The 69,707-nt window shown below is 38.5% G+C and overlaps 9 protein-coding genes, 3 long non-coding RNA genes, 1 other non-coding gene and 2 pseudogenes across 18 annotated transcripts in view; 11 read left to right on the forward strand and 4 right to left on the reverse strand.

Moving 5' to 3' along the window:
• Positions 1–2,488, reverse strand: part of LOC131302301 (chorismate mutase 1, chloroplastic) — a 5,591-nt gene extending 3,103 nt beyond the window's left edge. Inside the window, exon 1 of the mRNA XM_058328859.1 lies at positions 2,130–2,488. Within this exon, the coding sequence (XP_058184842.1) occupies positions 2,130–2,320 (191 nt within the window). The 5' untranslated portion in view covers positions 2,321–2,488. The remainder of the gene's footprint in view (positions 1–2,129) is intronic.
• A 9,481-nt stretch (positions 2,489–11,969) lies between these two features.
• On the forward strand, positions 11,970–13,339 carry LOC131302303 (uncharacterized). Its single transcript, XM_058328862.1, has 2 exons — positions 11,970–12,238; positions 12,342–13,339. The coding sequence occupies exons 1-2, from the start codon at positions 12,094–12,096 to the stop codon at positions 13,109–13,111; spliced, it is 915 nt and encodes a 304-aa protein (XP_058184845.1). The 5' UTR covers positions 11,970–12,093; the 3' UTR covers positions 13,112–13,339.
• Positions 13,037–13,504, reverse strand: LOC131302320 (uncharacterized). Its single transcript, XR_009191693.1, has 2 exons — positions 13,163–13,504; positions 13,037–13,129 (listed from the first exon to the last, which is right to left on the reverse strand). It is a non-coding gene; the product is annotated as an uncharacterized LOC131302320 (long non-coding RNA).
• A 6,151-nt stretch (positions 13,505–19,655) lies between these two features.
• On the forward strand, positions 19,656–25,205 carry LOC131302262 (uncharacterized). Of its 3 annotated transcripts, none has more exons than XM_058328803.1 (4): positions 19,656–20,195; positions 21,402–21,645; positions 22,018–22,774; positions 23,350–25,205. In XM_058328803.1, exons 2-4 carry the CDS (start codon positions 21,463–21,465, stop codon positions 24,981–24,983), a joined length of 2,574 nt encoding a protein of 857 aa, XP_058184786.1. In that variant the 5' UTR covers positions 19,656–20,195; positions 21,402–21,462; the 3' UTR covers positions 24,984–25,205. The 3 variants fall into 3 exon arrangements, with proteins under 3 accessions (XP_058184786.1, XP_058184787.1, XP_058184785.1); XM_058328804.1 differs by having other exon boundaries at positions 19,656–20,117; XM_058328802.1 differs by having other exon boundaries at positions 19,656–19,994.
• A 486-nt stretch (positions 25,206–25,691) lies between these two features.
• On the reverse strand, positions 25,692–25,763 carry TRNAQ-UUG (transfer RNA glutamine (anticodon UUG)). The gene has a single exon. It is a non-coding gene; the product is annotated as a tRNA-Gln (tRNA).
• Positions 25,764–28,330: 2,567 nt separating this feature from the next.
• Positions 28,331–31,816, forward strand: LOC131302285 (probable mitochondrial saccharopine dehydrogenase-like oxidoreductase At5g39410). The gene is made up of 2 exons (XM_058328840.1): positions 28,331–29,131; positions 30,947–31,816. The coding sequence occupies exons 1-2, from the start codon at positions 28,457–28,459 to the stop codon at positions 31,637–31,639; spliced, it is 1,368 nt and encodes a 455-aa protein (XP_058184823.1). The 5' UTR covers positions 28,331–28,456; the 3' UTR covers positions 31,640–31,816.
• LOC131302326 (uncharacterized) lies at positions 30,128–30,413 on the reverse strand. Its single transcript, XR_009191698.1, has 2 exons — positions 30,305–30,413; positions 30,128–30,220 (listed from the first exon to the last, which is right to left on the reverse strand). It is a non-coding gene; the product is annotated as an uncharacterized LOC131302326 (long non-coding RNA).
• An 833-nt stretch (positions 31,817–32,649) lies between the features above and the next one.
• On the forward strand, positions 32,650–33,300 carry LOC131302764 (UDP-glycosyltransferase 708G1-like). The gene has a single exon (XM_058329567.1). The coding sequence runs from the start codon at positions 32,650–32,652 to the stop codon at positions 33,298–33,300; it is 651 nt and encodes a 216-aa protein (XP_058185550.1).
• A 142-nt stretch (positions 33,301–33,442) lies between these two features.
• LOC131302309 (UDP-glycosyltransferase 13-like) lies at positions 33,443–34,608 on the forward strand. Its single transcript, XM_058328870.1, has one exon. It carries the CDS (start codon positions 33,443–33,445, stop codon positions 34,070–34,072), a length of 630 nt encoding a protein of 209 aa, XP_058184853.1. The 3' UTR covers positions 34,073–34,608.
• Positions 34,609–37,020: 2,412 nt separating this feature from the next.
• On the forward strand, positions 37,021–38,442 carry LOC131302765 (UDP-glycosyltransferase 708G1-like). Its single transcript, XM_058329568.1, has one exon. The coding sequence runs from the start codon at positions 37,021–37,023 to the stop codon at positions 38,440–38,442; it is 1,422 nt and encodes a 473-aa protein (XP_058185551.1).
• Positions 38,443–40,580: 2,138 nt separating this feature from the next.
• LOC131302319 (uncharacterized) lies at positions 40,581–55,262 on the forward strand (annotated as a pseudogene).
• Positions 45,713–48,572, forward strand: LOC131302281 (UDP-glycosyltransferase 708G1-like). Of its 2 annotated transcripts, none has more exons than XM_058328833.1 (2): positions 45,713–47,486; positions 47,923–48,572. In XM_058328833.1, the coding sequence occupies exon 1, from the start codon at positions 46,034–46,036 to the stop codon at positions 47,450–47,452; it is 1,419 nt and encodes a 472-aa protein (XP_058184816.1). In that variant the 5' UTR covers positions 45,713–46,033; the 3' UTR covers positions 47,453–47,486; positions 47,923–48,572. The 2 variants fall into 2 exon arrangements, with proteins under 2 accessions (XP_058184816.1, XP_058184815.1); XM_058328832.1 differs by having other exon boundaries at positions 48,257–48,559.
• Positions 55,263–57,432: 2,170 nt separating the features above from the next.
• Positions 57,433–58,172, forward strand: LOC131302323 (uncharacterized). Its single transcript, XR_009191695.1, has 2 exons — positions 57,433–57,597; positions 57,694–58,172. It is a non-coding gene; the product is annotated as an uncharacterized LOC131302323 (long non-coding RNA).
• A 5,909-nt stretch (positions 58,173–64,081) lies between these two features.
• LOC131302766 (UDP-glycosyltransferase 13-like) lies at positions 64,082–66,018 on the forward strand (annotated as a pseudogene).
• Positions 66,019–66,295: 277 nt separating this feature from the next.
• The window catches only part of LOC131302297 (uncharacterized), an 8,726-nt gene continuing 5,314 nt past the window's right edge, over positions 66,296–69,707 (forward strand). The window contains exons 1-4 of one of the 3 annotated variants that reach the window (XM_058328854.1): positions 66,296–66,535; positions 67,009–67,507; positions 68,477–68,615; positions 68,847–68,908. In XM_058328854.1, coding sequence (XP_058184837.1) covers positions 66,367–66,535; positions 67,009–67,507; positions 68,477–68,615; positions 68,847–68,908 — 869 coding nt within the window. In that variant the 5' untranslated portion in view covers positions 66,296–66,366. The remainder of the gene's footprint in view (positions 66,536–67,008; positions 67,508–68,476; positions 68,616–68,846; positions 68,909–69,707) is intronic. The other 2 variants (XM_058328853.1, XM_058328855.1) reach the window with 2 other exon arrangements.

A 69,707-nucleotide genomic window follows, 5' to 3' on the forward strand; every position in this document is an offset into this window, starting at 1 on the left:
GAAAAAAAAAAAGTGACAGTAAATTTGTTTTTAACTTTTTAAGTAACACAACCACCTTTGCCTGAGCTCTTTTGAAAGTAGGACCTGACTTATAGCTAAATTGAGCATTATACCATGTAGCTTCGAGTTTCAGAATTTGCTCGCCGATATGCACGCTTGCTTGTGTATTTATGTATGCAAATGTAAACATTTCAACCTGTATACAATAACAATATGCTAATGTATACATATGCCTATATAGTTGCAGTACTCGTCAGGGAAATAGGATATTTTCCCACCGCTACGGGATTTTCGTCTTGCAAGAAGCTCAATTTCTCCAAATGGAAGAAAGGCCATTGAGGGAACCATGACGCATGGGATTACCACATCACCAAGAACAAATGATGGAATTGCCAAGGAATGCAAATCCACCCAGACATTTCCCCTCAGATGTCGGCTAGATTAGTGGGTCAGATTTTGGCAATCACGTTTAACCTGGTTGAAGAGCATGTTCATTCCATGCACATACATGAGGTCTAAGACTCACTTCTCCATGAAAAAATCACAAAGGCCAAGTCTTGAGTCATTTGAATATGCAAATTTAATGATTCATCTAAGTTATAAGTGCATAACGCCTTTACCATAACTACTGTATGTGTGATAGGCATACATGTAATGGATTGACGCAATGGGAAAGCGGGTGGAGTTCCAAGTTGCTGAAGAACCAGATTCCAAACAGAAAAAGAACAATTCTATAATAGCGAATCTGAAAGTCCAAAACTTTTCTTGCAATTTGACGCATCATAACAGCACATCAACCCCTTATGTACCGAATAAACAGACGAAAAAATTGACAAGAGTCGGGTAGAAACAACATTCTATTGAATTATTTCCAAACAACAACTATTGATTAACGTGAGGCTATGGACCAAAATTCACAAAGAGGGTTAGCAGTTCATAAAATTCATAGAGAAGTGGTCTAATCAATATAGCCCTTCGACCAATTGTAAAACATACAAATTAAATTCACTTGTTATACAGAGCAGCTTACAGATTACACATTCAATAGATATGACTAAAAGCTAAAACCATTGGGCAAAAATAATTAAAAAATACAGATTTTAAGGCTTAGGCTCCATTCTCCTTAACTTTTTTTGTCTTCTTCGTTTTGCATGTTTCGTTCATTTTTCTGATTTTTTGTTAAATTTGCGTCACATTTTTTGAATTTATCATCCGTCTCTACAAGAGGAATCTAAAGGAGTAACAAATTAAGACCCACAAAAAATTCACTAAAGACGAAAAAAATACGAAGCAGTTGTCTTTTTTGTGTGTCGTCTTCTATTTCCACTATCGGTTCACATTTACATGCTTTTCTGATTCATCTCATCGAGACCAATAATTTACCCGAAAATTATGACGAAAAACTAAACAAAAAGTTACCAAAAGTAAAAATTTACTCAAAAAAGTTTAAAAGAACGGAGCCTTGTTCTCGTCTTTTCTGATATTTTTCCAAGTTTCGATCCCTATTTTTTAACTTTTCTAACAACAAACATAAGTACAATTAATGCTTAGCCAAAGCAGGGGACTTCTGCTATAGCCTACAGTATTTTTTTTTTTTTGATCCGCGCTATAGCCTATAGTACACTTGGGAAACATATAAGGCAGACTCCAAAGGGTGAATTAAGACTTAGGCCCCGTTCCAGAACTTGAATAAGTTTTTATTTTTTGTTCAATAATAAGGATTGTTCCACAAAATAAGAAGTAAGTACTTATTTTTTGGTTAAGGCAACTTTAAGCTCAAAAATCATGTGTTTACGCAAATAATTTTCATATCAATATGGATCTTATTTGATAGATCTCATTAAGATTTTTAATACGATGCAAAAAAATTGAAAAATTATTTTTCATTTACGTTATTTTTGAGTTTGAAAATGTGAAATAAGCTGCTTATTTGAGTTTTCTGAAACAACCCTTCTTCTTTTTCTTTGAGAAGTTCCAAAATAAGTACCTATTTTTTAAGAAGGTTTCTGGAACGGAGCCTTACCCACATCTAAATAACTGAAACACACGAATAACCTCAACAAGAAAGTTCAAAAATCATGAAGATTAATAAAAACACACAAGAGATTAAAAATAAATAAAAAATTTACCCAATGGAAGTTGCAGAGGCTCGAACCGATTGGACGCCACGATTCGACGAATAGTCCGAATTGAGGAAGAATCCAGAGCTGCAATTTTTTCTAATTTGGTGCGGAAATAGGCAACTGGGTTTCGAAGACTTCTTGAAGCCAGTGGGTATTTGTATCGAAGGAGAGGCGGCCCTCAACAGCTTTGCCTCCATTGCTGTGTGTTAACGTGAGAGAGAGAGAGAGAAGAGGGGTCAGCTTAAAATGGAAGGAAGAGGAGTAGGAGAGGGTAGGTGTAGAAAAGTGGTAGGTACTTGTAGGTAGAGGATCTCCTCCATTTTCTCCACCAGAATACAAAGGGGTGGTGGGTGTTGCCAAATTTGTGTGTTTGGTAAAGGAAGCAGCACATTATAAAGGATCTTGCTACTGGTACACCAGATTTTACATAGACAGCGCGTACAACGCACGTTTGGATCCGTTTCGGATCCAACAAAGATAATCGGAGCCGCTCATTTTGTTCAATATATTTTTCTTAAGGTCTTTGTAAAAAATTAGCTTCATCCGAAAATGATAAAAGGCATTTGCGAAGTGTCCAAAATCCCTGTAAAAGAATTCTTAAGAGATTTGGGACCCTTCGCAAATGCCCTTATCGTTTTCGGATGAAGCTGATTTTTTACAGAGACTTTAAGAAAAATATATTGAAAAAAATGAGCGGCTCCGATTATCTTTTTTGGACCCGAGATGGATCCAAAAGCGCGCTGTACCCGCTGCCTGTGTAAAACCTGCTGTACAAGCAGCATTTCGGCATAATAAATAATATTCCAGTTTTGCTTACTTGTGACATTGGCCGTTCGGCTAAATGTGACATTACTGGTGGCATGTCGGTTAAATAAGTTAAATGGCTTATTTTTTTGTTTTTATTCAAATTTTTTTTGTATTTGTTAATTTTTTATTAATTTTTTGGGGATTATTGCTTCGTCATGACGAAAGGAATCTAAAAAGTAAAAAATTACAATCGAAATCTAATTTTTTTGAGTAAAGGTAAAAATAAGTCAATTTTTTCATCTTTATTTTAAAAAAAATAGATTTCGATCTTAATTTTTTACTTTTTAAATTTCTCTTATCGTGAAGAAGCAATAATTCCTAAAAAAATTGATAAAAAATTAACAAATACGAAAAAAATTTAAATAAAAATAAAAAAATAAGTCAAGTGACTTAGCTGAACGGCCCTAAATAAATACATTTTCCCCTCAATTTTTGGAGCTATTTGAGAACATTAGATTATCCATCGAGATAATATTCCTTTCGCTGCTGGCAGGAACTATGTATTTTTTTACCGTCATTATTTTGGTGCTCTACGGTGTGTTAATTATTGATTTGAACCATTTATCTCGTAAGACCCACAAAGTTGTATCCTTATTTCAAAAAATTAGTTTTACCGGGCATCGAGAGGTGTATCAAAATTTATATTTTGGTTTATAAAACGAATGATCATGGACAGTTTAACTTGGCATGATCAGGCCGTCCATTCTATAAACTAAAATTCAACTTTTGATTGGTCTATCGACATCGAATCAAGCTAATTTTTTGCATGAGGGTATTACATTATAGGCCTTACAAGATGAACGATTTATATTATAACAATAAATGCATGATGGGATCCACAATGAACAGCAGTGGAAAATCTACTGTTTCTACAACGGGAAGAATTTAATCTCTGTGTTATCCAATTGCTACTAGTACTATTCAAAGGGTAAATTATATTGACCTCCCTTGAAGTATTCCTTTACTACGAATTCCCCCTCACGTCTGATTACACTAGCCGCCTTGTCACCTGTCAGTACTTGTCCCTTCAAATCCGGATTGGGGATTCCAGGAGAGCTGCACTGCAGAGCGTGTAGGGCGACCGATTTGACCGTCCATTTTGACACCGACGATTCAGATTTAATCTGAACTTCTATTAATCCGAATCGTCTATTATTTGAATTAAAATATGGGCCGTCCATTACCGAGATGGACGGCCCAAATGCGCCCTATAGGTAAGGCGCCCCACCATACAGATCCCTGGATCCCCTTAATCCAGGGGAAACATGTGTGTACATTGTTGCCCTCCTATTGTGACACATAATTACCAAATTATCCTCATAATTTAGGCTCTCGTCCTTTTTCTCCAACTGTAGCTAGCAACAACTCCAATCTATTTTCCCTTCATCCTCACCTTCCATTTCTCTCACTGCTGCACACTCTATCTTCCATTTCTCTCACTGTCTTCTTGTTACGAAACTTAGAAGAAAGAAAATCTCGTTCTAGCCACGACAGCCGCAGTCCCAACCCCAGGACTGCGGCATCAAGGACGAACGCAGAATTTTAATGTTAGGAATATGGGACGAACGTTGGGGAAAAAATTGCGTACTGTGGACCACAAATTCCAATTTTTGCTAATATAAAAGCTGCAAAAATAGCATCCAAAAATTCATTATAAACATTTTCATTCAACTTACGATTACAAAAACATCATCGCATATAATCTTGTGCAATACATCTATTAATTCTAAATGCGAAATATAAAACCTGGAGTTAGTTTTTTTTTTTTTTAATACAATCTAAGCTGGGAATTGTTACGTTTCTTGAAGAAAAGCTGTATTGAGCGGGTATTAAATTTTTCAAAACAAATTTTGGGTGTGCAAACTTATTTAATTTGAAACTCGTGTGGGGGCATCGGGGATCCAAAGATTCCAAAACTTTTATAAAAAAAAAAAAAAAAAGTCACCTGCCATTAGATTTAGAAAATACAAACTATGAAACTAAATTCAAAAAAAAAAAAAAAATCTAGGCTGCCATTACAAACCAAATGCCAAGGAAAACAGTCACAGTTGCTGCCATAGTGCCAGTACAAACCAAATCGAAATGAAAGCAGTCACATCTGCTGCCGTAGTGTCATTACAAACCAAATTTAAATTAAAACAATCACATAGCTGTTGCTATAGTGCATTACAAACCAAATTGAAATAAAAACAATTTCAAACAAACAAGACCAATAGAGCATTGGGAACTCTAAAAAACGGAGCACAAACAATCGATTCCCAGCATATGCAGTTACCAAACTTAAAACTTGAAGTACCTATACAATAGAAACAAGTAGAAACTTGAAGTGCCTATACGCAAACATCGGGAACCCTAACTTATGTATATATAATTATATATAGTAGGCTAGTGGGGCGGGGAGGGGCGGGGATGGGGCGGGTACTAACTCATATCCACCCCCTACCCATTCCCCACTTTTTTTTAAAATTTATCCTCATACCCTATCCAATTCCCAAATAATCCCCAAGTCCCCTACCCATTTGGGGCGGAGAACGGGTCGGGTGAAATTGTCATCCCTACTAATAGGGTTTACAAATTATATATACAAGGACTTCGGATAAAATACACAAGACACCCAACATTATGGGTATCTCTCACAAAATCCCACCACTATGGGTGGACCCCAACAACAATTTGGGCCAGATTCACATTGGAATTAATAAGTCATTCTCTTCGTTCTTTTAGACTTAACTTAAATTTGAAAAATTTGTCCTTATTTGAATTTTTTTCGCATTTGTTAATTTTGCGTCAAACTTTTGTGGGTTATTGATTTGTCTCGACGAGAGAAATCGGAAAAATAAACTTTTTTTACTTATACCAAAGTATTTGGAGAAATAACAACTTGTTAGCGCAAAAATGTCATTTGCAACTTTATGTTTTCGTTTATGCTTACATGTTTAACCATATGGAGAGCAACTTTATCGTAAATGCCCATTTTCAGCTGAGTGGTATAATTTAAAGTAATACATTTGCAATAGCTTCTGATATGGAAATATACAACATGGGAAGCTAAATTAAAGTTCTTCACATGGACAAAGCTCGTGTATTTAGTTGGAGACCCCCTGTCAAATTAGTATTAGTCATGGTGTATGTAAGTATTGTTGGATGGCATTCTTGAGGCTTTGAACCCTTATGTGCAACAGGCAGCAAATCGGAAGATCTTCTGCCAATCATTCTTCATCTCCTCCTCCTCCTTTGGGGAAGAATAAAGGAGGACAATAAATGTTTGTGTTTCCAAATTGTTCATTTTCGTCAAACTCTTTGACATTATGGCAGAGGGTTGATTTCCTGGATTTCGTTGGTCTGGGACTAATACAAGAATTTATGGCACTAATGTCCTGTTGGGAAAAATATGCGGAATTTCTCACGGGTAAATCACGAAGGAAACAGTGTAACTGCAGCAAACTAAAATCTGAAATGCGCAAACCACGAACCAAACGAACACCAAGAATTTTACGTGATTCTCCCAAAAATGTGAGGTACGTCGACGGGACTAGAGTCCGATTCCACTATCAACAAAGGTTTTACAAATGGATTTACGAAGAGATACAAGATCTCACAAACACCGTAAGGTGTATCCAACAATCACCAATAACAAAGAGGAAAGACCTCACCAAATAGATGAACAAAACCCTCCAATATTTGCTGAAAATGGAGAGCGGGAAACAGAGCACAAACCAGCCCCAAATGTTGACGGAGAGGATGCTGAATATTGCTTCAAGAGAAAGAGAGATTGGCTGCCCCAATTGGTTCTCTTACCCACCGAAACACTTAACACAGTGCACTGAGCTTTTCTTTTTCTTTCCAAAGGTAATAGTGTTCCACTTTCTCAAAAAATGAACTTTTAAAAAAAGAAGGTAATTTCAAGTTCAAAAATCATGTATTCATGCGAATAATTTTTCTATCAATATGGATCTTATTTTATAGATCTCATTGAGATATTTTAAACGGTGCAAAAAAAATTAAAAAATTATTTTTCATTTTCATTATATTTGAGCTTGAAATTACCTTTTTTTGTAAAAGTTTCTTTTTTGAGAAAGTGGAACACCCGGCGGATTTTCCCCAAAATAGACGAAAACAAATTATAGCTTCCAGGAGAAGCTTTTCTGATCCCAACAGATTATATGCCAAACATGTGCTCCAAAGTGTGTAGAATATTTAAAAACTAGCGCACAAAAATATAACTCTTTTGGGTCAAATAAAATTATTATTGGGCCAACAAAATATTGAGCTTCCACTAAGGAGGGAACCCAACATGTCCTTTATCAAGCCAAATCAACCAATTGCTTCTTTTTTACCTCTCATAATTGAGGTAATCTTTTTTGGTTAAATTCATTATGCAAGGAATTTTTATTTTTTTTGTTTAAACCAAAATTTGATTTTATTGTAACATCTTTATCAAGTCGCAACATTTATTCCTTATGTCATCCATTGAGAGTTGTCAAACATTAAGAAAAGAGAATAAATTTTTTACGCCGCCGGCGTAAACATTTATTTATTTCAAATCAATTGCATTGTGTCACGTCGCCATATTTTATTAATTGGGACCACTATTTTAACACGTGTTGCAATGCAATTGATTTGGAGGAAACAAATATTTACACCGGCGATGTAAAAAATTTATTCTCTTAAAAAGATCAACATCAGCACGAGACAACGTGCTACGCATGTTCCTCTAACACTAGCTATTAGATTATGGAAGTTGTAACTAGTCCTGGAAGATCTTGTTCTCTATCAACTTGTGCTATGTTTCTCCATTGGGTTGGGAGTAACTTTCTGCACAAGTCCCTATGGCTCTGTTGAATTTTGTAGTCCCTTGGCTCTCATACAGTCATACTGCATGAACAGCCCCTTCCTTTTTTTCCAAAAGGATTTTGTTAATAGATCTCATCATGTACGTTGTTTATTTAATCGATTTGTATCCTTCGCAGAAAAATATGACTTGCTCTAGGAACCATTGAACGGTTTAGCATACTGTGTGTTGGTTCCTTTTCCTTGTGCAATTCTCCAACTGGTGGCATACTAACAAGCTTGTGGTTTGCACTCTGGTTTTAACAGGGTCTGATCAGTCTAAGGCTAATGATCTGGAAAGTGACAACCTTCTCACAATATGCCATGGTTGGAGAAAGCCCTCTGCAAATTTCCAACAATTGTCATCTGGAAAAGTGAGAGCAGAATCATATATCAGTTATTTTGGATTGGGTGAGCCATGCTACCGAGTAATGTGATTGGATTATACTGTCATCATATTCATGAAAGTGAGTATTTTGCACCTTTATATATCCATTAAGCCAGTAGCTTCATGCATAAATGGCGCAGCATGAGGCCAGGATGGAGTATTTAGCATGGACACGAATGGGAACATGAACACTGACAATCCTCATAAAAGAGAATACGGACACAAAGGCGGACAAATTAATCTTTCAGTTAAAAAGAATAACTATATTATAACCACTAAATACTTAGGTTAGGGCCTTCTATCGAATGTGGTATCACTCGATGATATATATAAGACATGTTTGATATCTCTATTATAAAATGCAATGGTGTGGGGACAAGTTGTTGTAATAGTTGAGATTGAATTGATCTAATGGTTGAGATGAAATTTTTTCCTTTTATTAAATGGTGAAATTACACGGACACCCCCTCATCTATCTGGTTTGGACACAGACACCCCCTAACCTTTAAAAACGCCCATACACACTCCCTCATCTACTAAAAAGGAAAAAAAACCTCACCGCCGTTAACGGAATGAACAAAATGTCAAATATACTCTTGGTGAGATTACACAGACACCCCCTCATCTATTTGGTTTGGACACGGACACCCTCTAACCTTTAAAAATGCCCATACACACCCCCTCATCTACTGAAAAGGAAAAAAAACCTCAATGCTGTTAACGGAATGAACGAAATGTCAAATATACCATTTGTTATGAAATGGAGCAACAAGCATACGCCAAACTTCACTCGATCAGAAATTTCTCTCCACTCTACTCGATCATTGCGCCTCTGTCTCTCTTCCTCTCCCTCTTCAACTTGCATTGTAAATCATAGCTAACCCTAGATCGTGAAGAAAACCTAAGTTTCGAAGAACATCGGATCGTGTAAACTGTAGAAAAGCTGTAGATCGTGGCCAACCCTAGATCGTGGCAAACCCTACTCTGGAAGGTATGTTTTATATGTAAAAAAAATCCTAGATTTTCTTATTAAATGGCACAAATGTAGATGTATATGTCCATATTATATGATATATGAATACATTAGGGTTTTTGTTTGGGAATAGTAGGGTTTTTTGAAAGGTGTTGTACAGTGGTAACTTCGATAACCTTTAAAAATTGGGACTTTTGTTGTTTTGCATTTGCTTGTCATCCATTTTGTATTTGAAGTCCTCAAGGGGGCTTTTTCTCCACAACGGTAGTAGGAATCAACCCAGTTTTGGGTTTGGTTGGAGTTGTAGCTCTAACTGCAGCTATTAGATCTGTTGTTGGTGTGGCTATGGTGGTTACTATAGCTATTGTTGCCACTTGCCACCTTCCATGGCTATCGTAGGAGAGAGAGAGAGAGAGAGAGAGAGAGAGAGAGAGAGAGAGAGAGAGAGAGAGAGAGAGAGAGAGAGAGAGAGGGAATCTCTGATATAGAGTGAGAGAGAATCTCTGATATAAAGTGAGAATGAAGAATGAGGTATGAAATGCAACTGGGTAATGTTGCCGTTAAAGGGCATTTTTGTTTAAAATTTGGCAAAAGTATTGACATTTGTCTTGCAACAAACGGTACTCAAACGGAAAGGTGCTCCTTGGGTAACGGTAGAAGATGAGGGGGTGTGTATGGGCGTTTTTAAAGGTTAGGGGGTGTCCGCGTCTAAACCGAATAGATGAGGGGGTGTTCGTGTAATTTCACCTTATTAAATTGTCCATCCTCTTTCGTTTAGAACCCGTTCCAAAACACCTTCTTAAAAAATAAGTATTTATTTCACATTTTTTAAACTAAAAAATAATGTAAATGAAAAATAAATTTTTGATTTTTTTTACACCATATTAAAGATCTCAATGAGATCTTTCAAACAAAATCCATATTGCATATTTTTAAATTTCAATGAGCCTATCATTTTTGAGCTTGAAATTATTTTCTTAAAAAATAAGTACTTATTTTACGTTCTGAAACGGAGCCTTAATTGCATAATTGCCACCGATCAAAAGTACACCCACTTTCAAATGTGAAACTCTACTGCAGAAGAGTTCTCATTCTCTCTCTCTGATCCCACACAAACACTACCTTACCCAGACCATCTCTCTTATTTTCATGCGCCCTTTTCTCCTTCACTGTCCTCCACCAATCAAGACGGCACTGACCCGTCTTTTAAGCTTTCCACAATTGAGACCCCTCGCCCCTCTCTAGCTTTTGCTCATGGTTCGAATCTAGCGGAAGCCGGAAGGGTACAAATCAATTCCAATCGGGGTGGGTAGTGCCATAGGCACGGGCAAGTGCTAGTTACTCTTTTAGTTCAATTCTTATGAAGTTACAAGTAATTACGCCCGGAAAAGATTTTTCTTTGACCGGTTGAAGGTTTAGTTTTAGTTTTGTTTCCAATTATTACCTTATTTCTTTCTCCAATCATAACCTTATTTTTTCAATTATTACTTTTTCATCTCTCTTCAATCATTATCCCTATATTCAATCATTATTTTATTTTTCTCTCCACCCACTATCAAAGCTAGACTAAACTAAACTTCCAATCAAACACAACTTTAGTGTTTTACAAGTCACCGCATCGTGTCCCCGGTCTCAGGCGTGCGCGTGTCCGTGGTATAGGATGTTCGGCATGGATATGTTGGCCCCTAGGTGTGTGGGTCTTTTATAGAAGATGGATATTTGGAACATTTCACTAGATGCCAGTGGGTGCAGCACTAGATGCTGCGTCATGCGAGTCATAACATCAGGAAACTTCTGCAAAATTACTACGGGGACTTTATCATGACTTCATAAGCTCTTTTATTCACTGACAAGTGCTCCACTGGTTGGGTGGGAGAGAGTTACTATTAAGAAATTTAAGCGGCCGGCCTGCCTGCCTGCCGCCTGCCGCCCATTATTATAGACCACGGCATCTTTTTATTTGGCTCGAACATTTAGTCGTAGATCTCATAAGAATTTTTTTACGGAGGTTACAAAATCTTGAGACCCCAGGTGATTATTGCTAGAAGCACTTAGGCTCCGTTTCGAAATGTAAAATAAGTACTTATTTTTTAGGAAGGCAATTTCAAGTTTAAAAATAATGTGTTTACTCAAATAATTTCTCTATTAATATGGATCTTGTTTAATAAATCTCATCAAGATCTTTAATACGGTGCAAAAAAAATTAAAAAATTATTTTTTATTTATATTATTTTTAATTTTGAAAATGTGAAATAAACTCTTTATTTTTTAAAAAATTTTCTGGAACGGAGCCTTAATAATTTTCCGGTGGAATTGGGAAACATGTGTGGCTTTTAGAGCCGGACACATGATTCACAAAAGGGATAAAGGGACTTCCACCCAGTTGAGATGGAAGAGTTAGCTGCAATTTAACATCAGTTGTGCCAACAACCAGTCATTGATGTCCACGTGGAATGTGATGGATGGGTTTTTCCTAAATTATGTCTCAAAAATCATATCCACTGGCCCATACTTCAGCTGCTCAGCAAAAGGAGCCAAAGGAGAAATTTTTCAGTGCCGGGTGCGTATGGGTCACGTGGTGCTGAGAACTATCTCAGCTATCCAAACATATTTTGAACGGTCCAAATTTGTTTAGATAATTTTTAAGTATAGAATTACCAAAACACCTCTGCAAGCCCAAACAAATCTGGACCGTCCAAAACACATTTAGATGATCGAGATGCGTGCTCGGCACGACGTGGCACGTGTCCACGGGGCACTGGAAAACTTCTCCAAAGACCAGAAGGACATCCTTTACTTGGATTGGGATGTGTTTTAAAGTCATCTTGTGGTCACATTTTAGCCTCAATCCATTTATGCATACCACTATATTATTGCTCCAATCTTCTTATCCCTATTTGCTCAATACAAGCACTTGTTAGTTCGACTCCATCTCTCCCCCTCCTCCCTTCACCATCTGCACCAAATTCACCATGGACGCTTGTTTTCTCTCCTCAAACTCATTACACAAAACCATAACATTTGCCCCTTCAATCAAAGCCAGATTTCTCACCACTCCAAAGACAATTCCGTATCAGTTCAATTGCAAGAAAGTCAAAATCCCATCTCTTATTACATGTAAGCACTTGAATTTCAATTCCTTCTTCTTCTTCACCTATTTGTCTTTTTCGTGGATTTGATTCAGTTTTTTTTTTTTTTTTTTAATTTTGGGGTTTAACAGATTGCCATCTGGGTTCATCATCACCAGAAGATGACAGCAAACCAAGTCCTGATCCTGATTGGAGATCATTCAGAGCAAGACTAGTAGCCGGAGAGCGTGCACTGAGACCTCAAGCAGACGATCTTTCCTCTAGTGTTGACCCTGATACCGTTGGGGATGAGGATCAACCTCCAACAGTAAAAATCAGTGAAAAGTGGGCCCACGCCCTCCACGAACCCGAAAAGGGCTGCTTGCTCATTGCAACGGAGAAGCTGGATGGGGTCCACATCTTCGAACGTACGGTGATCCTGCTCTTATCGACCGGCCCGGTGGGGCCGACCGGGATCATCCTCAACCGGCCGTCGCTCATGTCCATCAAGGAGACCAAATCAACGGTGTTTGATGTCGCGGGCACGTTCTCCGATAGGCCGCTGTTCTTCGGGGGCCCACTGGAGGAAGGCTTGTTCCTGGTGAGGCCCCACAGGGGTGGTGATGATGGGGTGGGGAGGAGTGGTGTTTTTGATGAAGTGGTGAAAGGGGTGTATTATGGGACCAAGGAGAGTGTGGGTTGTGCCGCTGAAATGGTGAAGAGGAATGTGGTTGAGGCTGAGGAGTTTAGGTTCTTTGATGGGTATTGTGGGTGGGAAAAGGAGCAGTTGAGAGATGAGATAAGGGCTGGTTATTGGACTGTGGCTGCTTGCAGCCCAAGTGTAATTGGGTTGTCCAGTGTTGGAAGCGTTGGGCTTTGGGATGAGGTTCTTGGGCTTGTTGGGCCTAGAAAAGTTTGGTGACTTTTTCTTTATATTATCCTTAAGAGGCACAATGTGGGAAACTTGGGGCACAAAAAGCCTAGTGATCAAAACCCATGTTGGGGAGCAATTGGTTGTAGCATGACTTTGATGTGTAATTGCAATAGAGAAAGTACACGGATTCGGATGATTTCAGACATATCTGTATTCAGCATAAGTCTATGGGCATAGCATTGCTTATTGTAATAAGACTTTTCATTTTGTAGTGTACTAGGAGGGTGTGACGTCCTGAATGAATGTTAGGTCATTTTGTGCCAAATGATTAGAGTAGATATGTCATGGTGGATTTCAAGCTTTAAAGTGCCTTGGGTATATCATTCATGTAATTTTAACAATTGCTATGATAATGAACCTGAACAGAAAAATCATTTGCTCCTGTTGAAAAAACAAATTTAGCCGTAGTTTTTTTTCTCGTCTTTTTTCACTATTAATTTGTGACTCAAACTAAGTCTAAGTTTCCGGTTCTATATGAGCGTGACTTTTGAATAAAAGAAAGTTGATGTTCGATTTTATTGGCGATTTTTTTGCATAACAACGGTACATAGTTATTTCAATTATATCGAATTAAAGTTATAAACTCATAATAGAATCAATAGGTTAAACTATCACATCACATCACATCTATCCAAAAGGAATCTTAAAAGATTATACATGAAGATTACCAAAGCATGAACCTATTAGAAAATCAATACTTATCCTTACCAAAGCATGAACCTATGTTTGCCTAAAAAAGTCTCGGGGAATAAAAGGAGCAATCTACAATAAGCAAGCAAACAAACACAATTAGCCAATAGGCCATAGACCCCAATTCAAGCAAAATATTGTGACAGCCAAACGCAACCCAATAAATGAGAAATCAAAACTAGTGCAGCTCGTTGTCTCCTTTCCCCTCTTTGGGGAGGCCTCAATTCGAGCCCCACGAGGGGCAAGCTTTGGGAGTCAGAACTATGGATAATTTCTGAACCTCCTGTACTAACTCTAACACTTCCCTAATCCCGCTAATGTATATAATATTGGCAAAAAAATGCTACCCAATATACGTCCCCTTCAATTCTTTGATCACAAACATCAATAGGGGAAATTTTTCAGTGCCGGGTGGGTATCACGTGGTACTTGCTCGGCACATCCGAGTTGTTCGATGCGATTTTGGACGGCTCAGATTTGGAGAGAGAAAAAAGAGGGGTGAGAGGAGAGAAAAAGTTTTTATCTAAGCCGTCCAAAAATACATCGGACGGCTCGAAAGTACCAAGCGGACACCACGTGAGATATATCCGCTTGGCACTGAAAAATTTCTCATCAGCGGGGTCAATTCAGACATGATAAAAAGATCTTTTCGCACCCACTCAGTTTTCTTCATCATCACCAGATTTTCCGAGCTGACTTGCACAGGCACAATGGTGTACTCGTAGTGCGTCAATTTGAAAAATATTTCTCTTTCGTTGTACTATTTGGGTGGGTGATGAGTTCATAGCTGCCCGTGAAAACAAAATTCTTCATCACCAGAATTTCTGAGCTGACTTGCACAAGAACAATCGTGTTCTCGTAGTGCGCTAATTTGAAGAATATTTCTCTTTCGTTATATTTGTGTGACGAGCCGTAACTACTCAATTCTAAATTTTGTATGACATTTTTCGTATACCAAAACAGTATAAGTTCGTGTTAATAACATGCACTTCGTATAACTTTTGGAGAGATTGTTAGTATTTTGCCCTACGGAGTTTTTATGTACCACTTGAATAATGCATTCATTAGAAAATTTAACAAGTTTTTTAGCTCATTAGACACAAAGATGCCATAAAATATGTTTAGTAACATTTGTCTAGTTTTTTTTTTTTGTAAATTGCTTATATATCCCTTCGCCTTTGCACAAAGTTCAGTTTAGTACTTCAAGTTCCAATTTCAACAAACTGATAAGCTTTGAATAGTGTAATTTGATAGGCTTATCTCCCTCTGTTTTGTCACACTTGCATGCATATTCGTCCGTTTTTGTTTGATATTGTGCGCAATGTGTGTTTTTGTTGAGCGACAGGTAATTGGAGAAAAGAATGGCCGTTACCAAGGCTTCCAATAATCCCCGGAGGAGTCCGGACATGCTTGGCATATGTGAGGAGCCTCGAGAGATCATCCCGGGTCCTAAATGAAGTGTCCAAAGGAATGGAGGAAGACTTGGAGCAAAACGAAGGCCGAAAGCAGCAGCAAAGCAGGCTGCCCAGTCCAGTGCTCCAGGGATCGATCCCCCTCTCACCAGGGATCTATCCCTTAACTCAGCTTTCAGTCCAGTGGCCTTTGAGATCGATCCCCCACTCCTGTGCGGACATTTTAAGGGCATTTCTATAATTATTTTGTAAAGGGGATATATATACCAGCCTTTGGCCGAAATGTAGAGCATTTTTTACTTTTGCACTTTCTCTCTCTACCTCCATTAATGGAGCTCCCACCTCTCTCTTCATTTATGCTTTGAGGAGGGTTTTTAAGCACGATCCGTTTACTTCCGAAGCTTTTGGTCTTCATATTAAAGTTGTAAGGAATCTCATTCTCTTCAAGGATCTTGTCTTTATTTCAAATTTAATCAATGCTTAGTTTTCTCCTTATCTTTACCCTTGCTCATTTCATGTCTTCTTTCGATATGTGTGAGTAGTTTAGTAAAGTTAGGTTGTGGGATGGTTAGCATCCCGTAACCAAGGATGTTGCTTATTCTTCTCATGTAATTTTCGTTTTTCTAGCTAAAGCATGTGCTAGGGTCAATTTTATGTATCAAAACTTTGAGGTATTAATCTCTTTGATCAAATGTAGGCAAGGGTTAAGCTTCTTGCCACATTTGATACTTGGAGCTATGTCCCTCCTTGTGTTTGTCTAAATGCACCAAAAGAACCCTAGACATGTTTAACACTTTTGTTAAAAAGAGAAGAATCAAGCTTATACTTGCGTTATGGGTATTAATTGTTCCTAAACCTAGCCTTTAGTTTAATCTACAGTTTAAAAAGCCGTTGTTAGGTTAAGTAGTCAGTTAACTAAATCCTTCAGTTGGCAGTCTCAACGCCGAAATTTGGTTGGCGGTTCTAACGCTAAAATCTCTACGCAAGCTAATCTCTGAAACAAGTTATGGATGCACTTCCTGTTGATTCGACCCCAGACTTCCGGGTATTATTATGCTTTCAACCAACCTAGCCCTACGCTTGGGGTATTCCTATTCCTATTCTAACACACATTATGGTCGCAAGCACAAACTAAACCTTTGATTTGCAATTTAGTTTCAATGTCATCCCTCAATTGGGTTCTTAAGAATTTGGACGGAAAGTAGACATGCGACCATCACGTGATTTTTCTCCCCAGGGGCATATTTGGCCATTCCCCTCCCTTCCCTAACTCTATCTCCATTGGAGGGAAATGTTCCCCTTGTAAAACTGGTACACCCCTTGCCACCATTATATATATATCGGGACGGTTCAAGAGACATCTAAAAAATATATCGGGACGGTTCAAGATACACCTAAAAAAACACCCCAAATCTCAAACTCATAGTTCCCGATCAAATTTTTATGATCCGAACCGTTCAATGTGTGCAGAATGTGATTTTAAGGGTGCCTGCGAGAAATTAACAAAAAAAATGATCGGGAAAGGCTTGATTTGAGCAGTTTTATTTGAACCGTTCAATAAAAAACTGTTTGAAACTGTTCGGATCAAGCCCTTTCCGGTCATTTTTTTTGCTGATTTCTTGTGGGTACCCTTTAAATCACGTTCTGATCACATTGAGCGGCTCGGATCATCAAAATTTGATCGGAAACTATGAGGTGTTTTTTTAGGTGTTTTTTTGGGTGTCTCCGGAACCGCCCCGTATATATATATATATATATATATATATCTCTCTCTCTCTCTCTCTCTCTCTCTCTCTCTCTCCCCGCATTATTTCTCTACTCAATAATAAAACTGTAGTCTAATCTCTTGCATTTCATTTTCAACAAACAAATATTCCTATTGCTCGAAACTTACACTTTCCCCTCAAATTTTTACGTACGGACTGATCTCCACATAAATATATAAACCCACGTCAATACATAAAGATTCACACCCAACTGATTTAATTAAACCCCACCTACTATAAAGAAATGTCGACTGTAGACAATCCCATCCCGGACCTAGAGTCCGGCAGCTTCGGTAGTAGCTGATGCCAGCGGCTGTTGGTGGCCGAGAGCACCCAGACCGCCACGACGGACAGCAGCCTTTGCTTCTCCGACGACTCAGACCGGGACCAGTCGTGGGTGGGTTCAACTGAATCGAGGTTTTCAAATATCGGGTCGAACTCAGATGCGGGTGATTTCGAGAGTAAAGAATTGCATTTGGGTCACATGAAGGAGGAGAAGCAAAAGAAGAAGAAAGAGTGCAAGACTTGTCACAGGATGTTGGTGGGTGTGGTGGTGGTAGGAGTGGCAGTGGCGATGAGGAATCTAGTGGTCGTGGGGAAGGAATCTGGTGGTGGTCGTGGAGTGTGAGGGAGTGGAGTGAAAGAGGATTGAAGGGGTAGGAAAGGGATAGGGTCAAGGAAGGGAGGGGAATGTGCAAATATGCCCTTGGGAAAGATCACATGATGGGCACATGCCCATTTTCCATCCAAATACTTAACGGAACCCAATTGAGGGATGACATTGAAACAAAATTGCAAATCAAAGGTTTAAGTTGTTGAAATTGAAACTTGAAATACTAAACTGAACTTTTGTGCAAAGTCAAAGGGATATATAAGAAATTTTCTCCTTTTTTTTTTTTTTTTGAAAATGTCATAAGCCCATCGGGCAATACAGATTTCAGAAAACATACAGAAAAGAACCAGAGCTACCTAAACTTTCATCTCAGACACCTACTGCCGAAGCAGGCCCGACGAAATTGTCGGTACGTAATAGGTCTAGATAACAAAGGACCTAAAAGATCCACAACTCAAACCCTAAAAAACTAAGCACCGCTGAAATCTAACGAGCCTACGCTGGCTGGATAAAGCCTAAAGGCTAGAAAGCGGGCTACATTTTTTAAGAAATTCCTAGTGGAGAACAGAAAGGCTCTTAAGCATTCTTTTTCTGATCTTCTGTTTTCCTGGGTCTCCGAGACCCTTTCAACAACAAATTCAACTACAAGCTAACTGCTTTCATCGACTAATCCACAAGGGTCGTCACCTAGATTTGGACGAGAGCCGAAACACCTGAACCAGAGCAACGGAGAGACTCCGAGGCAAGCCCCTGCTGACACAGCGAGCTCCGAACACACCGTCCGCGATTCAAACGCGCCGTTATGCCCACGGCGACCGTAGACCAGCCTTTTTCAAGCCGAATTGTTGCGCTGCCATACCAACACCACCGGACCACCACCAACCCCAAGACAAAACCGGAACTGCTCACGGAGAACCCTGACCCAGCCACCACCTACCACCACCACTGAAGCCAGTAGAACCCCAGAACACAACCACTACTGTCACCATACCACCGAAACTCCCTACTCTGGCCAGACCACCTAAAACCTAACTAAAATTATTCACCCACTGGATCTAGAGCACTAAATCAGTACAAACCGAACTGGGGAGACTAGCCAGTAGAAACCCAGCCAAACAGCCAAAAAAATAGAAAGACAAAGAAAGAAAACCCTAACCTCATCGCTGCCCCACACCTCGCCGTTATTCGCAACCCACCACCTACGCCCTCTGAACCATCAGCCCCGCTACCAGATCTTGAGGTCGAGGAGGAGCCCAGACCAAACCAGACTCATAGGCCACCAGCCGGAGTCAAGATGCAAACTCAGCAACACTCAAACCAAAACCAAAATTGGAGGAAAGTTTGAAAACAATACCAAAGAAGAGAGGAGGGAAGAAAAGAGAGAGAGAGAGGAGGGGAAAGAGGAGGTGGAGCTCTGGGGGAGGGGAGAGAGGAGGCAGCGGCCCCCTCTCTCGGAGAAACCAGATTTGGAAAGGGGGGTTTGCTCGGGGAAAAGTAGAGAGAGAGAGAGAGAGAGAGAGAGAGATTACATTTGTCTAGTTGATGAATATGTTCAATAAGCAAAATTAATCCACTGAATCAATTATTTCGCGAAGGCATGGTTTATAAACTATTAATTTGTTGTACACATAATTGCATTTGTGATGTGTTCGAGGAGAAAAATAGCAACCTTGTGATGAAACATAATGCAGTAGTATTAGATAAATTGAACTACTTTCCAAATTGTTTAGGATAGATAAGCTCGATTATCTGATCAACAACTTAAGATGATCAAATATCAGAAAGGGCAAAAGCATAGTCTTTACACAAAGTGAGAATCCCTGTTGGTTGACCGTGCATTTTGTTTAAGATGAGCATATTCTATCGTATAACTATCGATGTTTGTTGTTTGGTCAAGTTTAACGTTTTAAAAATATTTAATCAGTGGGTCCCGCAAGCTGGACATTAGTTTGTTGCCGCGAGAACCGGATGGGCTTGCATTAAGGCCAACTGCACCTAATTGTGTTAAGGAAAAAAGGGAACTGCAGGGATGTCAAGTCTATTTATTTAATGTTGGACCCAAAAGGAATGGAAAATCGGAAGGTGGAAAGAATCTAGAAAATGTGAAAGAAATACCCTCCATATCTTTCACTTCCTGGAAACCCATAAGTATTTTTATATTTTTAAATGAAAAAGACACGATAGAAGTAGAATCAAAGCCATTGGTGAAGGCAGGAGTACATAGAATAAGATAGAGAGATCACATGTTGACAAAATTGAAGTCAGTGTTCTTTTGGGCTCATGAAATTGTCTAGAGAGAGAGAGAGAGAGAGAAGGGGGAAGAGATCTTATCTGAGATGTGGGATATCACCCATGTCTGCTGATCAGGGCCCATGTGATTGGAAATTGTGGTATGTTAAATGTATTTCCATTTTTGTGATTTTGTAAGGTTGTTTCAATGGGGAGTACAGAGACACCCATTTCTTGGGGTGTGTTTTTATTCTTAAAGTGGGAGCTCAAGACCCTGAATTTTTGTGGGTGTTTCTCTGAATTTTATTTGCTGTTGTCAGTTTCTGGAATATGTTGAAGTGATATCAGTAGAGATTGAACTTGTATGAGAAAATTTTGTTTTTATTTTATTTTATTCTCTCTTCTTCTTTAACTAAATGTATGCAATATTTTGTTGATTTTGGTTCTGGGTTTTGGACTTTTATGATTCTTTGCTTAATGCGCTCTCTCTCTCTCTCTCTCTCTCTCTCTCTCTCTCTCTCTCTCTCTCTCTCTCTCCCTGTGTGTGATATAGAAGTCTGTGATTTGGGTAACTTTTTCCTGCATTTTTCATTGTTCTTTAGAGAGAAAATTCTTGCTGGTCCTCTTTGTTTTGGGTAACTGTCTAGTCTGTCTCTGCTTGTTTTATGAAGGTTTAGCTGAATTTCGATCTCTTTTGCGTAGATTGGCTTCGAATGGTTTCTCAAGGAAATTTATATAATTCATGGTCTTGTTGCTATTCTCTTGTTTTGTTTTTTTTGGGCCATGTTTGGTAAAAGCATATACTATTATTGAAGAAGGTTCATTTTAGGATATGAGTGCCAAAACCGGTTGTAAACAGTTTCTAAACATCTTCTAGTTATTTGGGTCCGGGTCGATCTATTCGAAATCCTACATATATCAGGGTATCCTTATCCTGCCCAATTCCAAACAGTACATTCTCTTCGCTGTCAAGTATGCTGGTTTTCAACTGTGGTGACCCAATTTTAAGGTCTTTATGTTGGATACCAGTATGGCAGTATCTAGCTTTCTGGGTCAATATCAATTGTGTGGATCTTTGGAAGTTTCTAAATTTATTTAAGCTATTTTTCTACCCAACATTGGGTACAAAGTAGATAATCCTACATTTTAAAGACGTGCCAAGTTCTTTGATTACAATTTACAACTACTATATTTCTCCTAGAAGGATGAGATTTAGATGTTCATTATACGTCATCTTCTAATAACATTTCGTTTGATTTAGATGTCCATAATATAGTGGTTCTTGTCAATAATTCATTTTCTTTTTTTGTTCGGCGAAAGTCAATATTGTTAGTTGTAGTTAGTGAGGTTTGAACCTCATTCAAATGCATGGGAGTACACGGTGCCTACCACTGTAGCAAGATTTCATTTTGTTCATCTGAATACCCCTATATGAACTGACGTTTGTTGGTTCAAACTTCAAAGCAGTGTGCTGTATATAAACTGAGCATGCAGTTGTTTCTATTTGTTCTACTTTCCCGCTAAGACACTATGGTGGTTCTAAAAATTGATTTTGTGTGTTTTGGTAGTTTATAGGAGGAATGGGGACTGGAATAGACTAAGACGTACTTTCCAGGGTCTTATTCCTCAATGGATCTAAATGAAGGTGCCGGTAGTGGTATCTGGATGCTGTATCATGAACCCAAGACCTTGACAAATGACCAATCTTATAACCTATTTGTGACGAGGCCAACCCTGGACGGATATTGGGGTTGTGATAAGGAACACCTGAGGCAAACAATCTTGAAGCATGAGTCACTATTCAGATATCAGGTGAGTGTTGTTCCATTTCAGTATAGCACAGATTATTCTGATCCATACTATTCCATAGTGCTTTCTGTACAAATTGCTTTCCGATTTTTGCAATTGTTCTATAATAGTATTGGCTATCTCATATCAGGTGAGTGTCGTTTCATTTCAGTGTAGCAAGATTATTCTGATTCATACTATTCCATAGTGCTTTCTACACAATTGCTTTCCTATTTTTGCATTTCTTCTATAATGGTAGTGGTTATTCTTATTCCGAAATGGCGAATGACTTACTTGTTATTGGAGTAGTTTAACAGCTTATGAAGATATTAAGGCCCTTTTTAGACAGAATGGCTGACAAAGTGTAATTATTTTCATCATCTTTTGGTAATTCAGCTTGAGGAACTTCACCGCCTTTATAAAAGACAGCGGGACCTGGTGAACGAAATTAAAAGGAGAGAACTACAGCAACATCTAATAGAAGTGGAAATATCACAGTCGACTCTCTTTTTGTCTCACTCGGATTGTGGAGATGTCAGGAAGACACGTCATGTATCTGATTTGCCTCTCATGGATCCAACTTTTGGAAGACCTACAACATCGGGAGCCAACAGTACCCGGTCTCCTCTTAGTTTTATGAGAGGAAAGAATGTGTTTGGTCCTTTTCCATCCCAAGACAGAGTAGAGTCGAAGGATAATGAATTCTGTGAGTCCAAGTGCCATATGCTTCAGAGAACACTGTTGAACCTCGAAATTCCAGCTTCTGTAAATGTGAATGAAGATGGGAAAAAGCTAGGAGAAAGTGAAAGTTTCCCTTCTAGCAGGAGACGTGAAGGCACAAGTGAGAGAGATGTGAATTTGTCTCTTGGGAGTGGTTTGAGCCCCGGCTTTAATAATGATGTTTTCAGATCTAATTCCTTCAGAAAAAGTTTTAGGCACATGGTTGATTTGAATGAGCCAACTCCGGTTCAGGAAGTATCTGTTTCAGTTTCTGTAGATGATTATGATAATGTCACCTGCCTTGATGAGGAGATACGGAGGCGGGATGTATCTGTGAATTCAAAGACCGGGTTCCACATTGTTTCTACAGAATCCCATCAAAGTTCCTTTCCAGTAAGGGATGGAGGAATTCACCTCAACAATATGCATTCAGGTAATGAAGTGAACCACTTTACTTGCATGAATCAAGCCGGTGCAAATCTTCTAGAAATATCGTTTTTCTTTCTTGTTTAATTGTTCTTTGAGATACAGGGTTATTTTTGTTTCATAAGCTGGCTTTATGCCAGTAGGGTTCGTTGTCACAAGTCCCTACATCACAATTGAGCCTGTACCGTGTCATTGAGAAGCTGTTCTTTCTTTTTCCCTTATGTTTTATTGCTATGCCTCTGTTGTTTTTTTTTTTTGGCTGGAATTACTTCATAAAGTGGTGACCGGTTTCCCCTCGTGTATGGAGCACTAACTACTGCTTTTGGAGAAAGCGGTAGAAATAGGTCTTATGAATCAATTGTGGAAAACTTAAGCGCAAAAGCTGATCTTAATATCTATATTTAGAAGCATCATGAAGATGTGTCTAATGTGAGCTTAACTATGTATGATTTGTAAGCTTAGCTTATTTCAAGTTTCCCTGGTAAAAGTAGTTATCTTCTTGGATTTACTCCGTACATCTGATGGAAATCTTTAAATGAATCGCGTTGAAAATATTTCAAATGAATTCCCTTTCCTTTTCAGGGCCATGCAGATGCGATGCAGATTCTTTTTCCAGAGGTGTCTGTCCTGAACATTCACCGACCTTGGTTATATCATCACAAGTTGAACCTTGCAAAGAGCGTAAGATTAGACATACAATTTTTGGTGTGGAGATTTCTGTAGGAAATCATGGTAAATCTGTTGGGACTTCCCATACTTCAAGTCTGGACCAAATAAATCCTCAATTTCATGTGGCCAAGTCCGAGCCACCATCTATATCACCACAGGCCAATGCATCAATTATCTTTCACCAGGATGCGCTATCGGTTCAAGGAAATGCTAGCGTTGTCGCCTCCTTCCCATTGAAATCATCAATGGAATTCCATGAGCTTCAGGATAAGGAAAATACAGGGACTGGAGACGCGCAAAGGAAACATGATAACCCTATGGGAGGTGTAGCTTGGCTTAGAGAAAAAAAGGTTGCTAAAGTTGAGCCAGTTAAAGGAAAAGAAGATTCTCACCATATGAACCCGCAATCAGTGCGAAATGACCCTCATCGATTCACCGACAAATCTGAAATGCTGAAGGGTCCTCCTCAAATTTCGATTCAAGATTCTCAATCATCAATCATTGCCTGTGATGCCGAGCTTGAGGAAAATGAAGTCCCCTGCAACTCTAGTTGTGTTGCTTCTTATGGTGATGGTGCTAATGACAGGAAAGCCAAGGATCTTGTTACAGAGAGAACTATGGGTAATTTCAATTCTGGCCTAAGACATCACATTGATTTGAACTTGTGTATTAACGAAGAAGAGGCCACGTTAGTTCCATCTCTCCCAAGAGCCATTGTGAAGATTGCTACCACCGAGATAGATTTAGAGTCTCCGGCAGTCTTTGAATCTGAAGTGACACCATCTCTACAACTGGACTCTGTGGTAAACCAACTTAACAGCCCTTCTAGATTACCATTAGATTACTCCAAGGAGAAAACCGAAGAACTTGTTAGGGTAGCAGCAGAGGCTATAATTGCTATTTCATCATCTGATCCAATGGAGGATGTTGCTTGTCATCCATTATCCGTCTTGTCTAGTGATTCACTCCGTTGGTTTGCAGAAGTGGTTTCTTCTCACAAGGGTGATTTTGAAGGTGAGCTAAATGACGAGGGCTCCATACCTGATGATTTTGAGTTCATAACCATGAATTTGACTGAAACCAAGGTAGAGGAATACTCCAACAAGTCTTTGGATTTGGAAAATCACAAGTACGAAGAAATAGAGCCAACATTTTCTTCTAAACGGCCACGGAGAGGTCAAGCAAGGAAGGGGAGGCAGCGAAAGGACTTCCAAAGAGACATACTTCCCGGTCTCGTAACTCTGTCGAGGCACGAGGTGACTGAGGATTTTATGTCATTCGAGGAGCTGTTTAGAGCCAGTGGTTTCAGTTGGAACCCAAGTCAGTCGCGGAGGAACACCCCTAAGAAGGGGCGGGGGAGGAGGCGTTTAAAGGACTCTGCTCACCCTGTGACACCAACAGTGGCTCCCCAGCCCGTAGAGAAACCCGTTTGCATAGAGTTAGTACTCGAAGGGAGGACGTTGACCGGATGGGGAAAAAAGACGAGGCGGCTGCCGAGGCAGAGATGTACAACTGATAATCCTCCTCCTCATGCCTTGAAATGTTGAGTATTTGGCATCCGAAACACGTAATCCTCATTGTTGTACATGTCTTAATTGTTCCTCTTGTTTTTCTGGTACTTGGTAAAATAGATGTGGAATTGATCTCCTATTCTTCTCATTGAGAGAAAAACATTGTTGTTGGTTGTTTGTGTGTAAACTGAAAGGGTGAGTCTTGAAAAAACAGAAAAATCTTGCCTCAATTTAAGATTCAGGTAGTTGTCTTGGTCATCTCTGTTACTTAATTTTCTGGGTACTTTTTTTTTTTTTTTGGCTACGCATTACTTAAATAGATTATGAGTTTTTCTTCTGACTATTTGATAAAGAAATGAGAAGAAAGCCGGCCTCTTCCTTTTTCACACAAAAAATGGGAAGTCAGATAGGTTGTTTTGTTTTTTACTAATATATAGCACGGAATGAGAGATGCTGCCGAGCATTTCCCTGTAGAGCAGTGCAGAGTGGCCGATCCAGCCGTTCATCTCGGCAATCGACGGTTTGGATCTTAATCGAGCAATGAACGGATCAAATTTGTAAGTATTCAGATGCGATCTGAGCCGTTCGGATTAAGATGAACTAACAGATTGGTTGCTTTGCATGTGCTCTGCAGGGGCTGCTCGGTAGCATCTTACATTCAATGAATTACAACACCAGGATACTACGTTAATTATGTGAAAAGGTTAGACCAAAAAAAATGAGAGATTAAAGTTGCGAAAAAAAAGGTCCTACCGGGAGTCGAACCCAGGTCGCTGGATTCAAAGTCCAGAGTGCTAACCACTACACCATAGAACCCTTGCTTGACACTGTGTCCTAATACTAGATAGATATAGCCTTATTACGTATAGATAACTCAACCAAAGTGTCATCTTCGCTTGGTTCAACCAACCCATGCAGATTCTGTGTTCTGTTTCCATTTGCCACATGTTCTGACATTTGAGCGAATTCGGCACGCATCTCTAAGCCGTTATACCCGGCGGCGGAAGCAAAATCTGTACTCAACGGGGACTTGAATCACGTGTATTTTTACATTAATAGCAAAAAAAAATATAGTCTATAATACAGTAAATATTGCTACTTACTATTTTTTTTGAGACGACAACGAGATTGTGTGAATATATATAATCGCATTTAGTTTTACTATAACAAATGATTGAAAAATGGTCAATAACTTGAAATTTTAGGAGGATTTTTCACACTTGTACAAGAACTTTATCAATATTTTTTCATGCAAGCCTCAGGATACTTGCGGGGTCCACCCTATAAAACTTTTTTAAATTAATAACATGATAATATAATATAGTTAATGGTATAATAATTGAGATTTATGGTTCATATTCAAACTTATATTATTGATGGTAATCGATCCTTCATTACTCGTCAAGAACACTTAACAATGCTAAATACATGTAAAGTGGATATCGATCAATATATGATTGCAAAAGTGATTTATTTTAAGATAAAAATTAGTAGTTTCTACTCAATATACAATTTTCTTTGCAAAATAAATACTGTGCTAAACAAAAATTAATTACATTCGTTTAATATGATTTTGCGAAGATTGATGCCCTGGTGACAATTAAAAACAATAGCTATCGCATCATAGATAAGCTATTTTCTCACCAACTACCTAATCAGATGTGAGTTCCTCCTCGGCTAGATTATTCTTTTTACAGAAATGATTCGAGCAAAGCAGCTGTGCACAGCAGCTTTTTTCTTTCGCTTCGGGTCGCACAAAGATGATCGGAGCCGCTTATTTTGTTCAAAATATATCGTTTAAGGTCTCTGTAAAAAATGAGTTTCGTTCAATATCGTTTGAGGCGTTAACAAAACACCCAAAATCACTTCAGAATTTAGCCCAAAATCACTTCAGAATTTAGCCTAAATTCTGAAGTGATTTTGGGTGTTTTGTTAACGCCTCAAACGATATCGAACGAAACTCATTTTTTACAGAGACGTTAAACGATATATTTTGAACAAAATAAGCGGCTCCGATCATCTTTGTGCTACCCAAAGCGGGAGAAAAAGGCTGCTGTGCACAGCAGTCTGTGCACGTAGCACAACTCTTCTTTTTATTCTTTTATTAATTTCCAACTACCCCTATTTGTTTCCCTCTCAAGAACAAGTTTTCACGCGTTACTCACACCTCCACTATTGAAAACACTTTTTCCGGCTGATTTGTATTTGTCAAGCATACGGTAAACGATCTCAATTATTAAAAATATGAAAAGGGCGCATCCAACATGTCTTTATTTAAGGAAATCGTGGGAAATTCAACAATTATAGGTATCTCTTAATAATTGGCCAATATTTGAATTATATTACACGCAGCTCAACTAATTTTGATAGTCGAATTTTATTCAGGGTATCTTTCCGTAATGGAGCGTTTGACTTATTTTACATGCAACTCAACCGATACACTGTGCTTAAGGATCTATGTGAATTGTGAAACATACGAAAAGCAAAGAAAAAGAAATTATGAGGGAAATGTGAAAAAAAAAAAATGTAAGCGAAAATGTTTTGTGCTTAAAACTTTGTTTTCCTATTTTCTTTCCAAAATTTTCTTCTCCTCCTTTTCTTTTCTACATGTTCCGAATAAATCTTAATTTGTTTAAAACTTGTGAAAAAGAAAAGAAAAGAAACGAAACGAAAAGAAAGGAGAATTAAAAAAATTTCTCTTCCAATTTTTTGGTTGGAGATAAAGAGGAGAAAATAAAAAATTCTAGTAATATTGTGCACAGCATGGATTTCCTTCCTATTTCCTTCTCATCTTTCTCTCGTTTTCTTTTCTTTTCTCCCATCCCCTCATATTCCAAACACAGCGTAAATTATACTCTAATACATCAGAGTCCGATCTCTTCTATCTCGGGAAATTCATATACTTCTATACCGAGAAATTTTTCGGCCATAAAATCTTTCATTTTTTTTCACGTTTTAAATTTACAGAAATGCTGCTTGTACAGCAGGTTTTACGTAGACAACATGTACAGCGCGCGTTTGGGCCCGTCTCGGGTCCAACAAAGATAATCGGAGCCGCTCATTTTGTTCAATATATTTTGCTTAAGGTCTCCGTAAAAAATCAGCTTCATCCGAAAACGATAAGGGCATTTTGCGAAGGGTCCAAAATCGCTTTAGAATTCTTTTACAGGGATTTTGGACGCATCACAAATGCCCTTATCATTTTCGGATGAAACTGATTTTTTACAAGGACCTTAAACAAAATATATTGAACAAAATGAGCGGCTCCGATTATCTTTGTTGGATCCGAGACGGGCCCAAACGCGCGCTGTACGCGCTGTCCGTAAAATCTGATGTACCAGTAGCAAGGTCCTTAAATTTAACTGTCGAAAACCCCTCGAGAGGTGCACGGGTTTTTGGCACAAGAAATCCCGTCGCTGGGACATCATCTTCCTCAACTTCTACTTTCACTCCCACCAAAAACCCATTCTCAACCCACCATACCACCTTCTCTCTCCTTCACAAAAACCATGGAAGAACCCTCAAATCCCGACTCAAAGTACGACCTGATAATCCTCGGCGCCTCCGGCTTCACCGGCAAATACGTCCTCCGCGAAGCCCTCAAATTCCTCAACACCACCGCCCCTTCCTCCCCTATCCAAACCCTAGCACTAGCCGGCCGAAACCCCAACAAACTCCTCCAAACCCTGGCCTGGGCCTCCCACCCCAATCCACCCCCGCCCATCCCCATCCTCACCGCCGACACCTCCTCCCCTCCCTCCCTCTCCCGCCTCGCCGCCCGAACCCGCCTCGTCCTTAACTGTGTCGGCCCCTTCCGCCTCCACGGCGCCCCCGTGGTCGCCGCATGCGTCGAATCGAGCTGCGATTATCTGGACATATGTGGGGAACCGGAGTTTATGGAGAGGATGGAGGCAGAATACCACGAGAAGGCGGTGGAGAGGGGTGGTTTGATCATTTCGGCTTGCGGGTTCGATTCGGTCCCGGCGGAATTGGGGGTGATGTTCAATTCTAGGCAGTGGGTGGCGGCGGGTGTGCCGAACCGGATCGAGGCGTATCTGAGTCTGGAATCGAATAAGAGGGTGGTGGGGAACTTCGGGACGTTTGAATCGGCGGTTTTGGGGGTGGCCAATGCGGATAAGTTGCAGGAGTTGAGGCGGTCCAGGCCCCGGCGAGCTCGGCCTGTGGTAAGATGAATTTTATCTATCTAGCTTTTTCATCTATGTATGACTCTCTTTTGTTAATCATAGAATTTGAGAGGTTTCGGATATGGGTGGGCCAGGTATTAGCAATGGTGTTCTTGTTACCAAAGTTGTCAATCCCATACGGCAAGCGAACCATTTTTTCTATTGGGATGGTATGTGGTGTGTATCTCGGTACCGTTCCAAATTGACCGCAACATATATTTTATATACTTTTAATATATTTACGAACCATTTTTTCTATTGGGATGGTATGTGGTGTGTATCTCGGTACCGTTCCAAATTGACCGCAACATATATTTTATATACTTTTAATATATTTACGAATAACAACGGGTAGTGATAAAGCCAAAATCGTTTTATATTTACGAATAACAATGGGTAGTGATAAAGCCAAAATTGTTTTTGTTAGTGCCAAAACTCCGGTGCATAGAAGTCTTGTACATTGGAAATGGTACAAGTCTTTTGTGCACTAGAGTTTTGGCGCCGACAAAAACGGTTTTGGCATTATCATTTCCCATAACAAAAACACTTATATATAATGGGATGGATGGAGGGGAAAAAATAATGATCCGTTTATATAAATGTTTTTTTTTTATATATATAAACTGTAGCGTTAAATCCAAAACGGTACCGGTAATTCTGACGGTATCGGTACGTCCCACACTAGCAACAAAATGGTATGCTGTCCGCCTGTCCGGTACAAGATTGATAATTTTGATTTCTACAGTAGCAAATTGTTAGAGGTTCAAATCTGAGCGCAAATATTCCTCAGAATACTGGAGAGGTGAGGATGATCAATGATTAGAGAAGAGAAATAGAGTGATCTAGAGGGGTGAAGGAGAAAGCAAGATATACAGGAGAAACTAGGCCTTTTTGAGAGGAATAGAATATTTTTTCTATAGAAATCAATGCCAACAGAGTTTCTATCTCTAAGATCTTATCACTGATGAATCTGAAAGGATTATCTCACATTAATAGGCATCCTGGGCTAGTACTCGGGTACCATGTAGTCCAATAAAATCTCGACACGTGTCCCTTTTTGTACTGCCCGGCCAAAATGAACCTATTAACCTTATGCAAACCGTAATGCAGTATAAAGCCTATGCTACCCTTGCAATGAATAAGATGAAACGTGAAATAAACCCTAGCTTTCACATCTTCTGTTTTAGCAATTCATGAGCATAACTGATCCGTATTCTGTCTTTTGATTTGTTCTTACTTCTTACCATCCCATAAAGAAGTTGTTCTTACTTCATATGATCGCCGAAAGAATTTGTTTGCATGTGGTATGAGTTATGACTCAATCAAATAACCTTTTCAGTGTTGTTTGAGGCCAATATTTTCCAACCTAAAAAGCTACCTTCACTAACCTAATTGAAGTTGGAACTTTATACTTCCTAAACTGTCTTGGCCACTTTAATGTATGCGCTTCTTGGAATCTGGATCACTCTATGCACTTCAACGTTTTTTTTCATTGTTCTCATGGAACTGAAATCACGCTTGGAGTAATATAAGTTTTCATGAAGCTGTATCGTTCAACATCTCATTTCTGGAGCTTTGTTATTGAAGTTTGCCTGCCGCTTTGACGGTTGGTGGTGGCCATTGGTGGAGGAGATTTTGAATTTGTATTTTTGCTGTTAGTTTGTTATTAACATCGAACTTCTGTGAATCATGTTGAACCTGCCATTTTATTTTTCATGTTCTTTTCTTTCATAGTTAAGCTAATTATACTATGTTGTGTTGCTCTGTGAAAATAGGGCCTTATACGTGATGTAAGATCTGTCCCTTAATTTGCAGATTCCTGGTCCCTCCCCTCCCAAAGGACCAACAATAGAACATGAGAAAAAGATTGGCGTTTGGGCCGTGAAACTACCATCAGCAGATTCCATTGTTGTTCGAAGGACTCTTTCAACTCTGCAAGAAAACCCCCATGGCCTTCCTGGGGTTAATGAGAGTCCTGAACAGATTAAGAAGAGGGAAACCTTTTGGTCGACTGTGAAACCAGCTCACTTTGGAGTGAAGATAGCCTCTAAATCCCTGTTTAGCATCCTTCGTCTTATCACTGTGGGGATTTTCATTGGCCTCTTGGGTAAATTTGCTTTTGGGAGGAGGCTTCTCTTACAATTCCCCTCAGTCTTCAGCCTTGGTTGGTTCAGGAAGAATGGTCCAACTGAGGATGAGGTGAGAAGTGCTTCTTTTAAGATGTGGTTTGTTGGAACAGGATTTAGCGACAGCACCCTTGTCGCACAGGGAAACAAGAAGCCCAATATGGAAATAATAACGAGAGTAACGGGTCCGGAGATTGGGTATTTGACCACTCCGATAATTCTGATTCAGTGCGCTCTTATCGTGCTAAGTCAACGCAATAACTTGCCAAAAGGAGGGGTTTATACTCCTGGGATTGTATTTGGACCGATGGATCTCCAAAAACGACTCCAAGAGAATGGAATATCTTTTGATGTGATCTCAAAGAGTACTCTCTCAAACTAAAAGGTAACTATCTCTGCGATCAATAAAACAGAACTTTGAACGTTTTCTTCACCCAGCAGTGGCATGGAATAAATTGGTAGTTCTGTAGTTCTGTATTGTGTTAATTTCCTTGTATGTTTGGCGTGTAGGGGTTTTGCCTTCAATGGAAATGAGCATGTGGTTTTTAGGGTCGTAAAAGATTTCACGAATTTCTGCATCTTTGATGTCCTTGTTTAAAACTTGGTTGCTCATCATTGTTTGAATTTTTTTTACCTCACTGTGTTTCTACAAGCACAAAAGGGCTACTTGTTGAAACACAAAATACTACTTTGATACGAGAATCTATTCCTTCATATACTTTGGTATTCCAAGGTAAACAGAGACTGATCAACAAACTGAGGAGACGAAAGACTTGTGGAAAACTGTAAAACTTTTCCACTTACAAATTTCTATTAGTATCCAACGCGCTTACCACGTTTGGGAAGTTCATTGCACGCCTGAGTTAAGCCCTTAGATATCACTCGGTGTCTGGTGTTTGTACTCGGGAGGTTCACGGAGAAGGGTCCCCACGGAGGATGGGGTGAGAAATACTTCCTTCAATGTATGATTTATGACACAGCCGTAGCAGGTTTATAGGTTAGCAGAGTTGGATATGGATATCATAAATGATAGTGAGGGGTCCAGATGTTGATTGCTCCACCCACAGGAAAAATTTGCGGTGAACAAGATTGTTTGGACCACCACTTTGCGATGCCAGGACGACTAATTACGCTCCAATAACACCAGAGGTAATGTAAGATTATATTTCCTTGACACCTATTTCATCAATGGACCCAAGCAACCTACCAGAGGATGGGATGCATTTACGCATTCGTGAGGTGTGTCTTGGAGAGAAGATTATTTTTCCTTAACATCTTCAAATGCAAAACCCGCTTGAAAGTTGAAGCAGAGTAAAGGGTACAGCTCTAGACATCGTCGACTAGCTTAGGCGTACCTCGACTGATCCTCAAACCAAAAATTCTTCCCCTTGCATGGCAAACTCCGACAATCACAGGACGCTGCCGCACATCGCTCTCTTACCCAGCGCGGGCATGGGCCACCTCATGCCCTTCCTCCGCCTTGCGGCCCTCCTCTCCTCCCACAACTGCACCATAACCCTCATCACCCCCACCCCCACTGTCTCCGCTGCCGAATCCACCCACCTCACCACCTTCTTCTCCAGCCACCCGCACATCCGCCGCCTCCACTTCCCCATCCCGCCATTCGATTCCTCCTCCACGCCCATCAACACCGATAACCCTTTCTTCATCTGCTGGTCTCAAATCAGCCAGTCCCTGCCCCTCCTCTCCCCTCTCCTCTCCTCTCTCTCTCCTCCCCTCTCCGTCGTCCTCTCCGACTTCGCTGCCTCAATGAGCTTCAGCCAACTTGCTGACCATCTCTCCATCCCTTACTACGTCGTTTTCTGCTCCTCTGCCAGATTTCTCTCCCTCTTTGCCTCCCTCCCTTCCTTAAATCTTGGTGGGATTGAGGATTATGTCGAAATCCCAGATTTACCCCCACTGCCTAAATCAAGCTTGCCTCCCCCTTTATTCAACCCAAATCATTTCTTCACGTGGTCTGCAATATCGAATATTAATTCAATCTTTCCCCAAAGCCAAAGGAATGTTTTTAAATACCTTTGAGGAATTCGAATCCGAGGCAATCACAGCACTCAACAATGCAAGAGTGTTAAGCATGAAACTACCACATGTTATTCCAATTGGCCCACTTGAGCCATTTAACGTTGAAAATGGCGAAAAATCGGAATAGGGTAGCGATTATCCGATGTGGTTGGACGGCCAAAGTGATGGATCTGTGCTTTATGTTAGTTTTGGGAGTAGAACGGCCATGTCAAAGGAACAAATAAGGGAGATTGGAGATGGGTTGGAGAGAAGTGGGTGTGCTTTCTTCTGGGTGTTAAAAGGCAGCAAAGTGGACAAGGAAGATAAAGTGGGGATAGAAGAATTACTAGGCGAAGGGTTCATGGAGAGAACGAAAAGCAGGGGAGTTGCGGTGAAAGGATGGGTGGAACAGGAAGAGATTTTATCACACCCCGCGATCGGAGGGTTTCTGAGTCATTGCGGATGGAACTCGGTGATGGAAGCGGCTCGACACGGGGTACCGGTGTTGGCGTGGCCTTTACACGGTGACCAAAAGGTGAATGCGGAGGCGGTGGAGAAGGCAGGGTTGGGGATGTGGGTGAGGGAGTGGGGATGGGGCGGGGAGAGGTTAGTGAGAGGAGAAGAGGTTGGAGACAAGGTTAGAGAGATGATGAGTGATGAGAAGTTGAGGAGGAGAGGTAGGGAGATCGGGGAAGAGGCTCGGAAGGCATGGGAGGGCAGTGGCAGCTCTCAGAAGGCTCTAATGGAAGCCATTGATGAATTGAAGCACAGAAATTTGGCAGCTATTTTTTGAGTGGGTGTTGGTTGAATGTTGCTCATTCTGCTAGGTATGGAAGCCAAATATTACTACAAACTCTAGGATTAACAATTTTTTTCCCCAATTTATCTGTGTTGGCTTCCCAATAAGCGAAAGCAGAAGCTACGGAAAACAAGTTTGATCGAATTATGAAAATAAAAAGAAAGTTAAAAAGCTCTTACGTCGTACCAAATACGCCAAATTAGTTTGAAAGTTGTATTGTCACCTTCTTTTCCTTGGTCATTTTGTGCTTTCATGTGTGCTTTCACTTTTCAGGTATAATTTTTGAAGGCATTTTATTGGGTTTCCATGGCAATTTTCTTTTTCTTTAAAATGGACTTTGATAGAGACAATAGCAAAAACAAAAAAGAAAAAAAATAAGAAAAAGGAAAAAATAAGAAGAGACAATAGCAACAAATATGAGTTCAAGTTGCATGAACTCCTACACTTGTTACAACCAATTGCAGGTGTAGGGCCACATCAGTTGTTCTAAATTTGACCCAAATCCTCCATAGAAAATTGGAGAAAACAATCAAACATGGAAGAGATGTGCAAGAAAGGAAGCGTAAAACACAAGTTGATTTCTTGTTGTGATACTTGCGTGCATCCCAAAATCAATTGGTAATAAGTGGAGAGATCCTTTGTGTTATTTAGTGAGTATTTCCTAAGCAATGTGAAACTATATTTTCTTAGCACCCCCTTCACGTGCAGTTGGGTTTGAGGTCTGTTACGTGTAACATCTTTTTTAAGTCTATCAACGTGCAGCTTTTTTGCTGATCTGTCATTGGGTGGTGTGGATTGTGAATCTAAAAAATCAGAGATGGAATGGGCCCCGCTTTGATATCATGTGAAAATTTTACATCTATCTAAAAACTAATTGACAATGAGTGAAGAAGTCTCTCATATTATTTTAAGTAATCACTAGTGATGTGAGATTATATTTCTTTAAAGTCTGTTTCATTAGTGAACCCCAGTGGGCAGGGATGGAGCCAGGGAGGGGCCAGTAAGGGCGGTCGCTCCTGTAAGAAGAAAAAAAAACACTCCTATTATATGTAAACAAAAAAAAAATCTTATGAAAGTATATAGGCTTGCCCTGTGTAGAATTTTGAAAAAAAAAAAATAATTGTAACCATTGAACTACGAGGATACCAACATTAATTACTAAAGCCTAAGGACTAAAATATAACAAAAAAATAAAACTATAGGGTTAATATTGTGAATATTCAAGTAATAAACTTCCACCTTTCGTTAGATGAGTTTAGTGTTTTACAGTTTTATTTCTTTTTGCCTTAAGATCTCAATGGCATACCAAATCCCCTCTCTCTCTCTCTCTCTCTCTCTCTCTCTCTCTCTGTGTCGGCACAAACATCCCTATTTGTTAAGACTTCAAAGGCAATTTCGAGAAAATAGAGTCAGAGGAGAAAAGATTTTGGAAACCCTTAAATAGTTTTGGTGAAATTTAAGTTGTAGGTATGTCTTTCCCCAATTGCTGTTTTAGACTTCTCCTAATTCTTTGTTTTTTGACAGGTAAAATCAAGTAACATGAAAGCCCATGTACCGAATTCGTCCAGTTGTGATGAATGAAAAAAGAAGAAGATGAACAATAAAGAAAAATAAGACACATACATCAAGATCGATCTCATTAGTTAAACCGATTTATGTATTTATGTTATTTTGAGTTTTAATGTATTTACGTGATTATGCATGTGTATTTATATTTTTTCTCGCATGTACGATCGTCTCTGTGTGGTGAAATTCTTGGCTCCGTCCCTGCACATGGGGTGTGTCTCTTGGAGATAGGGTGTTTATTTATTTATTTATTTATTTATGGTGAGGAGTGTTCCGCTATCTTACTCAAACCTAGACTAATTTCCTCCTGGGTCCGATTAAAGACAGACCATTCATGTCGGGACTAGAGAATTGGCAAAAATCTTCGACATGACCCCAACAATCAAGCACTGATCAATTATAGAGAAGCAAATACACCAACCAATCGAACTAACCTTGACCTGTCTTAGAGATGAGTTATACCATGGGTTGATTGGTTTTTTAAGGCAGAGAAGGCAGAAGATTGCGGGTGTCGTAACTCGTGGTGCATATTGAATGAGGGAGAGAGGGAGGGGTCAGCCCACAATTCTATAAATATATAGACACAGTACACACAGATAAAAAATTAAACATAGCATGGGGTGCAAGGGAGTATTAAATATGCGCCAAACGAACCAAGTTGTTCGAGTTTTTGTTCATGTTCGTTCGTTAAATGATTTGTTTTATATACAAAGTTTGAACATTTTTTTAAAGCTCGTTAAGATTTAAAGCCAAATTTAAACAAGCTATTAATCGGCTCATTTGATTTTTTCAGTCGGTTCGGATTTTCCGGTATTCACCCTAGCTTACCGGCATTGTTACTACCAATAACGTTGAATAAAACTCCATTGTCTTAGAAGCTTTTACTCCTATATTTCCTTTCAAAACAGTTACTACTCCTATATTATTATATTAAAATAAAGTAGTAGTCCATAGGTGTTTAAAATTGGGAAAAATAAAAAAACCTACAGATTGAAACTTCAAATTTTGGTACCTAATTAGTTAGGCAGACCTAATCCTAGATTTCACGTGCCATTACCTACGCAAATAAAACAAGATTGAGCGAATATTATAATTCAACCTATTATTATAAAAAGATATACATTATATATAAGCAATAATAAGTACCCGAATAATTACCCCGAAAATGTCCTGTAAAGATAAACCATCATTATTTTAAGAACACACTCCACAATATTAGTTTATTAATCTCCAATCACCAGGGGTGTACATAAACCCATCTTCAAATGCAAAACCTGCTTGAAAGTTGAAACAGAGTAAAGGGTACAGCTCTAGACATCGTCGACTAGCTCAGGCATACTTTGACTGATCCTCGAACCAAAAATTCTTCCTCTCGCATGGCAAACTCCGACAATCACAGGACGCCGCCGCACATCGCTCTCTTACCCAGCGCGGGCATGGGCCACCTCATGCCCTTCCTCCGCCTCGCCGCCGTCCTCTCCTCCCACAACTGCACCATAACCCTCATCACCCCCACCCCCACTGTCTCCGCTGCCGAATCCACCCACCTCACCACCTTCTTCTCCAACCACCCCCACATCCACCGCCTCCACTTCCCCATCCCGCCATTCGATTCCTCTTCCACGCCCATCAACACCGATGACCCTTTCTTCATCCGCTGGTACCAAATCAGCCAGTCCCTGCCCCTCCTCTCCCCTCTCCTCTCCTCTCTCTCTCCTCCCCTCTCCGTCGTCCTCTCCGACTTCGCTGCCTCAATGAGCTTCAGCCAACTTGCTGACCACCTCTCCATCACTTACTACGTCGTTTTCACCTCCTCCGCCAGAGTTCTCTCCCTCTTTGCCTCCCTCCCTTCCTTAAATCTTGGTGCGATTGAGGATTATGTCGAAATCCAAGATTTACCTCCACTGCCTAAATCAAGCTTGCCTCCACCTTTCTTCAACCCAAAACATTTCTTCACGTCCTTTGCGTTATCGAATGTTCAATCTTTGCCCAAAGCCAAAGGAATGTTTCTAAACACATTTGAGGAATTTGAAATGGAGACAATTACAGCACTCAACAATGGGAGAGTATTAAGTACTATGAAACTACCACATGTTATTCCCATTGGCCCACTTGAGCCTTTTAACGTCAAAAGTGGCAAAAAATCGGAGAAGGGTAGTGATTATCTGGTATGGTTGGACGACCAAAGTGATGGATCTGTGGTTTATGTCAGTTTTGGGAGTAGAACGGCCATGTCAAAAGAACAGATAAGAGAGATTGGAAATGGACTGGAGAGAAGTGGGTGTGCTTTCTTTTGGGTTTTAAAAGGCAGCAAGGTTGACAAGGAAGATAAAGTGGAGATAGAAGAATTACTAGGCGAGGGGTTCACGGAGAGAACGAAAAGCAGGGGAGTTGCGGTGAAAGGATGGGTGGAGCAGGAGGAGATTTTATCGCACCCCGCGATCGGAGGGTTTGTGAGTCACTGCGGGTGGAACTCGGTGATGGAGGCGGCTCGGCACGGGGTGCCGGTGCTGGCTTGGCCGATACATGGCGACCAGAAGGTGAATGCGGAGGTGGCGGAGACGGCGGGGTTGGGGGTGTGGGTGAGGGAGTGGGGGTGGGGTGGGGAGAGGTTAGTGAGAGGCGAAGAGGTTGAAGACAAGGTTAGAGAGATGATGAGCGACGAGAAGTTGAGGAGGAAAGGTAAGGAGATCAGGGAAGAGGCTCGGAAGGCGTGGGATCAAAGTGGCAGCTCTCAAAAATCTTTGATGGAATTCATTGATGAATTGAAGCACACAAATTTGGCAATTATTTCTTAATGGGTGCTGGGGGTTGAAGCCAATATTACTTAAGAATTCTTTGATTAACAAAATTTTCCCAAATTTTTATGTTGTTTTTTTCAATACCGAAAATCATAAGCTATGATAAACAAGTTAGATCGAATTCGGGTAAGAAAAAGAAAGTTAAAAACATAATTTAGTTTGAAATTTGTATTGGTGCCTTCTTTTCTTTGGCCGTTTCTTGCTTTCATGTGTGCTTTCACTTTTCAAGTAGTATAATTTTATGAAGGCATTTTATTGGGTTTCCATGGAATATCTCTTTTTCTTTAAAATGGCTTTGGCAGAGACAATAGCAAATACTCTGAGTTCAATTTGCATGAATTCCATACACTTCTTGTTACAAGCAATTTGAATGAAGTAGGTTGGTACTTGGTCACGTAATTCTCATACAATCCGCTCGTGCTCTCAATTCTCACTTTTTCGAATTTTAATAATACTAGTTTGATAATTTTTTGAAAGATGACTTCACACTCGTTTTCACGCATGCGTGCACGTTATGTGAAATGAAGTTTTCCAGAAGAAGCCATTCGCTTTTTCGGGATTTTTTTTGTCTTTATTCAATATTTTTTTTATTTTTGTTAGTTTTATTTGTAAATTATTGATTTGTCTCGATTAGAGAAATAAAAAAAATTATAACTGATGCCCAATATTTTTCGCAATAATCTAGGTTTTGTAAAAAAAATTGTTTGTCAGTAATAATGTTATATTTTTCCTATTCCTCCAGTCAACTGAGACAAATTAATAACCCGTAAAATTTGACGCAAAAAAGTTTGAATAACAAGAAGGGAAAATTTCAAAAAAACCCCTGAACTTTCTGATAACTTGCAAAAAAACACTTGGACTTTCACTATTAACAAAAAAACACCTAAACTTAGTATTCCGTTAGCAATTAAACCCCTGCCGTCCAATTCCGTCAATTTGTAATGGATGGAGCTAATAGAAGGCGTTAACTTTTTATTTTTTTTTACTTTTTACATTCAAAAATTACTTTTAACTCTTTCTTTTTTTTATTGGTAAATAAATATGCAATAAAGTTCTTTTTTTTTTTCTTACTATTTATCAAAAATTACTTTAACTCTATTTTTTACTATTTACAAAAATAACTTTAACCACCATCTTTTTTATTACTTTCAAATTTTACCTTTTCCCTTCTTTCTCTCTCTCTCTCCCTCTTTTTTTTTTTTAGAACTTTAACCCCACTCCACCAATCAACTGCCAAAGCTCTAGCTCTAATTTCAGAAATTCGAAATTACTCTTTTTTTTAGCATTCTTGTTTTTTATATTTTTTACTTCCAAAATTACTTTTAACTCTTTATTTTTAGTGGTAAATAAATATGAAATAAAGTTTTTTTTCTTACAATTTATCAAAAATTACTTTAACTCTAATCTTTACTATTTATAATAATAACTTTAACCCATTTTTACTATTTATTGCATATTTATTTATGACTAAAAAAAGAATGAGTTAAAAGTAATTTTTGGAAGTAAAAGTAGTAAAAAAAAGAAAAGGTTACAAAGAAGAGGTTAAAAGAACTTTTGAATTTTTGAAATTGTGGCTAAGGCTTTGGCGGTTGGTTGTGGGGTTAATTGGTGGTGTGGAGTCGATTCTAATAAAAAAAAAGGAGAGAGGGGGGGGGAAAGGTAAAATTTGAAAATAAAAAATAGGGTTAAAGTAATTTTCGATAAATAATAAGGAAAAAAAGAACTTAATTGCATATTTATTTACCAATAAAAAAAGAGAGTTAAAAGTAATTTTTGAATGTAAAAAGTAAAAAAATAAAAAGTTAACACCTTCCGTTAGCTCCATCCGTTACAATTGACGGAATTGGACGACAGGGGTTTAATTGCTAACGAAATGCTAAGTTCAGATTTTTTTTGTTAATAGTGAAAGTCCAGGTGTTTTTTTTGCAAGTTGTCAAAAAGTTCAGGGGCTTTTTTGAAATTTTCCCTAACAAGAAAACAAAAAGCCAGTTGGCTTTGTAAGGACAAAAGAAAACGGCGACGTTTTGCTCTTCTACGCAACCGTGTGACTTGTTTTCTGTTGGTTGCTGTATCATCTTCTTCTTCCTCAGCATCATCTTTTTCCCTCAACGCAATGAGCGCCTCCAAACCCTAACCCGTTCATCGTTCTCTTGTCTTCTTGACTGCGATCTACGAAACAACATCTCGCGAAGATTCTCTTCGGTCTCTAATCGATACCCCTGCTCAATCCCTGCAATTTGTTCTCCTCCTCTAACCTCTCTCGAAATAGAGGTAAATTACCCTCTCTCTCTCTCTCTCTCTCTCTCTCTCTCTCGCGCGCGCGTTTTGTTCCTATGCATCTTCATTTTCCTCATACTTTGTTCTTTTTTGTGTTTTGAGCATCTCCCGCCACCTCATACAAATTGAGTTGAAGCTTCATTTATTTTAGTTTAAAAAACTCCAATGGGAAAACCCAAATCTAAGCACAAATTTGAGTAAAAAAGCTTCATTTTTATGGCATGGTTGAAGATTTGGGAGGGGGAGGAGTATCTTCTTGAAAAATTTGAGTCTCTTGATTTGAGAAAAATTCAATTTGGTACAAGTTTAAAAAAAAAAGAAAAGATAGTTACCATCCGGCAAACAAAATTTCGGACTTGTTCATTAAAATTGCCCTAGAATTTGGGTAGTAGAGATTTGTTAATTAGAAACAGAAGGTGTGGAATTGAATGTGAACTTCATCGCTAGATATTTCCTCTGTGGCTGTAATGAGTAACTTACATCGGTTATGGCCAGGGTTTAAACGATTCGAAACTTGCAAACGCAGATGTTTCAGTTCCGTTGATAGAGCTCTTCCAGTTGAAACAAGTGATTTCTCAGACGAAATAGTGACACCAAACTTAACGCTTGAACCACTAGAGAGCTCAACGAAAGACGCCGTGGAAGAAATGCTATCGAACAGGGATGGTGTATTGAGATTGATGAAAATGGAACGCAGACCTGAAGTTTACAACAGCAGCCTCTTTGCTCAAACGAAGTGTTGGTTTCCATATCTCGATGAGTTTAAGGCGGGGGCTACAGTTTTGAGTATTAGTGAAGTGTTGGAACCATGGATCCTCATACAATGGAGGCAAGGAAGGAAAGATTTAGAAATGTGGCGAAGAAAGGGAGCTATTCAATCTGTTTGGTGGTTGAAGGTTTGTCTGATTTTGGGAATGTTTCGGCTGCATTTCGGTCAGCAGACGCACTCGGGCTTCAATCCGTTCACTTGATTAATCTCAACAACTCCAAAAGGTGCATCATGGTTTGAGGTGAAAATGCCTCTGTTTTGCTTGCCCAATTTTTTCAATGGCAAACTTTTGGGTGGTTCTCTGTGTTAATTGATTAGGGAGGATTGGATTATACATAGTTTTATCCCGTAATTGATAGTGCCTCTTTTATCTAGTACTTGAAGTTTCAAATATGCTATTTGCAATAGAGATGTTTAAGAAATTGGTAGCAAGAACTGCTGCGATGCTCTAGGATCATCGGAATCTCATACAAGCACATAAAGTGAATTTTTTTCTCCCCAAGTTGTGTGATGTTTCCCGACTAAAGCAACATGCCTATTGAACCTGATAGGTAAAAATGCATTGGAACAAATTATTTTCAACACAACATAAAAAGATTCATTTTTTCTCCCCAAGTTGTGTGATGTTTGCCAACTAAAGCAACATGCCTATTGAACCTGATAGGTAAAAATGCATTGGAACCAATTATTTTCAACACAACATAAAGAGATTCAATGATTAATGATTAGAGAAGAGAAATAGAGTGATCTAGAGGGGTGAAGGAGAAAGCAAGATATACAGGAGAAACTAGGCCTTTTTGAGAGGAATCGAATATTCTTTCTATAGAAATCAGTGCCAACAGGGTTTCTATCTCTACGATCTTATCACTGATAAATCTGAACGGATTATCTCACATTAATAGGCATCCTGGGCTAGTACTCGGGTACCATGCAGTCCAATTAAATCTCAACATGTGTCCCTTTTTTACTGCCTGGCCGAAATGAACCTATTAACCTTATGCAAACCGTAATGCGGTATAAAGCCTATGCTACCCTTACAATGAATAAGATGAAACATGAAATAAACCCTAGCTTTCACATCTTCTGTTTTAGCAATTCATGAGCACAACTGATCCGTATTCAGTCTTTTGATTTGTTCTTACTTCTTACCATCCCATAAAGAAGTTGTTCTTACTTCATATCATCGCAGAAAGAATTTGTTTGCATGTGGTATGAGTAATGACTCAATCAAATAACCTTTTCAGTGTTGTTTGTGGCCAATATTTTCCAACCTAAAAAGCTACCTTCACTAACCTAATTGAAGTTGGAACTTTATACTTCCTAAACTGTCTTGGCCAGTTTAATGTATGCGCTTCTTGGAATCTGGATCACTCTATGCACTTCAACGTTTCTTTTCATTGTTCTCATGGAACTGAAATCACGCTCGGAGTAATATAAGTTTTCATGAAGATGTAGCGTTCAACATCTCGTTTCTGGAGCTTTGTTATTGAAGTTTGCCTGCCTCTTTGACGGTTGGTGGTGGCCATTGGTGGAGGAGATTTTGAATTTGTATTTTTGCTGTTAGTTTGTTATTAACATCGAACTTCTGTGAATCATGTTGAACCTGCCATTTTATTTTTCATGTTCTCTTCTTTCATAGTTAAGCTTAATTATACTATGTTGTGTTGCTCTGTGAAAATAGGGCCTTATAAGTGATGTAAGATTTGTCCCTTAATTTGCAGATTCCTGGTCCCTCCCCTCCCAAAGGACCAACAATAGAACACGAGAAAAAGATTGGCGTTTTGGGCCGTGAAACTACCATCAGCAGATTCCATTGTTGTTCGAAGGACTCTTTCAACTGTGCAAGAAAACCCCCATGGCCTTCCGGGGGTTAATGAGAGTCCTGAACCGATTAAGGAGAGGGAAACCTTTTGGTCGACTGTGAAACCAGCTCATTTCGGAGTGAAGATAGCCTCTAAATCCCTGTTTGGCATCCTTCGTCTTATCACTGTGGGGATTTTCATTGGCCTCTTGGGTAAATTTGCTTTTGGGAGGAGGCTTCTCTTACAATTCCCCTCAGTCGTCAGCCTTGGTTGGTTCAGGAAGAATGGTCCGACTGAGGATGAGGTAAGAAGTGCTTCTTTTAAGATGTGGTTTGTTGGAACAGGATTTAGCGACAGCACCCTCGTCGCACAGGGAAACAAGAAGCCCAATACGGAAATAATAACGAGAGTAACGGGTCTGGAGATTGGGTAATTGACCCTTCCGATAATTCTGATTCAGTGCGATCTTATCGTGCTAAGTCAACACGATAACTTGCCAAAAGGAGGGGTTTATACTCCTGGGATTGTATTTGGACCGATGGATCTCCAAAAATGACTCCAAGAGAATGGAATATCTTTTGATGTGATCTCAAATAGTACTCTCTCAAACTAAAAGGTAACTATCTTTGCGATCAATAAAACAAAACTTTGAACGTTTTCTTCACCCAGCAGTGGCATGGAATAAATTGGTAGTTCTGTATTGTGTTGGTTTCCTTGTATGTTTGGTGTGTTGGAGTATTGCCTTCAATGGAAATGAGCATGCGGTTTGTAGGGTCGTAAAAGATTTCACGAATTTCTGCATCTTTGATGTCCTTGTTTAAAACTTGGTTGCACGAGAATCTATTCTTCATGTACTTTGGTATTCCAAGGTAAAGAGAGACTGATCAACAAACGGAAGAGACGAAAGACTTGTGGAAAACCGTAAAACCTTTCCACTTACAAATTTCTATTAGTATCCAACGCGCTTACCACGTTTGGGAAGTTCATCGCACACCTGAGTTAAGCACTTAGATATCACTCGGTGAGAAATACTTCCTTCGATGTATGATTTATGACACGGCCGTAGCAGGTTTATAGGTTAACAGAGTTGGCTATAGAAATCATAAATGAGAGTGAGGTTGCTCGACCCACAGGAAAAATAAAAATATGTGGTGAACAAGATTGTTTGGACCACCACTTTGCAACAGAGGCGGCTCTATGTAGATGAATCCATGGTCAACTGAACACCCGAACAATTTTTTTTGTTTAGAATATATGTAAAAATTTTGGGCTAGCCTTTTTTTTGAACACCCAACGTAAATATCAATGAACACCCAATTCTAAAAGTCTTGAACACCTAACCCAAAACTAATTGAACACTCAATGACAATCCATCAATCTAGGTAATTCATATTTGAACACCTAACATATTACCTCAAGTAAAGCTCATAATCAGTAAAAAAAATTATAAAAAGAATGTGAAAAGAAGAATCTATTGGTGTAAGTATTATACTCTGCGTTCTCTCTCCATTTTTATTATCGATAGTCTAAATGTGTTAATTTCGCATTGATGACAATAACTTCCTCTCTTTTTTTTTTTGTGTCTAGTTAGCTTATAAAATTACGGACCAAGCTTTAAAAAAATTCAACTACATTGCAATCTCGTTAACTTGAATAATATTCCTTCGAATTTAAGACTACGATATAAAATCTCATCATGTTATCCTGAAGAACAATAGATTTTTGAGAAGGTCAACCCCAACGTACTCGCTACAATTTTTTCAAAAGGGTTTTAGTAGATTAATACGCTGGTTAAACGTTGGTACAAAATATAAAAACTCAAAACTCATCTAGGACAACTGTAAAATTTTAACCCCTACATTCTCAAAACACAGTCTACTATGAAATACAACAACTTTCAAAAAAAAATTTAATTTTTTGTTTAAAATTAGGTTTAAAGTTCTTATTTCGCCTCGTAGTTAATTTTTTTAGAATAGAGGTTATGTTTTTTGACCGTACTATTTATACAACTAAATGAAATATTGTACATAAATTATTAGTTGATATATCAACTAGTAGAGTTAAGATAATTTCTGAACACCCTATCACAAATTTCTGGAGCCGCCACTGCTTTGCAATGCCACGACGAATAATAATTACGCTCCAATAACACCAAAGGTTGCTACTGTCCTAAAGACGGTCCTCCACCGGCACCAACAATAATGTAAGATTATATTTCCTTGACACCTATTTCATCAGTGGACCCAAGCAACCTACCAGAGGATGGGATGCATTTACGCATTCGTGAGGTGTGTGTGTCTTGGAGATAAGTTTTTTTTTTTGGACGGTGAGAGTGTTCCGCCAGCTTACTCAAAAGTTCTGTTCTGTTTTGTTTTCTTTTGATATTTACTCGAATGTTTGGATTCTTTGTATGAACTGTTCGTCTGTTCCTACAATTTTATATTTTCTATGAAAGATATTATCAAACATAAATTCGTAAAGCATTCAATATAGTCTATCATGATTTATGATTTTCTTTTAAATAAAAGAAAAATAAAAATAAAAAAGGAAAATCATACTTCAGCCATGATGGTCACGTGACTTACGTGATTGGGTCAATCATCAGGGGTGTACATAAACTCATCTTCAAATGCAAAACCTGCTTGAAAGTTGAAGCAGAGTAAAGGGTACAGCTCTAGACATCGTCGAATAGCTTAGGCGCATCTCGACTGATCCTCAAACCAAAAATTCTTCCCCTCGCATGGCAAACTCCGACAATCACAGGACGCCGCCGCACATCGCTCTCTTACCCAGCGCGGGCATGGGCCACCTCATGCCCTTCCTCCGCCTTGCTGCCATCCTCTCCTCCCACAACTGCACCATAACCCTCATCACCCCCACCCCCATTGTCTCCGCTGCCGAATCCACCCACCTCACCACTTTCTTCTCCAGCCACCCGCACATCCGCCGCCTCCACTTCCCCATCCCGCCATTCGATTCCTCCTCCACGCCCATCAACACCGACGACCCTTTCTTCATTCGCTGGTCTCAAATCAGCCAGTCCCTGCCCCTCCTCTCCCCTCTCCTCTCCTCTCTCTCTCCTCCCCTCTCCGTCATCCTCTCCGACTTTTCTGCCTCAATGAGCTTCAGCCAACTCGCTGACCATCTCTCCATCCCTTACTACGTCGTTTTCTGCTCCTCTGCCAGATTTCTCTCCCTCTTTGCCTCCCTTCCTTCCTTAAATCTTGGTGGGATTGAGGATTATGTCGAAATCCCAGATTTACCCCCACTGCCTAAATCAAGCTTGCCTCCCCCTTTATTCAACCCAAATCATTTCTTTACGTCGTCTGCGATATCGAATATTCAATCTATCCCCAAAGCCAAAGGAATGTTTTTAAATACCTTTGAGGAATTCGAATCCGAGGCAATCACAGCACTCAACAATGCGAGAGTGTTAAGCATGAAACTACCACATGTTATTCCAATTGGCCCACTTGAGCCATTTAACGTTGAAAATGGCGAAAAATCGAAAAAGGGTAGTGATTATCTGATGTGGTTGGACGGCCAAAGTGATGGATCAGTGCTTTATGTTAGTTTTGGGAGTAGAACGGCCATGTCAAAGGAACAAATAAGGGAGATTGGAGATGGGTTGGAGAGAAGTGGGTGTGCTTTCTTCTGGGTGTTAAAAGGTAGCAAAGTGGACAGTGAAGATAAAGTGGAGATAGAAGAATTACTAGGCGACGGGTTCATGGAGAGAACGAAAAGCAGGGGAGTTGCGGTGAAAGGATGGGTGGAACAGGAGGAGATTTTATCGCACCCCGCAATCGGAGGGTTTGTGAGTCACTGCGGGTGGAACTCGGTGATGGAGGCGGCTCGACATGGGGTACCAGTGCTGGCGTGGCCTTTACACGGCGACCAAAAGGTGAATGCGGAGGTGGTGGAGAAGGCGGGGTTGGGGATGTGGGTGAGGGAGTGGGGATGGGGCGGGGAGAGGTTAGTGAGAGGAGAAGAGGTTGGAGACAAGGTTAGAGAGATGATGAGTGATGAGAAGTTGAGGAGGAGAGGTAGGGAGATCGGGGAAGAGGCTCGGAAGGCATGGGAGGGCAGTGGCAGCTCTCTGAGGGCTCTAATGGAAGCCATTGATGAATTGAAGCACACAAATTCGGCAGCTATTTCTTGAGTGGGTGTTGGTTGAATGTTGCTCATTCTGCTAGGTATGGAAGCCAAACATTACTACGAACTCTTGGATTAACAATTTTTTTTCTCAATTTATCTGTGTTGGCTTCCCAATAAGCGAAAGTAGAAGCTACGGAAAACAAGTTTGATCGAATTATGAAAAGAAAAAAGAAAGTTAAAAAAAGCTCTTACGTCGTACCAAATACGCCAAATGAGTTTGAAAGTTGTATTGTCACCTTCTTTTCCTTGGTGATTTCGTGCTTTCATGTGTGCTTTCACTTTTCAAGTACAATTTTTGAAGGCATTTTATTGGGTTTCCATGGCAAATTTCTTTTTCTTTCAAATGGACTTTGATAGAGACAATAGCAAACAGAAAAGAAAAAAAAAAGAAAAAAGAAAAAATAAGAAGAGACAATAGCAACAAATATGAGTTCAAGTTGCATGAACTCCTACACTTGCTACAACCAATTGCAGGTGGAGGGCCACTTCAGTTGTTCTAAATTTGACGCAAATCCTCCATAGCAAATTGGAGAAAACATTCAAACAACATGGAAGAGATGTGAAAGAAAGGAAGTGTAAAACACAAGTTGATTTCTTGTTGTGATACTTGCGTGCATCTCAAAATCAATTGGTAATGAGTGGAGAGATCCTTTGTGTTAGTGATTATTTCCTAAGCAATGTGAGACTATATTTCTTTAACATCCTCTCACATACAGTCGCGTTTGAGGTCTGTTACGTGTAACATCTTTTTTAAGTCTATCAACTTAGTTCTGTATTGTGTTAGTTTCCTTGTATGTTTGGTGTGTAGGGGTATTGCCTTCAATGGAAATGAGCATGCGGTTAGCAGAGTTGGATATGGAAATCATAAATGAGAGTGAGGGGTCCAGATGTTGATTGCTCGACCCACAGGAAAAATATGTGGTGAACAAGATTGTTTGGACCACCACTTTGCAATGCTAGGACGACTAATAATTACGCTCCAATAACACCCGTGGTTGCTACTGTCCTAAAGACGGTCCTCCACCGCCACCGATAGTAATGTAAGATTATATTTCCTTGACACCTATTGCATCAGTGGACCCATGCAACCTACCAGAGGACGGGATGCATTTACGCATTCGTGAGGTGTGTCTTGGAGATAAGTTTTTTTTTTGGACGATGAGGAATGTTCTGCCAGCTTACTCAAACCAAGACTAATTTCCTCCCGGGTCCGATTAAAGGCAAACCATTCACGTTGGGAGTAGAGAATTCACAAAAATCTTTGACTTGACCCCAATGATCTAGCACTGATCAATTGTAGGGGAGCAAATACACCAACTAATCGGACTAACCTTGAAGTTTCAAATATGCTATTTACAATAGAGATGTTTAAGAAATTGGTAGCAGGAACTGTTGCGATGCTCTAGGATCATCGGAATCTCATACAAGCACTTTCAAATATGCTATTTACAATAGAGATGTTTAAGAAATTGGTAGCAGGAACTGTTGCGATGCTCTAGGATCATCGGAATCTCATACAAGCACATAAAGTGAATTTTTTTCTCCCCATGTTGTGTGACTCGCGCATGCCCGTGCTTCAGGCACGGGCACGGCTCGAAGAATGCAACATTATAACTTGCTTTGAGTGTCTTTAGCAAGTTGTGGACAACTGCCCGTGCTTACACAAACCCACATAACTTGATCCCAACACAAACTGATTCCTAATTAGTGGGGACCACATCTAGTAATCTAGAATTCAACAATTCCATCGAGAGTCAGCCATACTTGAAACAAAATAAATTACAAACGTCCAAACGTAATGTGATTGCATGTCCAATAAATCATATACAATAGTAATTACAAAACCAGACTTAGTACCAGCGAGCGACTCATCTCCGTCTTTTAACCTATTAAACACAGTTAACATGATACACAGTTAACATGATACATTTCAAACCCCAATTTATCATGACTTACATCCGAATCTTCCTTCATATTCTCACCCATTTTAACCCACATCATCCCATTCAAATCCCTATTTACTACTTACCATAATCAAATCCCCTATTCTCATCTCCCTCTAGCAATAGTAGGAGGAACTCATTTCTCGCAATATTTTTGCACGGAAACTGAAATCCATTGCATGTGATCCTTATGCACCCGCCCACCTCAATCACCATATTTTCCCGTAACTCTCCCATGCATTTTTTACCATCTACAACACCAACTTTTGCTTCGTATAAACCTAATAAAAAGCAAATTAACAAAACCACAAAATGCTAAAAGCCGTGTAAGAAAACAATTCCGTCCTAACGTACAGCCTAATTACTTATACGGTTCCAAAATCCTCAGTAAGACATGGGCACAAAACAAAATAAAATTTTGAATTCAACAAACTATGACTTCAAAAAGAGTCATCTCGATATATACTTATATTAAGAGGTGTTTCTCTGGCAAATCCTCCAAAGCTAGATCGTCAAATCTGTTTATTCCACCAAAACCATGATCAACAAAACAACCCTCCTGAATATATATAAAAAAAAAAACCTTCCTAATGCAAAACGCTAATTAATTCATGGCCTTACATGTGCATCCATTATATAGGGCATTGCTATGACCAAAATATAACATTTTAGTGGGCGATGAAGAGAAACTATATCAATAAAATGCAGTGCACTATAATAGTGATTACATAACATAAACATGAAAACCATCGCTTCACGTTATATAGATTGCCTTCCCTAGTCCAAATTCATGGGTACAAAAATGTAAGAAATATCTGGCAAGAAAAATGGAAAGAAAAATGGAAAAACGTTACCTCATATTTTCAGGTTTTCTCCCTCCGCGCGCAAGCGTGCATCGGCAAATCCTTTCCTTGATTGGCCCTTACTCTCTTCTTGATTAATAAACATTAAGTGAATCAAAACCTAACATGTTAATCATGAATATTACAGACAAAAAAAAAAAAAAAAAAGCACCTGAACGCAATCACCTGCTCTTTCTCCCAATTTAACCATTAAAATAAAGATAACTATGTAAGAAGAAACTTGGAAACACTCATAGTTTTGTGTTAGAATAAAAAATATTAAACTGTTAGAGGCAAAAAAAAGAGAGAACGATATAAAGTGAAAAAAGAGCGAGGGAGAATATTGTTACTGTGGAAAGTCGATTTCCGTTGCAGTCTTTGGTCAATTGTTTCAACTCTTAAATCTATTAACTTGAAATTGATAGGAGAGACAAATGTGACCTTGCCAAAGTAACCAAAAAATGCAAAAGGCAAAAGATTAAAGAGAGATAGGGAGAGGGATTTACCGGCATAGAGTCACAATGATTTGGTTTGGGAGAGATGGAGGGTTCAAAAGATGAAGATTTGGGGGCATGAACCACGATGGAAATACAAACGTTTTATACCAATTTTGTTTGAAGCCAAAGGAAACTTTGCTTTTCACATATATAGAAACGTTTATGGTAGAAACCTTTCGTTTTTGGTTAATTAATAACAAATTATCTTCTAATCAAGTCATATCATTACTTATATCGTGCAAATTACCAGTCATATCATCTAAGTTCTAATTACCGGCCATTAATTTTTATTCTTATATTCTAAATTCTAATTAATCCACCCATATCATCCCTTGTATTGTGCAAATTACCTTTCCTTTCTGTTCGACCATTCAAATTACCACCTTTTTGGTTAATTAATTTTAACAACTATCTTCTAATCCTGTACCATATAGACATAGATTCTTTCCAATTATATTTCTAGCTCTACTACCTCGTAAATCTCAGTCGTAGAAAAAATATTTACCATCCTTTCCATATTTTCGGCTAGCTAGATAGAAGGCCGAAAATTTAGAATGTGGCATTACTACTGCATATATCATTGTACCATCCTTTCCATATTTTCGGCTAGCAAGAATATTTGTATCATCCTTTCCAAATATATCGTTAGCCCATCTACCTGTAGATCTCAGCCGTTGAAAAAATATGTACCGATCCTATAGTCCAAAATATAGGAGAAAATATAGGGGATTTGAAAACCACCCTCCCATATTATATAGATGTGAAATTTGAAAATCTTAATTGGGATCTAATTAAATTAACGTAAAAGAATTTTTTTTTGTTTTGGCTGTTACGTAAAAGGAAATTAGAAAGATCAACTTACTTATTACTACCGTAAATGTTTTATTAGGTTTCATTCATTCCACAAAATACAAATCATGCCTTAATTAAAAGGATCCCTTCAAAAAAAATTCAGTTTTGAGACAATTATCCCATAAATTTCCAAAATATTAGATTACCATGATTGGCTAGGATATTTCAATTAAAATGAGCTCCTTTTGTGGTCTTGAAGTTTCCAATATTTACCAAAATGTCATGTTGTAGAAGGAAGGACGAAGACAAATCTGGACCATCTGATTTGTTTGTATAGGTAGATAAATTTTGGACAAGTATAAATCTGAACCGTTGATCGAGAAAGAATATTCTGTAAGATACCCGTCCTGTTTTATAATATAGATATAGATGTTTGCCGACTAAAGCAACATGCCTATTGAATCTGATAGGTAAAAATGCATTAGAACAAATTATTTTCAACACAACATAAAAAGATTCATTTTTTCTCCCCAAGTTGTGTGATGTTTGCCAACTAAAGCAATGTGCCTATTGAACCTGATAGGTAAAAATGCATTGGAACCGATTATTTTCGACACAGCATAAACAGATTCATATTGTCAGCACATGTTGGCATTTTTGTGGGCTTCTACAGTATGCTTGATATAAACTCCCTTCATCCCAGTTGGGTTGTCTATCTTTTCAATTTCGAATGTCTCAAAATGCATGCCCACTTTGGAAAGTAAGAGCATAAAACTTTTTGTTTTTGAAAACGTCCCTTGCAATGTACTAATCATTATGAACACCATTAAAAGTGGGGATGAGGTAATATGGGAAATCTATATTTTTATTTGAATTTTAGTGCCTTTAATGCGTGCTGCCGTGCCCCTTAAAAAGTTGGAACTTTCTAAATGGGCTAACATTGTTGTACACATTGAGCATGTTGCTGTCTACTAATTGGTTCTTCAAGCCTAAATCTTTAGGATGCAAACAGTTTAGAAGCTCATTGGTGGGTCTCGGTTAAAACGTCTTATATAGGAGGTCCTTTGACCTACTTTAGTTCATGTATGATATCATCTACATCCTTGTTGCAGGTACAGAGAAAATCGCAATGTCAGCATGGGAGCTGAGAAATGGTTAGATGTTGAACTTTGGAACTCTACCCAGGATTGCTTTAAGGTTTTGAAATCCCGCGGTTACCGCATCGCTACAACACACCTTGGAATGGATGCGGTACGGATCAGCTTTACACATATATGGAAAATTTCTTCAAAAAGGATTAGAGTTGTGGATAATTTAATAGCAACTGAATTTTTCAGTGTTCTTGAGTTGAGTGCTGATCCTAAACTTCATAGTTTTTGACATATAGCTGTTGCCTGTAGTGGTTTAATTTGTTTTTGTCGCATTTTAGGGTTGTAACAGTTTTAATAATATGTATGCTACTAACTATTTATTCTTTTGAAGGTTTCGGTGTGTATCACGCAAAATTCGAGTCTACGGAAAAGACGGAAAGATGTTGAATAAGTCAATTTTATTAATTTGAGAAATTTAGGGTTACAATCTTTGATGCAATTTTCAAAGAAAATTAATCCTCTGATTCTTCTTTTCGGATGCTGAAACGAGGGCTTGACAGCTTGATCTCGATTTGAACTGCGATATCTTTTGCGGTCTTTGCGAAGATGACGGCGACTTTGTCGGACTTTGACTTGAGGGCTTTGACGCTTCTTCTCAAGTTGAATTGCTTGATCTTTTCCAATTCGCTTGAAAAAGATGGCGGATTTTTGGATATTGACTTGAGAGCTTTGGAGCTTCTTCTCAAATCGGTCTTTGAGATCTTCTTCAATTTGGTTGAAGAAGATACAGATTTGCAGATGTTGACTTAAATTGATACTTGAGATCTTCTTCAATTTGGTAGAAGAAGACTGATGATTGGTGGATTTGGCTTAAACGTTCTTCAAGGCTTGGATGCTTTGAACTGAGAAGCGTCTGACTTGAAAGATTCTGAAGGGCCTTCGCAGCTTTGATCTTCAGAACTTCAAAAGCTTGCTTGGATGCTTGGATTTTGATGATGGAGATTTGACTTGAGCATTCTTCAGGGCTTTGAAGCTTTGATCTGAAGAACCGTCTTGTTTGATGTGGACTTGACTTGAATGTTCTTCGGAGCTTTGAAGCTTTGATCTGAAGAACCTTCTTGTCGGATGCAGACTTGAAGACTTCTGAAGGGCTTGAGGGCTTTGATCTTCAGAGCTCTGGAGCTTGTGTGCTTCAATGTCAGATGGGAAAAATATGAGAGGGAGCACCTCTATTTATAAGGATGTGGGATAGAGACTCCAACCCTAACATTCCATATTGATCTCTTTAATTATTTCATTTATTGAATTTAAAAGGAATAATAATTATTTGATAATTACCTTTCCTTTTTAGAAAAAGGTAATTATATATCATTATTCACCAATTAGCCTAATTTGATTGGCCGGACTTGATAAAATAATAACTGTGTCATTTTGGCATGTGGCACCATTTAATTGGTCCATTTACATGTCTCTAACTTTTGACTACGGACACTTGGCATCACTTGATTGGCTCGTCCATGAAACTTTGACTTTGACTTATAGGCACTTGGCAACATTTGATTGGCCAATTTTTATGCCCTAGCAACACGTGGCAATTTGTGATAGGTTAGAATTTTTACATGCCTACACGGTGCATGATATGGATTGGCCATGCCCCACAGCAATAGTTGTTGGAAACGAAAATAGGTACTTATTCTGTATATCTCGTTGTCTATCAACTAGATTTAAAATTCAAGGTTGGAGGTCATAAAGCATGATAAATTGTAGGATATGAACGAGTTAATCTACTTGACCCCAAGATAGTCAAGGCATTCATTTTAGGATGGATATTGCATCAATTGACATGGTTTTTGCTAAAGTTGTAATTTATTACTATTTTCTTTAAATCTTCACCGTTTCGTTGGTTTAATGAAAGAGCAAGATATGTTATTGGGATGGTTACTGAATTAATATATCACATGGTATCAAGTATCAACATGCACTACTTGCAAACAAATCAAATGGAGCAAACTAAGGTGTTCGAGCTCAGATTGCGCTTAAGAGGCTGGAGTCTGAGTGTAAAGTTTGGCAAGTTTAACGTTTCGGTTTGGCTCATGTATAAGATATACAGTGGGTTTAATTGATTGTGGAATTTCTTGCTTATAGACGTAGATTTGACGAACAAGGTGTTAGTTTCCTCCAAAAGCTAAGAAACAAGATGAAATAAGATTTGAAAGATGACAATACTTGTACCAAAAATAATGAAAATATAAATTTCATATGCGAAAAGAATAAAGAATACTTGAGAGGTTGTCCTTCAACTCCGAGGATCCAACCTACCCAGTTGAATTTGGTGCAAACCTTCTTGTTCAAATCAATGATCCATGCATCACTGATCACCCCTCTTAGTTCAAGATGGGGAATATGGTCTATATGGGTTGATCGTAATAAATAGCACAATAGGGAGATAAATATATAGAAGCATCGGGGAAGAAGATGAAAGAGAGAAAAGGGAGTGGGGCAGTTGGGTTACCTTGGTTTGGTACATGCTTGTCGAAAAAGCTTAATTACCACAATCGACTGTATAGTTTAAAAATTCTTGGACAATAAGAGCCAACAGATGGTAGTATAAACCATGTAAGAAAACTTAGGTATATAGCATCATTCAGGAGCTTGGTTTTTATTTTTTATTTTTATGAAGGTCAAGAGGGCATAGTTTTAAATTACGGTATCGGTCGCCGTTGCGGTATATCGGTATCGGGACATATCGGTGATACGTCCCAGGAATCGGGTGTCGCGGTCGTAAATTTTTAAAAATCATCAGCAACATATATAAAACTTGAAAAATATACTTTTGCGGCTTTCGCTCCCAACATTGGCTTAAATTATCACATTTTAATTAATTTAAGACATGTAATAGTCTATTCTTTTCATGTGAAATCACTACAAGAAATTACACAATTGCCGACTAACATTCCCGACTAAATCAAATTTAGTCGGAAATGGTCGAACCATTACCGACTAAACTTGTTTTAGTTGGTAAATGTAAATTCTAACACCGACTAAATAAATTTTAGTCGGGAAATATTAATAAATTCCGACTAAAAAAAAATTTAGTCGGGGAATATCTATTTTTCCAAAAACTTAAAAAACCAATAAATGAAATAAATGTGCCAACTAAATATTTTAGTCGGGAAATTTTAATAAATACCGACAAAAACAATAATTAGTCGGGGAATATCTATTTTTCCCCGAAATTAAAAACCTATAAATGAAATGATTTTACCGACTAAATATTTTAGTCGGGAAATGTAATAAATACCGACTAAAATAATATTTAGTCGGGGAATATCTATTTTTCCAAAAACTTAAAAAACCAATAAATGAAATAAATGTGCCGACTAAATATTTTAGTCGGGAAATTTTAATAAATACCGACTAAAACCATAATTAGTCGGGGAATATCTATTTTTCCAAAAACTTAAAATACCAATAAATGAAATAAATATGCCGATTAAATATTTTAGTCAGTAAATTCTATTAAATGCCGGCTAAAATTATATTTAGTCGGGGTACATTGACCACGATTTTTGACAAAGCAATAGTTTGGTTCGGGACAAAAATTTTCCTTAAAAAAATCAATAAAGGAAATTAATTTTTTTGCCAATCGGTTAAGATATCAATATTTGTTCCGAATACATTGAGCACTACGCAAACTTTTCGATCGAAACCGTTCTTTTTTTTTTCCCTTCGTAATCAAAAGATTCTCATGAAAGTTTGGCTCGAGCGGGTTCAGAAAGCTCTTCATCGACACATAAATTTCAAAATAAGAAGAATTTTGTTGGTTGATCTAGTGTCTATCCATATACGGTAAACTTCATTCTTAGTACGAATGATCTATTTTGTATTACCTCAAAGATAGATGGTTTCGATTGCCAGAAAAGACCTCAGGCGGAGTCGAGAAGTACACTGTAACACTTAAAATGCCTCTGGATGCATTAAATGTCTTTCGATGACACGGCGGGTGGTATCAAATGATCTCTGATTTTGGTGGTAATACTATAATCAGTAAAACGTTAAATCCTAATGGTTTAGATGGAGCAATATAAAAAATGACTTGGCATCTAGCTTTAAAATCTAAACTTCTAATATACTTGATATAGCCAACTAAGTCTTGTGTTGTATTCATTGTTGCAGTAGCCACATGATCGTGAGACAATCGTGATGATCGATACCGTTGATATTGTTGTACTTGTTGGTTAGCTCATTCTTGTAAATTTGCGATTCGATCAAGTTTAAAAAAGTTCCTTTATCGAGACATGAACTCATTAGAAACGTAGCATTTTTCATTTGATCAATTGTTTAACGAAAAGTGATCAACTATAATTTGGGTAAGAATGATTGAACCTATAATCAATAAAAAATAGATGCTTCTGATCGCGACGAAATACCACAAGTGGGACTCAGGTGGTGTGCTATAAGACTTTAATGATTCTCGACGCAGCAGAAGTCTTCCAATCACGTGGTTGCTGATATTAAAAGATCTCCGATTTTGGTGGCAATGCTATAATCGATAAGATGTAAAATTCTAACGATTCGGATTGAGCATTGTAAAAACATCCATAGTGATAAATTTTAGAGTTTTTATGCAATATTGACTCAATTAGAGCACACTAAATATTTCTTCCTAAATTCTGGAATAAGACATTTGCCGATCAAATCAATTTTGGTCGGAGAAGATTAAAATTCCGCGGATTTCAATTTTCACGAAAAAAAAGGCGGGGTTTTTACTTCCCGACACCGTTTTCCACACCTGATCTAAACCCCCCCTTACATTCCCCCCTGCGCCTCACTTCGTCATTTACCCAGCTCTCTCTCGCCGCCCACCATTACCATCTCAGTTTCCACACCTGACCCCTGCCATCACCGCCTCCCTCTCCGGCTCTCCCCTTAAGAAGAAGTGAATTTGAGCGTGGAGGAGTCCGGCCGTGCCTTCACATCTCAGGTCTACCTCTTAACTCTCTCTCTCTCTCTCTCGTTTCCTGCAAGGGTATTGCAATGGTGGCTATAGAATTTTTCACATTCAAAATCTACTGTGCAGTTCAGAGAATCAAAACTTCTCCCTTCTACCGAGAACGGAGCTTTGATAAGGTAAATAGGGTTCCATCTTTTCAACTCGAAAAAACTCGTTTTCAATGTGAATTAATTTTGTCCCTTAATTTTCAATGCAAAATTGCAAGATTTGGATCGAAAATCGGCGACCCATTGGCTGAAATTGGTTGAATTTTGGGTTGGGGAAGCGGACGATGCTCTGTTGGGTGTTTTTGTTGCAGTGACGGGATGAACGGGGTTTCGAAAGAATTGAAACCCTGGGAGGGTTGAAGGTGGAGAAGAAGAAAATGCATTATTGCTGTATTTGGTTTTTTCACTTTTGTTATGGTGACTCTGAGAGTAAATGTGAGACCTGAGTCATTCGTTATTGTGCATTTTGAGATTGAGTGAAATTAAAGAAGATAAATATCACATGAAAATTAAAACGGGTTTAAAGATCGTGGAGTATTATGTGGGATTCAAAAGAAATTGGGTTAAAATTTAAGGGCGTTGATGATATAGAGTCAAGATTCTCGAAGAGTAGATGCATGAATAGGGGATGATATAGAGTCAAGATTCTCGAAGAGTAGATGCATGAATAGATGATCCTAGGGCGTGTGGACGAAACTTTGCTCTTTATAGCTGCCAATTTATAGGTGTGTTTTTAAAGATTTTTTGGAGTTTCAAGATTATAAAATAGCAATAATGCTAGGATAATTTCGTACTGAGATTTGGATTTTGAGTGCTAACTTGATTAGTTCTGGGAATTACATTTGCATTTCTACTTTTATGTTTTGCTTTCAATCTACATGCAACTAGTTTTTTTTTTGGTAAACTAGTAATCCTTGTGAGAAGAACTTGGGAGTGGATTTGTCAATCTCTGTCTAGGAACCTGCAATAACAATACAACCAGCTAGAACCATTATGGTTTATGCAATAATAGTCAAGAAGAAGAATCAGATGGCCAGAGCTCTGATAGTGAAATACCTTGAATGCAATGATCTCGTATGTTTTTTTTGCTTCTGTTGTTAGGCCATCCTTGTATGCTAGTGCTAACAATCATGCAAGCTTAGGCCATCCTTTTAGCTAGCTGCTGCTATTACTTATGCTTTTGTATCTCAGTGTTGACTCTGGCATGTTTTTAGGATTGTAAGTTGTTATGTTTTTATGTTTTGGACAAGAATGTTTTTGCTCCTTTTTAGGTTTTAGGTTGGTATCTTGCTATCCTTCTTCCTTTGAGATTATAAGAGGCTTCTGAATGTCCTTGACATATGTGCCAACGTAGTCCTCCACTCGCATGGTCCTTTTAATCATTCTACTTGACTCATTTCCTTTGGTTAATAATTTTTTTTGCTGATAAAAAAGAAGAAAGTATTTGAAGTTACCAAACGAGAGAGACGTTTTAATAAGTGTCACACCCCACCCCGGCCAGCACTCAAATGAGCCCAAACCGATGTGAGGGTGCAACATCAACTACCAATCCAACCCTAAGATTGAAGTTCTAGAAATTAAGTTAATCAACAGTCATTTTATTGATAACGCAAAACATATCGTTCCTACAAACATAGCGGAAGTCTCAAGAAAAAATATCAATTATACAATAAACTAGATATTAACATAGGCTGCAACTACATCTCTATCTACAATATTTTGCCAAAACTAGTCCAACCTCCCCAAAGCGCTACCCTAAGCGAGGGTGTCCACACGACGATCAGCAGTGGATATTTAAAACGCCTGCAAAACTAGATTCTAAAATGGAATCCGGAAGTGTTTATGAGACATGGATGCAATTCCATGTTAAAGGTATAGCTAAAAGATAATCTCAACTTGTCAACCAGTAAACCAAGCAATTAAAAGCAACATCGGGTACACAACCAATAATTTAAAGCATAAAAGCCTTTTGGCATTAAACCAATCACCGGGCACAAAGCCAATAACTTAAAGCATAAAAGCCAATCACCGGGCACAATTAAATTTGCCCTAATCAGAGTCCAAATGACAAAATACGCTCAACAGAAGTTACACAATTAAAGCAGAAATCACAGTTTCTAGCAGAACAGGCTGCGGTCGAAAGCTCATTAAAAATCACCTACTCAATATTTTCCAATGATTCCAACACCAAAACATTACCAATTGATCAATGTTTAAGACTCATGTGAACCCATAGTCAGTAACACAATCAACTATGATAAATTTGATGAAAAACACAACTCCAAAAGCTGCCCAGAATTCCAGAATTACCAAACCATCAACTTCGGAACAAAAACTGATTTTTCCTAAAAGGAACTAAGGCACAAACCTTACATATTCAGAAAGGTATGTAAGTCTAGTTTTAGAATCAAGGAACGGTTTGTAAAACCGATACCCGAGCTAGAAGATATGACCGTTTCTTCAAGATGTGTCTGTGCTGTCAGCACATATGCGAATCTGACAGCAGCTCGGTTTATGATTTTTATCTTTTTCCACACTTATCAGAAAATTCTGAAATTTTTACAGCATAAGCTACACACACAGAGGCATCTGGTGTAAAATTACCAGAAAATTACATGGTCGGCATGTTGATGATAAAAATTCGTCATTTCACGTTTCTTTTTCCCCTGCTTTCCAGAGAGCAGCATCTCTCTTGCTCTGTTTTCTCGGTAGTATTGACTGCTTCTCCCATTTTTCTTAGCTCTTTCTTATCCCTTTTTATGTTTACTGGTGTAGCTGGTAAGTAAATAATCATGGGCATTAATGATTGGAGTAGTAAATTTCACAAAGCGAGAGAAGTGATACTCCCTTTATCAATTCACTCCCATTCTTCTTCTTTTTCTTTTTCTTTTTTTGGACGAGAAGCAAGGCAAATCTACGGAGTAGTAGTAGTAGTAGTAGTAGTTTGTTTGCGTGCTCGTGTATGCTAAGCTAAGCATTATTGGACTCTTGTGACATGGTTCCATCTTGTGCTGCATGTGTGGAAAAGTCTCCAACCAGGCAGTGAGACTATGCAATGCAAGCTTAGTGTCATTGTAGCATACACAGAGCCAAGAACTGTAGTTGTTTTACAATTTTCCTTTAGCAATAATTCTGTCTTCCACTCATTAAATCCTATATTAGCACTGATATGCTAATGGAAGAGGAACAACTCATTCTGTTTTTTTTTATTAGGTGCATTCCTTTTTGGGCTGGTTTTATGAACATGTCACACTGCCTATAGGCTGGTGATTACCAGTATTCACATCAGCTTGGCGCTCTTTCTTTTTGGCTTGTTGCTCATAATCATGAGTTCATGACTAGCTAATGGTACATGCCTTGGATTATAATTTGTATTCCAAAGATGGTTGACTGTGAGGTACTTGAGATGCTAAAGTTTGTTATACTTAAAGCTAAGCATTCTATTAGTTATGTCTCAACATTCCAACTTATACTGGAATGAGTGAAGATGTGTTTTTGATTGAGATCACGTGGTCTGAAAAGACTTGCAATTCTAATTTCAGTTCCTATTTTGCGGGAATCAAGTTACCAGTAACAAATTCTACTCCTCGGTTTTCCATCATGGTCTGAATGCTAAATTGTTGCGAGTTGGCTTATTTACTTGCATTATCATGTTGATTCCAGAGGCCATGGACGACCAGGTGTTCTAAGTGTAAACTATTTCATGTGTAAAATTTGGAAGTTTTTGCCTTCTGGGTAATTAATTTTCTGAGACTTTCTTACTGATTTTGGGATGAATGAATTTTTTTGTTTTTGCTTTTAAATTATTTTCAGCTAATAGCTATTAGAAGAAAGATCTCGATTTTGGGTCTAATTATTGTGTTTTGTTCTTTCCACAGATATTGGAGTATCTGGCATCTCGTTAAGGACTATATATATGAAAAAGTTGGATTTTTACCATGGATTCTACCGTAATTTAGTTTTGTTGAACTTTTGTATTATTTTGCGCTCTAGGGCATGGATATGATATGTTTGATGGTAGCACTTTTGTGGTACGATTTTTCGTTATTTTGTACTTTTGCGAATTCGGATACCATATGTTAAGTATTTTGTGAACACCTTTTATTTATGGAAATTATGAATGAATTGTTCTTGAATTTCAATACTTGATTACAGTATATTGGTGAATAGATGTTCAATTTAATTTATTGTGAATCACCAAAAAAAAATCTCAGCAGATTTTAGAATTAATTTTAAAATTTGTAATATTATATTTAAAACAAATGTTACATTTCCCGACTAAATAATTAGTCGGCAATTTATTACACATTTTCCGACTAAATAATTAGTCGGTAATTTGTCAAATATTTTCAGTGATTTATTAAACATTTGCCGACTAAATAATTAGTCGGCAATTTATATATCATTTTCTAACTAAATAATTAGTCGGTAATTTGTCAAATATTTTTCGTGATTTATTAAACATTTGCCGACTAAATATTTAGTCGGTAATTTATATAACATTTTCCGACTAAATAATTAGTCGGTAATTTATGCAATATTTGCCGAATTTATTAAATATTTACCGACTAAATAATTAGTCGGTAATTTATCAAATATTTGCCGACTAAATAATTAGTCGGTAATTTATCAAATATTTTCCGACTAAATAATTTTTCCGACTAAATACTTTGTCGAAAATAATTCATATTGGCCGACTAAATAATTAGTCGGCAAAAACAACAATTTTCCGACTAAATGTGTTTTAGTCGGTGTTTACCTTTGCCGACCGCAATACCCCGACTAAATTGCCGACTAAATTTTTTAGTCGGGAATGACTATTGCCGACTAAATTCCTACCTTTTGCCGACTAAACTGTTAGTCGGGAATGGTGTTTTTTCTTGTAGTGAATAGCCGATAATTTATCAAAACCCGTAAGTCAATAAGATTTTACAAATATGAGAATAATATTGCAACATGTGTATTTGTAAAACATGGTGTTTTTCTCTAGTCCCCCATTGGCAAGTTACAAAACTTCTATCTACTTTAAATGAATTTGCACTTTAGTGTGTTTGTGAATGAGGACTCAAGGAGAGATCTCGCGCGTTCAGGACGGCAATTTGGAAAGCTGATTCGGAAACTAGTTAACAGGGATTTGAGCCTCACGCACTGCGATGCCCACATTTTGCTAAAAAAAATTTCCTTCCTTCAAAGCGTTTTTTTCCTTTTTCCCGAATTTTTTTCCCTTCAAAGCGTTTTCCCCGAACCAGTCCGAAAAATCTGTTACAGACCGATACATATCGGAAATCAACCAGTTCACCTGCGATTTACAGTCTCCCCGTTATACCAGCCTATATCCGAATCGGAACCCTCAAATCCCGGTACGAACCGGCCTATATTTAAAACTATGCAATAGGGTAATTTCACTTACCAACTCACCTAAGCAATTGCTGACTATGGAAAGGCTCAGTGAACACTCTTTCCGTAGTGCTGCGATCTGCGGCAGGGCTCTTGGGCCTGCGTCAGTTGGGCTGGCTCCTACATCGGGAGTTTAGGAGCTTGTTAAATTTATAATATGTTAGTTTGAGTGGGAGAGGCTCATTGATGGTTTCAAACTGAGCTCAAATTGTGGATGAACAAGTCGATTGGATTGCAACCCTACTTATCTTTTTTACTTGTGGTCAATCGTTTTTCATTTTGCTGCTCAGATGGAGGCATGTTTCAGATCCGCCACTGTAGGGAAATAGCACGTGGCAAGCTTTAAATTTAGTTCTGCCATACATGCATGTGGTGCTTTATCCGTCATTTGTAATCCACATGCAGAAGCCTACTATAAAGTAGGTTGCATGTGTTCTTGTTTTTTATTGCAGAAATTTTCCTGTTTATTGACCTTGTTTGTTTTTCTTGCCGTTTTCAATTGCTTGTAATTTTCAATGTATATTGTTAAAAATATGTATATTGAAAATGACATGCAGAATTGTATTAGACACTTAAAAAGGAACAGAGGGAATACTACAGTAGTACAGTAATATACTAATAAAGTCGTAGTGCATTAAACCAACATCCTATGTACCTTTCACTGAATTATGGGACCTTCGCTTGCAACTGAAACATTGAAGGGGTGGCTCTTAGGTAGCCACCCCTTTGTCATTTCGATTGAGATTAACTAAAACCTAAAAAATTGATTGTTCTTTTCAGATAATTAAAAGGAGGTACGGTCGTAGGGTTCATAGTACTCGTAACCAGTCCAGATTAATCTGTTTCATTCGGTGTTCTTAAAATCGTTCAACTTTAGATTGGAAAAGATATCCCGTAAGATGCGAGATCCTATGGTTGTCGTTTACCTATGCGCAGCAGAGAATAAGTTTTGGACTCTCATTTCCCCGTTTACATAGGCTCCGACAATAAAATTATTTTTTTCATTGTTTAAAAATAGGAGCAGTGCCCATGTAATACCCGAATTTTGAATACTATGATTATTTATGCAAATGGTGGGTTTTTGGTGGTGCTTTGAATGCATTTACAAGTACAAAGAAAATGGTAAGTTAAGAGAGATTAGAGAAGAAAATGTCTAAAATTACACAAAAGACAGATTTTGGTCATGTGGATTTGTGCACGTGGGGTCATGTGGTGTGTGTAAGGGATATTTATGTTTCCTTGCATATCTTTGGAGGAGGGAGTTTGTCTTACATGTGGTAAAGGTTAAGACTTAAAGAGATAAGAATTGGAACAAGGAAAGGTGGATGCATGAGGTGGTGTTATATGTCTACGTGGGGTGTGTGCATGGGGACACACATACATTTGAGTTTCTATCCCAGATTTACCCCCACTGCCTAAATCAAGCTTGCCTCCACCTTTCTTCAACCCAAATCATTTCTTCACGTCGTTTGCGTTATCGAATGTTCAATCTCTCCCCAAAGCCAAAGGAATGTTTCTAAACACATTTGAGGAATTTGAAATGGAGACAATTATAGCACTCAACAATGGGAGAGTATTAAGTACTATGAAACTACCACATGTTATTCCAATGGCCCACTTGAGCCTTTTAACGTCGAAAATGGCGGAAAATCGGAGAAGGGTAGTGATTATTTGGTATGGTTGGACGGCCAAAGTGATGGATCTGTGGTTTATGTCAGTTTCGGAAGTAGAACGGCCATGTCAAAGGAACAGATAAGAGAGATTGGAAATGGGCTGGAGAGAAGTGGGTGTGCTTTCTTTTGGGTTTTTAAAAGGAAGCAAAGTTGACAAGGAAGATAAAGTGGAGATAGAAGAGTTACTAGGCGAAGGGTTCACGGAGAGAACGAAAAGCAGGGGAGTTGCGGTGAAAGGGTGGGTGGAGCAAGAGGAGATTCTATCACACCCGTCGATCGGAGGGTTTGTGAGCCACTGCGGGTGGAACTCGGTGATGGAGGCGGCTTGGCACGGGGTGCCGATGCTGGCTTGGCCGATACACGGTGACCAGAAGGTGAATGCGGAGGTGGTGGAGACGGCGGGGTTGGGGATGTGGGCAAGGGAGTGGGGATGGGGTGGGGAGAGGTTAGTGAGAGGAGAAGAGGTTGGAGACAAGGTTAGAGAGATGATGAGAGACGAGAAGTTGAGGAGGAGAGGTAGGGGGATCGGGGAAGAGGCTCGGAAGGCGTGGGATCAAAGTGGCAGCTCTCAAAAAGCTTTCACGGAATTCATTGATGAATTGAAGCACACAAATTTGGCTGTTATTTCTTAAATGGGTGCTAGAGGTTGAAGCCAATATTACTTAAGAACTCATTGATTAACAAAATTTTTATGTTGTTTTTCCAATACCGAGAAGCAGAAGTTATGATAAACAAGTTAGATCGAATTCGGGTAAGAAAAATAAAGTTAAAAGCATAATTTAGTTTGAAATTTGTATTGGTGCCTTCTTTTCTTTGGCCATTTCTTGCTTTCATGTGTGCTTTCACTTTTCAAGTAGTATAATTTTATGAAGGCATTTTATTGGGTTTCCATGGAAGATCTCTTTTTCATTAAATTGGCTTTGGCAGAGACAATAGCAAATACTCTCAGTTCAATTTGCATGAATTCCATATACTTGTTGTTACAAGCAATTTGAATGAAGTAGGTTGGTACTAGGTCACGTAATTCCCATACAATTCGCTTGTACTTTCAATTCTCACTTTTTCAAATTTTAATAATCGTTTGAGAATTTTTTGAAAGATTGCTTCACGCTCATTTTTATGCACGCATGCTCGTTATGTGAAATGAAGTTTTTCAAAAGAAGCCATTCTTCTTTTTTGCTGTTGTCTTTATTCTTTTTTTTTTTCCATTTTTGTTAGTTTTATTTCTAAATTATTCATTCGTCTCAATTAGAGAAATAAAAAATTATAACCGCTACCAAATATTTTTTGCAATAATCTAGGTTTTGTAAAAAAATTAGTTTGTCAGTAATAATGTTTTATTTTTTCAATTCCTCCTGTCAACCGAGACGAGCTAATAATCCGTAAAATTTGACTCAAAAGAGTCTGAATAACAAGAAAACAAAAGGGTGCTGCTAAATATAACTGCGAATTTACTACATGTAGTTAATTCATAAAAGAAAATTTTTGAATTCCCTTTTATGAATTGGCTACATGTAGTAAATTCGCAGTTGTATTTTGCCGGGCCCAAACAAAAAGCCAGTTGGCTGGACAAAAGGAAACGGCGACGTTTTGCTCTTCTTGGCCACCGTGTAACTATTTTTGTGTTGGTAGCTGTATCATCCTCTTCTTCTTCCTCAGCGTCATCTTTTTCCCTCAACGCAATGAGCGCCTGCAAAACCCTAGCCCGTTCATCGTTCTCTTGTCTTGACTGCAATCTACGAAACAACATCTCGCGGAGATTCTCTTCGGTCTCTAATCGATACCCCTGCTCAATCCCTGCAATTTGTTCTTCCAATTTCTTCTCCTCCTCTAACCTCTCTCGAAATAGAGGTAAAATTACTCCCTCTCTCTCGTTTTGTTCCTATGCATCTTCATTTTCCTCCTACTTTGTTCTTTTTTTGTGTTTTGAGCATCTCCCGCCTACTCGTACAAATTGAGTAGAAGGTTCATTTATTAGTTTAAAAAACTCCAATGGTAAAACCCAAATCTAAGCACAAATTTGAGTAGAAAAGCTTCAATTTTTATGGCATGGTTGAAGATTTGGGATGGGGAGGAGAATTGTCTTGAAAAATTTGAGTCTCTTGATTTGAGAAAAATTCAATTTGGTATAAGTTTAAAAAAGAAAAGAAAAGATAGTTACCATCCTGCAAACAAAATTTCGGACTTGTTCATTAAAATTGTCCTAGAATTTGGGTAGTAGAGATTTGTTAATTAGAAACAGAAGGTGTGGAATTGAATGTGAACTTCATCGCTAGATATTTCCTCTGTGGCTGTAATGAGTAACTTACATCGGTTATGGCCAGGGTTTATACAATTCAAAACTTGCAAACGCAGATGTTTCGGTTGCGTTGATACAGCTCTTCCAGTTGAAACAAGTGATTTCTCAGACGAAATAGTGACACCAAACTTAACTCTTGAACCACTAGAGAACTCATCGAAAGATGCCGTGGAAGAAATGCTATCCAACAGGGATGATGTATTGAGATTGATGAAAATGGAACGCAGACCTGAAGTTTACAACAGCAGCCTCTTTGCTCAAACGAAGTGTTGGTTTCCATATCTCGATGAGTTTAAGGCGGGGGGTACAGTTTTGAGTAGTAGTGAAGTGTTGGAAGCCATGGATCCTCATATAATGGAGGCAAGGAAGGAAAGATTTAGAAATGTGGCAAAGAAACGGAGCTATTCAATCTGTTTGGTGGTTGAAGGTTTGTCTGATTTTGGGAATGTTTCGGCTGCATTTCGGTCAGCAGACGCACTCGGGCTTCAATCCGTTCACGTGATTAATCTCAACAACTCCAAAAGGTGCATCATGGTTTGAGGTGAAAATGCCTCCGTTTTGCTTGCCCAATTTTTTCAATGGCAAACGTTTGGGTGGTTCTTTGTGTTAATTGATTAGGGAGGATTGGATTATACATAGTTTTATTCAATAATTGATAGTACCTATTTTATCTTGTACTTGAAGTTTCAAATATGCTATTTGCAATAGAGATGTTTAAGAAATTGGTAGCAAGAACTGCTGCGATGCTATAGGATCATCGGAATCTCATACAAGCAGATAAAGTGAAATTTTTTCTCCCCAAGTTGTGTGATGTTTGCCGACTAAAGCAACATGCCTATTGAACCTGATAGTTAAATATGCATTCGAACAAATTATTTTCAACACAACATAAAAATATTCATGTTTTCTCCCCAAGTTGTGTGATGTTTGCCAACTAAAGCAACATGCCTATTGAACCTGATAGGTGAAAATGCATTGGAACCAATTATTTTCAACACAACATAAAGAGATTCATATTGTCAGCACATGTTGGCATTTTTGTGGGCTTCTACAGTATGCCTGATGTTCTCCCTTCATCCCAGTTGGGTTGTCTATCTTTTCAATTTGGGATGTCCCAAAATGCATGCCCACTTTGGAAAGTAAGAGCATAAAACTTTTTGTTTTTGAAAACGTCCCTTGCAATGTACTAATCATTATGAACACCATTAAAAGTGGGGATGATGAGGTAATGTGGGAAATCTATATTTTTATTTGAATTTTAGTGCCTTTCATGCGTGCCGCCGTGCCCCTTAAAAAGTTGAACTTTCTAAATGGGCTAACATTGTTGTACACATTGAGTATGTTGCTGTCTACTAATTGGTTCTTCAAGCCTAAATCTTTAGGATGCAAACAGTTTAGAAGCTCATTGGTGGGTCTCGGTTAAAACGTCTTATATATGAGGTCCTTTGACGTACTTTAGTTCATGTATGATATCATCCACATCCTTGTTGCAGGTACAGAGAAAATCGCAATGTCAGCATGGGAGCTGAGAAATGGTTAGATGTTGAACTTTGGAACTCTACCCAGGATTGCTTTAAGGTTTTGAAATCCCGTGGTTACCGCATCGCTACAACACACCTTGGAATGGATGCGGTACGGATCAGCTTTACACATATACGGAAAATTTCTTCAAAAAGGATTAGAGTTGTGGAGAATTTAATAGCAACTGTATTTTTCAGTCTTCTTGAGTTGAGTGCTGATCCTAAACTTCATAGTTTCTGACATATAGCTGTTTTCTGTAGTGGTTTAATTTGTTTTTGTCGCATTTTAGGGTTGTAACAGTTTTAACAATATGTATGCTACTGACTATTTATTCTTTTGAAGGTTTCAGTGTATGATATGGATTGGTCATGCCCCACAGCAATAGTTGTTGGAAACGAAAATAGGTACTTATTTTATATATCTCATTGTCTGTCAACTAGATTTAAAATTCAAGGTTGGAGGTCATAAAGAATGATAAATTGTAGGATATGAATGAGTTAATTTACTTGACCCCAAGATAGTCAAGGCATTCCTTTTAGGATGGATATTGCATCAATTGACATGGTTTTTGCTAAAGTTGTAATTTATTACTATTTCCTTTAAATCTTCACCGTTTCGTTGGTTTAGTGAAAGAGCAAGATATGTTATTGGGACGGTTACTGAATTAATATATCACATGGTATCAAGTATCAACATGCACTACGTGCAAACAAATCAAATGGAGCAAACTAAGGTGTTCGAGCTCAGATTGTGCTTAAGAGGCTGGAGTCTGAGTGTAAAGTTTGGCAAGCTTAACGGTTTTGGCTCATGTATGACATATACAGTGGGTTTAATTGATTATGGAATTTCTTGCTTATAGACGTAGATTTGACGAATAAGGTGTTAGTTTCCTCCAAAAGCTAAGAAACGAGATGAAATAAGATTTGAAAGATGACAATACTTGTACCAAAAATAATGAAAATATAAATGCGAAAAGAATAAAGAATACTCTAGAGGTTGTCCTTCAACTCCGAGGATCCAACCTACCCAGTTGAATTCGGTGCAAAACATTCTTGTTCAAACCAATGATCCATCACTGATCACTCCTCTTAGTTCAAGATGGGGAATATGGTCAATATGGGTAGATCGTAATAAATAGTGCAATAGGGAGATAAATAGAAGCATCGGGGAAGAAGACGAAAGAGAGAAAAGGGAGTGGGGCAG

This window comes from Rhododendron vialii, chromosome 10a (assembly GCF_030253575.1).
Source record: "Rhododendron vialii isolate Sample 1 chromosome 10a, ASM3025357v1".
NCBI lineage: Eukaryota > Viridiplantae > Streptophyta > Magnoliopsida > Ericales > Ericaceae > Rhododendron > Rhododendron vialii.

Bases quoted from the DNA above. Each gene is read 5' to 3' on its own strand.
- LOC131302303 (XM_058328862.1), top strand. From the start codon at position 12,094: ATGGACGCTTGTTTTCTCTCCTCAAACTCATTACACAAAACCATAACA. The intron at 12,239-12,341 runs GTAAGCACTTGA...GGGGTTTAACAG, and splicing joins AATCCCATCTCTTATTACAT to ATTGCCATCTGGGTTCATCA.
- LOC131302262 (XM_058328803.1), top strand. From the start codon at position 21,463: ATGGATCTAAATGAAGGTGCCGGTAGTGGTATCTGGATGCTGTATCAT. The intron at 21,646-22,017 runs GTGAGTGTTGTT...TTGGTAATTCAG, and splicing joins AGTCACTATTCAGATATCAG to CTTGAGGAACTTCACCGCCT. The intron at 22,775-23,349 runs GTAATGAAGTGA...TTTCCTTTTCAG, and splicing joins CCTCAACAATATGCATTCAG to GGCCATGCAGATGCGATGCA.
- LOC131302309 (XM_058328870.1), top strand. From the start codon at position 33,443: ATGTGGTTGGACGGCCAAAGTGATGGATCTGTGCTTTATGTTAGTTTT.
- LOC131302285 (XM_058328840.1), top strand. From the start codon at position 28,457: ATGGAAGAACCCTCAAATCCCGACTCAAAGTACGACCTGATAATCCTC. The intron at 29,132-30,946 runs GTAAGATGAATT...CTTAATTTGCAG, and splicing joins CCCGGCGAGCTCGGCCTGTG to ATTCCTGGTCCCTCCCCTCC.
- LOC131302281 (XM_058328833.1), top strand. From the start codon at position 46,034: ATGGCAAACTCCGACAATCACAGGACGCCGCCGCACATCGCTCTCTTA.
- LOC131302765 (XM_058329568.1), top strand. From the start codon at position 37,021: ATGGCAAACTCCGACAATCACAGGACGCCGCCGCACATCGCTCTCTTA.
- LOC131302764 (XM_058329567.1), top strand. From the start codon at position 32,650: ATGGCAAACTCCGACAATCACAGGACGCTGCCGCACATCGCTCTCTTA.